This window comes from Eublepharis macularius, chromosome 4 (genome assembly GCF_028583425.1).
Source record: "Eublepharis macularius isolate TG4126 chromosome 4, MPM_Emac_v1.0, whole genome shotgun sequence".
Lineage (NCBI taxonomy): Eukaryota > Metazoa > Chordata > Lepidosauria > Squamata > Eublepharidae > Eublepharis > Eublepharis macularius.
In genome coordinates this window covers 158525370-158596757 of record NC_072793.1, presented here as the reverse complement: position 1 = coordinate 158596757, position 71388 = coordinate 158525370, and the positions used below count along the sequence as shown (strand labels likewise).

The 71388-nt window shown below is 45.3% G+C and overlaps 2 protein-coding genes across 2 annotated transcripts; one reads left to right on the top strand and one right to left on the bottom strand.

The window, feature by feature from the left end:
- The first annotated feature begins 5896 nt into the window (after positions 1-5896).
- LOC129328622 (C-type lectin domain family 2 member D-like) lies at positions 5897-22986 on the top strand. The gene is made up of 5 exons (XM_054977805.1): positions 5897-5975; positions 7004-7176; positions 9142-9245; positions 12486-12642; positions 22960-22986. The coding sequence occupies exons 1-4, from the start codon at positions 5915-5917 to the stop codon at positions 12595-12597; spliced, it is 450 nt and encodes a 149-aa protein (XP_054833780.1). The 5' UTR covers positions 5897-5914; the 3' UTR covers positions 12598-12642; positions 22960-22986.
- Positions 22987-32679: 9693 nt separating this feature from the next.
- LOC129327720 (killer cell lectin-like receptor subfamily B member 1B allele C) lies at positions 32680-70387 on the bottom strand. The gene is made up of 6 exons (XM_054976475.1): positions 70210-70387; positions 44331-44447; positions 43548-43682; positions 38711-38865; positions 35276-35388; positions 32680-34691 (listed from the first exon to the last, which is right to left on the bottom strand). The coding sequence occupies exons 1-6, from the start codon at positions 70385-70387 to the stop codon at positions 34565-34567; spliced, it is 825 nt and encodes a 274-aa protein (XP_054832450.1). The 3' UTR covers positions 32680-34564.
- Between the last annotated feature and the right edge of the window lie 1001 nt (positions 70388-71388).

The window sequence follows — 71388 nt, the reverse complement described above, 5'->3', positions numbered from 1 at the left end:
CCTTCCCCGCAGTGGGGCCTGCTGGCGGGAAACCAATTGGAAAGCAATAAGCAGTCTTTGCCCCGACCAACCATACTACTGAGCATTGTGGAAACACCGACCAAAGCCCCCATCTAGGCGCCCTCTGTCGACCCAACAGTGACCTCGCAGCGCCCAGTGGGCCGCCATTAGCCACTTACTCCAAAACTGGTCCCGGCGTGCCTGGATTCTCTCATGGGCCAACCCCACAGCCTCCATCCGTCGCTCGGTGTCACTGGCTGAAAGAAAGGCGGTGTAACGATTAAGGAATTTCAATCGGTTGGTGATGCCCATCCCCAAACCTGCAAGCCGTGTGTCCCTTCTCCCTGGCAATCGCCACCCCCAGCCTTCCCCAGCACCGCTTCTGTCATATTGGGGGATGACCGGGCCCGCTTCTCTACTGACCGTAAAATTGTCTGGACACGCTTCTCGCCCGACCTATGCCGAGTGCAAAAGTGGAACTTGCCCGGGCATGCTGCCGGCCCAGCCCATGCTCCGCTTTAGCCAGCTAGGCCTAGAGAGGAGAAAGGAGCAAGCCTGCAAGCTATGTGGACCCTCCCCAAACATGAGTGCTATGTGCGTCCCATCTCCCTGTCAGTTCCCCGCTCCAGGCTGCACCAGGACACACAGCGTGCATATCCGCTGGACTCTTGTTGGTCATATTGGGACGTGTCCGCGCACGCTGCTGGCCCAGCCCATGCTCCCCTTTAGCCAGCTAGGCCTCAAAGGAGAAGGGAGCAAGCCCGCAAACTGTGCGGCCCCTCCCCAAACATGCGAGCTGTGTGTCCCTTCTCCCTGGCAAGAGCCACCAGTAGCCTTCGCCAGCACCTTTTGTTGACCTATCCCCAGCACCCAGAGTATAAAAGTGGAACTTGCCCGGGCACGCTGCGAGGCCGCAGGCCAATGTCCCCCTTTGGCCAGCTAGGCCTCAGTGGAGAAAAGAGCAAGCCTTCCAGCTGTGCGTCCCATCCTCAAACATGAGCGCTGTGTTTCCCAGCTGTCTGGCAGCTCGGCCTGCGCCTGGCGCCACACAATCGGCTGTACAGTCGGTTTGTTGATGTAATATTGCCTCTGACAAGCAGAGCTTCAGCCTTTTGTTTATGTTCACTTCTGTATCACCATCAATTGCTGACCATAATCATTATAACCATTAGATATCATTTTAATATTTCACAGTTTATTCAATCCTGTTAAGAGCAAGCACAAAAGAAATCAGCTCTTTAAAAGTTCTCCTTTTGGAGGTTGGGTGTATAAAAAACATATAAAACCTGCATTGGTACTGCTGCATAGTCCTTTACCTAACCTCTTTCCAAAGTGCAGAATCTCAATCACATTCTTCAGATGGTAGATGCTAAAATAGCATGCCACACTCCAGAACTTCCTATATAGCAAAATGCACACAAAAGTTTTAACACTGGAAGCTCTCTATCTTGCTTCAGGAGGTAGAACCATGCAGGCAATGTACTGTGCACTGAGCCCGGCTTCTACTGAAATCAATAGAAATGCTTTTCTAGGTTGTGGGACACTTGGGTGCAGACAGGATTTCTGGAACTCAGAGGAGAACCTAACTTTGGAGTGCTGACCAGCCAAATACCAGCTGGTAGAGCTGTGACTGACCCAAGGCCATGCAGCTGGCTTCAAGTGGAGGGGTGGGGATTCAAACCTGGTTCTCCAGATTAGAATCCCGTGGCTCCTAACCGCGCTGTGCGGCCGCAGGCCAATGTCCCCCTTTGGCCAGCTAGGCGTCAGAGGAGAACAGAGCCGGCTTGCAAGCCGCTAGGCTAGGCCTCAGAGGAGAATAGAGCAATAGAGCTTGGGCCGCCCAACAGAGAATATAGTTTGGGCTGCCCAAGCACCTGGAGTTCAAAGGTGTAACATTCCTGGGCCCGCTGCAGAACACTGCACCCATCGAGGAACAGCTTCCGGGGGCCGCCGCCCACTTGTTTCTTGACCAGACTTACTTCGTGGTCGCTCGCCCAGAAACTCCTTCTCCACCATGTCGACCTCGATGTCCTCCACAACAGCGGTCAAGTTCCTGCGGACCGTGTGGGCGAGATCGACACGGTCAGGGAACAGCGACTCCAGGCGGAACGGCACCATGGTCTCCTCCGCCGCCTCCCGCTCGTGCTCCGTCAGCCCCTTTTCCTCCATGGCCACGGCCGCCTGCTCCGCCCACTCCTCACGCCAGTTGCTTGGCACCCACTCCGCCATGCTTTGCGACGATGGCGGAGGCACGTCTGGTCGGCAGGGGAAGCCTCACGAGTTTGCAGGGGTTTGCGCGGGCAAACCAACCGCACAGCCAATTGCGTTGCACCACACGGAGGCCGAAAGCTGGTTGGTCGTAGCCGAAAAAGCGGGAATCGGTGACACCGACCGGGTCAATGCGGCAGGTCAAGAGCTGATCAAGCCCCCCCCCCAATTCCTGGGGCCTCTGAACGGAAAACCAGACGCAGCCGTGATGGGGTCCACCTGGAGGCACCAGGGGCAGTGTGCCCCTGGATTTTGGGCAAGAAAATTTTTTTTGACAGACATGTCTTAGACCTCGCCCGTGCACTCCCCCCAAGCCCTGGGCGGGCCCTGGGATTTCGGACAGTCCCGTGTGTGTTTCTCACAAACATGTTCCACCCTCCCCAAGTGAAGACATGTCTGTGTTTGCCTGTGTTTGTCAAAGGCATGCCCCCCCCAGTGGACAAGCACCAACCAACGGACAGGGCCCCCCGCCCCGCTTCGAAGCCCTCAGGCAGCCGGGCAAGATCCCGGAGTGCGGGGGGGAGCCAGGGGGGCCATCTCTGACACGAAGCCAAACAGTCATCCAATCTTTTGAGGCCCGCGTTGGAGGCCCCCGGACCAGTCCATTGCGCGTCACCTGCTCGCTCGCAAGCTGCAGGCAATAGCGCCATCTAGCAGTCATTGAGAGGTCCACAGCCCCCGGGATGGTAAAAATAGCCGCTCTGTTCTGGGAACTCGCTGGTCGTCAGGAGGGGCACGTGCAGACGCGGACACACAATCACAGGTCTGGTGTGGGCAGGACACGCGCCGAAATTCTGAAACAGCCACGGACGGGCCGAAACAGACGGGAGCGCGGACACGTGCGCAACCACGTGTAGTTCTTAACGTCTGTTTCGGCTCTAACTCAGGGGCCCGCCCAACGGAGAGAGCTCGAGTGCCCTGCGCTGCAGTCTGGGTCGCTCCCGGAAAGAAAGAACAGGCGGCTGCCACTCCACAGAGGCTCCGGGTTTGGCGGATCGTTCAGCCCGCCTTCCCTGCCCCTTTCTTCACGAGAGTAGGCGTTGGTAGTTTTGCTGCGCTCCATCCCTTCGGCTTTGTGGAAGCGCGGGTTGTGACTGGGACGCAGCGGGTCCCTCCCTGCACGTCTGGGCGTTGCGATCCCGCAGGCGGCAGGCTGGCTTAGGGTGGGAGGAACGGTGGCAGGCTGCAGGGGGCTCTCAAGGGCGGCGGGGGGAAGCGTTGCGTGGACCCTCTGCTGCCGTTGCAGATGCGTCTGAATTTGTGCAGCAACAAGAACTGCACGGAGAAGTGTTGCCTTGTGGAAACGGCCGAAGATTTATAGCACTAAACACTGAACCGCTAGTTTTTTTCTTGGGGGGGGGGAGGGACTTGGGAGGACCCAACTCCAGCATCCCCAGTCTTAGCTTCTCTTTTCAAAGAAATTCAGATCCAACGAAAACAGTAACCAGGTGGCTCTCTGTACCCTGAAAGAGAGCGCCCTGCAATAACTGCATGATCACAACACCAGTTATACTCAACTAAATTCCTTTCCCCTTTAGCAAACAACTTTTCGCATACACAGGCTCCAATGATCCCATACAGGGTTGTAATAGGACAGAAAACATTCAACTCCGGCTGAAAGAGATCCTCCCTGCTACAACGGCCTTCCAAGCCACCAGCTCCCAAGCGTTGAACTTCAGGAATTGTTGCTTCTGCCGGTTGTGATGCAGCCAGGGGGTGGGACACAGAAGCATTTTGAAATATATCCTTCCTTTCCAGATCCTCCCATGTCAACGGTCCACTCAGGAGTTTCACTTTTCCTCTGGATGGTGGTTCAGCCTAGACCTTTTCTGAGCAGAGGGAACCAGCTGGCCAGTCGGGTAAATGCCCCAACAACTCCTCTTGCGCCTTCCTTTCTCACCTATATTTCACCCTCATTCCTCCTTTTCCTTTCCCCTCTTTAATTGTTCTGTTCTTGCTTCTTATATGCCCGCTCTCTTCTTCTTTCTTGATTTTGTTTTCTGATTTCCTCCCATTCTCCTGTTCTTCTCTTCTGTGTCTGTGCCCTGTTTTGTGCCACTGTCATTTACTGGATAGTTGGTCAGTCTGTGACAGGTGTAACAGACAGGTGAGGATGATTGTGGGAGTTGCAGTGCCAGATGTAAAAAGAACCGACCATCCCAGGTCACACAGTCCCCAGAATTTTTTTGACATTGGAAGCTTAGATTGTCTATGGCAGGCATAACTCGTCAGAAAGTAAAGGTAGGAGCCTCAAAACTGACTACCTGCTTCAGGCTGATGGTGGGGGTGGGGGTTACAGCACCTTTACAGGATGGAAAGGAAGAGTTTAAACAGCCATTAAATATTTTTGGAAAGGAGAAATTTACTTCCAGTCTAATTTTTTTCCACAGCAGAATCTTGAAATGCTGGCTAAAGCTAGAGACTGATTCTTCAGCCTTGAAAGAGAGTTTTTCTCCTCCCTCTAGTCATAAAAACAGCTACAAATAATAATAAAACAGGACTGTAAAATGCAGATCGAGCCCAGTTTGGCAGGACAGGCTGACTGAACAAGGTTTACATTCCAGTGATATTTGAAATTTCTAATCACAGCTCAAGCTATCCAAAGCCTGCCAGTCTTCTAGAAAAGTGAGGAAAGATGAGTGCATATAACATCGAAAAGTCAGAGCAATATGTTCCTGTGCATTCATGTACAACAGAGAGTGGAGAAGCTCATGGAAACTGCAAAGCAGTTTCAAACAGTGAGTACAGACAGTATCTACTGGTGAAATACTATTTTTCTGATTTGTATCTGAATTGTCCATCATGTTAAATGTTCTATGCTTTTTACAAATGTCTGAAACCCTAATTCTAGTGTATTGCTTATTAGATACCTCATTCTGTTGATCCCATTGACTTACATTGTGTAATCCACCTTTAGAGTCAGTAGGAAAGGTGGACTATAAATATGGTAAATAAATACGGTCAAGATGTTCTTTTTCCTGATGCGATTGTCAGTTCTACTCTACTAACAACGTAGGCAGGTCCTTTGTCTCCACCTGATATCAGGAAGACTAATTTTTTAGCCAATTTTATTTGTTATCTGTTGAAGGCATATTGACAAGGGATCGTTGCTTGTAGGATATACTTTTATCCAATGGTTACCTAACGTAAACAGATTTTAAAGGTTCTGGTTTATCAAATACGCAAAATCCTACTGGGACACTGGCAGCAGTAGGGCGAAATGTTTTCTCTCTCTTAAAAAACGTGATCTTCTCTCTCGCAATTTACAAGTCTCTTAAAATTGTTTGTCTCCTGCCTTAGTTCGCTCTATAAATGTGTGATGTGCCCCCAAGTCTCTTCTAATTTGTGGCAACCCTATGAATTAATGAACTTTAAAACATCCTATCACTGATAACAAGGGAGAAGGGAGGGTGTTAAAAGTAGACTTACAGCGCCTGTAAAAAAAATTAGAGTACATATATTGTCCTTTCAGAAGCTTTGTTCATTAATATTTATTTTGATTTCTTACTAAGGCTTGATGCTAGATGTAACTCCAGGCCTTCTGTTAGTCATTCTCTGGAACCACACTGAAACCCAGAAAGTACTGAAATACATATTTTCCTTCATAGCTTTGAAAAATGTTAGCAAATGCAGATTTTTCCCCCTCATGGCAATTGGAAGCTTAATGCTGAACCTTGCTCTGGTCGTGATCGTCTGTGTGCTGGCAGGTGAGTGGAGAGCAGCGTTGATCTTCTTGTGTTGAGGTCTTCTGTCGGCTTAATTGTGAATTAATTTAACTATAGATTAGCCTGCTCTTGCAAACATCTTATTCTTGCCTCCAGGTACCATTATTGACTTTATTGGTGTACTGAACTAGAGACCAGAAGAACAATAAATAGTAATTAAAAAGAGGTATGCAGTCAAGGCAACCCTTGTATGCCTTTATGATAGGCCAGTATCTGCATTCACTTGAGCTGCTGCCACGCACATTGGATAATGCACTTTAGTGATCATTTGCAAGTGGATTTTCCTGTTTCACATTGAAAGTGCATTATCTAGCATGTGTGGAAGTAGTGTTAGTGTGGCTAGTTTAGGTTAAGATAGAAGTGACCTTATGAAACCTGCTTTAAAGAGAATTCCAAATGACAAAACGTTTACACACCTAGTGAGAAGAAGCTCTGCTAGCCAGGTATCTCACATACAAATCAATGTGTTTAAAATTATCAATTATCACCAATGCTTTTAATGCCAGAAACTCCAGCAATATCTGGGTTACTTTTCAGTTTTCATGTCGGCTACCTCCTTTCAGTGACATCCCCAAGAGAGAATCAGTATAAGTTTCTGAGACGTAATAGAACATCGTATGCTCTTCAGAGCAAGCACCCGTATTTGCACAGTAGCACTAATTAATATATATATGGTGGATCTTTCTAAATACCCCAGTGCTTAAGGATGCACCCCCACACTTGCTCACAGTAGATGGCAAATGGCAGTACCTGCTGTTCACAGAGCTGCAACCTCTTTCTGCTAATACTGCTCAAAGACATTTGGAGACTGATGCTTTTGAACAGCAGGGACTGTAACTCTTAAAAAAATTTTGTCTAGCAATCAACAGAGTCTTCAAGTTTCTTCAAGCAAACTAAAGTGTTGTTCTGATTAGGCAGAATACAGATTTAATCGTATGGTCACAGCTAATTTAGTAGCTACAGTCTGACCATTATAGTAACTCACCGTCTGAAATGTTTCTTATTTCCAGTGACTGTAAGGGAGCCATCTTCATGCCCAGCAGTCTGCTGTCCAAATGGCTGGATTGGATACCAAGGGAAATGCTACTATTTTGCAAAGGCCGAACGGAACTGGACGTCTAGCAAGATGCATTGTTCTTCTCTCAATGCCTCTTTGGCTGTGGTTGATTCCCAAGAAGAGATGGTGAGTATTCATTTATTTGGGTTCAACAATATGAAACCATTATTAATATCAGTCTAGAGCTGCTGCACAGAAGGACCCAAGAGCAGAAGATGGCATTGCTTCAACCCCAAGTGCATAAATTATAACTCTAATCTCGGAGATGACTATACAAGCGCTGATCTACACATCGCAAAGTCTTCCTGTCCCCTACATGAACTGTCAGCAAATGAGTTCTTGGACTTCCATGCTTGAAACTTGATTCCCAGGCACATGGGGGCCCAATTTGGTTCATGACCATGGTGTGCTGGGAGAAGGGTCTTAATCCTCCCCTTAAGAGGGGCTTAAGACTGGGAGAAGGGCTTAAGCCCTTTGTCCCAGCGCATCATGGTGCTGATGCAAATTGAGCCCACAGGTACCTGGAAATTAAGTTCTGAGCACAGTATTCCCAGCGCCCGTCTAGTCAGCAATCTGTTTTCACCGTGTGGTTTCTGTAATGAGTGAATCTGCCCTCAGATGCCTTTGGTCAAGGATTGACTTTGCATGACCATAACTTGGAGTCACATATAGGAAAAACCACCTTTCAACCTATACATTGTGCTCGGCTTAGCAGTTTATACAGGTTGTGCTCACCCTGAGACTGGTGAGTGCATTTATTGCCTCTCCTGATACACTATTCTGCACTTTGGAACGGGCTCTTGGAACCAATATAAATAAGAACCAGAAGCTTGAACTGGGCCTGGAAGCAGACAAGTAGCCTGTGCAGCAGTTTTATAACTGGTGGTGAGATATGTGCATAACAAATGGAACCAGTTGCCGTCATGGGCAAAAGCTCTGATAGCAAGCTGCTTCCACATTGATGCTTGGCTCTGAGGCCGTAGTCATCTGGTCGTCCCCCTTGCAGGCTTTCCTTGGCTCCAGCATGACCTTTCCCAAATCTGCTTTCCTAAAGGATCATATCCAAAACAGGTTTGTGGGAAGTGTGGGAAGGAAGATTTCTGTACCACTCGGCCACACATAGTGCTATTTCCCTGCTATTCCACCCACCCACCACCCTCCTGTTGGCTTTGTGTTCTTTTTTTAAAAAGGTATCACTAGTAGGTATGTTGCTAGAGTAATATGCTGACTACCAATACCTTCATAAAAATTAAAAGCCTGGGAGGTGGAATGGCAGACACAAGGGAAAGAAGTGCTCCATGCAGGACTGTTACCACTGCAAACACCTTTGCATTCTTAGTGGCAATGAGACCACTATAGGGAATTGTCCCCATGTGATAGCAGTCTTGTTGGAGCATAAATAAACACATTTTTAGATTAAAATTAACATGTTTTTAGCATGTTAGAGTTCACTTTATAGGGTGGTGGGCTCTAACGCACAAACGTTTATGCTAGAATAAAAAAAATTTAAGTCTTTACGGTGCTGTAGGAGTCCTGTTTGTTTATTTTACAATCAGAAGCAAAGGAATAATAGCTGGGTATCTGCATGTGACTTGGAAAACATAAAGATGCATGACTATGAGAAAATGGCCAAAAGGGGAACTTGTCAATGGATTGGATTGATTCAAAGGTCATGATCTGCCACGAAAATGCACTTTCTTAACCAGAATGGAACTTTAGTACCTCCTCCCTCCTGCTAGAGCTCACTGAGTCCCAAAAAAATACTGATTGTAGGATAGAGGAGGAGTTTCTCAGGAACTGCTTTGGGGGGGGGATAAATAGAGAGTCTGCACTGCAGTAAGAGAGGCAATCAGCAATGATTGCCCCCCTTTCTGTGGGTAGAAAATGACCTTTGGCTCTAACTCATCAAATGTGTATTTTTCATCTGAACAGTGTTATCCATTGATCATATTGATTAGGTGTTAGTTTTTTTCAGTTTATTTTGATGTGCTTTCTCTAGTTTTCCTGTGCAGTAGCTTGGCTCCCAAATGGAACCCATCCAAATTTGATTTGATAATGTGTACACATGTCTTTTTTATTATTATTATTAAGGTCTTTATGATGCGCTACAAAGGCAATGCAGACCACTGGATTGGTCTCCAAAGAAATCTAAGTCAGCCCTGGAAATGGATTAATGGTACCATTTTCAATGACTGGTGAGTCATGTTCCTTGCTTGTTTCAGGTAGTCCGGACCCAGAAAACAGAATTAGGACACATTAGCTAGCCGTGGAATAATTAGTGCCACTTAGAATGTTTCTGATAATCCTACATTCTTAACACTTTTAAAGCCGGACTTAAATAGTTTCAGGTAGGTAGCCTTGTTGGTCTGCAGTAGAACAGCAGGATTTGAGTCTAGTGGTAGTTCAGACTTCTGGTTGGTAAGTTTAGAGTATAAGCTTTGAAGAATCAGTCTCCTTTTTCAGATACCTGGTATCTGACCAAGGGAGCTTTGACTCTCAAAAGCTTATGCCCTGACAATCTTTTTGGTTTCTAAGGTACCACTGGACTCCAATCCTGCTGTTAGAGGAAAATGCACAGATGAAAAAGATGGCTGTCTTATGTAGACATATAAAGGTGAAAAGAACATCCTTATGGCTCTTTGTGGCTGTATCAAAATAAGAAAATTGAAGAGATAAATAGTGTCCAAAGCCATTAAGATGTTAATGGGATGAAAACACACCGCTCAGCCAGAAAAGCTGTGTTGGAGCTGCATATATCAATGCCGGAATCACATGGACTTTGGGATAAGAAAGCAATAGTCATGCCCCTATTGTGTTTCCTATGGAACAAAAATCATGGACAGAATGGAACAGGCCGACCAACAACTGCTGATGCCATCTCTTGGTCGGATCCAAAGAAGCCGATTGGTGCTTTGAAGCCTGCCAGAGTGAAGGCAGGTTCCCAGCAATCACAAACAACTGAAATGTCTGAAGGCAGTAGGGAGATCAGGCACATTCTACTGCATGAAGTACCGCAACAGAGCTGACTGCAAGCTCATGCTAGACTTACAGTTTAAGCCATGATGAAATCCTGGTAGGGGGAAGCAAGCCCCTTCCTTTCCCACCAATTTACAGATCTAGCTTGGACCAGTTTCCGAGCTAATAAGCCATAAGCAGCACAGGCTTAACCCTGGGGCAGCTGCTTCAGGTGCACTTTGTTGGGGAGCAGCTAATACTGCCAGGTCCCACCTGAGGAGCATCTTCCTTTAGTCTTTGCTGGGAACAAATTATTGCCAGTTCTCGGAGTGGCCTGAAGCATCACTGCAGGTCTTTAGGTTCCTCTGACTGCACTGGAATATCTGTTGTTGTTGTTTTTTAGGGCTGGGAAGAGAATAGTTTGAGATGGTCCTCGTGTGTACACCATGATGACCGATCTCTAGACGCTACAAAGTATGAACTGCATCACCATTTCACTGTGCACGCTAATGGTTGTGTGAACAGTCTCTCTGAAAAGAACGGAGATCACCAGTGGAAGGAGTGATAGGGGTAAATTTTGCCCAGTATGCACCCATGCTACTCTGTCCACACAATAGCAACCTAGGAAAGCCATATGCACATTCATAGGTAAAGAGCCTACATTCCTACCTGTATTAAGTTGGGAGTGGATCTCACTCTCCCCTCCCTCTGGTGTAATCATTTTTACTCTCTCTAAACATGTGAAGAACCCCACTGGCTTTAGGGCTTTTCTGCACACTTAACTTACTCCTGATTTTCTTAGTAGTTGATCTAGAAGCACTGGAATCAGTTTAGGTACAGTTTTTTGGCATGTCTATCCTCCCTCTGCTTTTTAACAGTTGTGGAGTTGGTTTATTTTGTTGTGCACATGCCCTAAAGGATCAAGATTTTCAAGCGAAGATGCTGTCGTCTTCAGTGGCATTATCGCTGGTGTCACATCACCCCTCCCCTTTTTTATTCTTAGCATATGCTTAAGTCCCCCCCCCCCGCAACAGTCCCCAGCTTTCGCAATTTTTTAATCATCAGTTTCATAGCATTATAAGGACCTAATGTTGTAATAATAAATGTAGCAGGTTTTCTGAATCGCCAGCTTTCATTTTTTTTAAAAAAAAAAGGTCTCGAGCCAGTTCTGTTGCTGAGATATGCCTTTTTCCTTTTATCCCTTCAACGGAAAGGGGCAATAGACTTACTTTTATTTATTTTTTTAAAAAAGCTGGGAATTCAGAGAACCGGCTGCATTTATTATTACAACATTAGATTGTTATAACAATATGAAACTGACAATTATAAAGAAAAGATTGAAAGTGAAACCAAGAGAGGGAAGGGGGATGGAGGGAGGGAGGAATGGTTTGACAATGACAAATGACTTATTAGAACAATAATTATCAGAAAATGGGTTGGAGGTGGGTGGAAGTGGGCTGGACCAAGAAAATCGAAAGAAACATACTGTACAAGGAACAAATGCGACACTGAATTGGCTTTTAAAAAAAAAAAGATCAAGGTACAAGCAGTTTCAAAATAACTGGGGAAAACCTGGGGAAAACAAACAAAAGAAACCCCCTTGAAGTGTAAACTAACAGCAAAAAAAGTGTGAGGAAATCAGGGGATAAATCGAAGCTGACAAAAACCCCATGCTGAAAAGGCTTTTAGCCTACTACAGCCCATGTGAGTCGTGGTATGACTTAATACAAGGAAATCAAATGAAGTCATTTATTTCATTTTCCTTCAGTGTCCACTTTATGCTGCTGATGAAGCAGGCTTTTGCCTGCTCCAAGAAGCTTCTTAATCCTGCAAGTTGCTTTGGTCAAGCAGACTAACAATGCTAGTCTTCAGGAAATTGTTGTACGGAAAATATTTTAAATTTTTAAAATGTAAGTGGTGAAATAAGAGCCCCGTGGCGCAGTGGTAAGCTGCAGTACTGCAGCCCAAGCTCTGCTCATGACCTGAGTTCGATCCTGGCGGAAGCTGGGTTCAGGTAGCCAGCTCAAGGTTGACTCAGCTTTCCATTCCTCCGAGGTCGGTAAAATGAGTACCCAGTTTCCTGGGGGTAAAGTGTAGATGACTGAGGGAGACAGTGGCAAGCCACCCCATAAAAAATCTTCCAAGAAAATGTTGTGATGCGACGTTCCCTCATGGGTCAGTAATGACTCGGTGCTTGCACAGGGGACTATCTTTTACCTACCTTTTAAGTGGTGAAATATAGAGAGCAACAGCAAAAGGTGACAGTAGCATTTCAAAGGAGCAAGAACTTCAAAGGAGTAGCAGAAGGAAAGGCAAAAACTTCCAAACAAATAGGAAGCCTGAAGTTAAGACAAGAAGCCCTCTGCTGCCTTTTCAGTAGCCCCAAAGGGTTTGCCTCTAACATTTGGAGCATGAAATCATTGGACTCTCATAGTCATTTGGTTATGCTTTTGTTAGTCATCTGTTTTATTGCATTTCAGGTTTGCAATTCTCGGAGGAGGAAGCTGTGCATATATGAACCACGTCGGTATTGCCAGCTCCAGCTGCTCAAGAGAAGAACCGTGGATCTGCAGTAAACCACTTGTGAAGTGACAAAGGACAAAGATCACTGCGTCCCTGCAGAAGAGACTTGCTCAGGTATTCTTAATGTGCCTTTCACCTCCTTGACTCCTCCTCCCCCAAGCACTGGCAAATCCAAGGCAGCTTTTAAATTTAGTTCAGAGGAAAGAGGCATCAGGAATGTATGGTGTCTTTGTAAGCAAGCAAATAGGCAGTTACAGCTATCATATCCCTCAGAATCCAAAATGGATGCCTTTCAGCTCTCCTCACACACACCCTCCAGACTTGGAAAATAATGGTTGAGTTCTGCCTTAGCAGCTGAATATGACTTCGGACTTGGGTTACCAGCCTCCAGGTGATGGCTGGAGGTCTCCTGGAATTACAACTGATCTCCAGCTGATGGAGATCATTTCCTCTGGAGAAAATGGCTGTTTTTGAGGATGGACTCTAGGGCATTATACCCTGATGAGGCCCCTTCCTTCCCAAATCCCACCCTCATCAGGCTCCACCTCCTAACTCTCCAGGAATTTCCCAACTTGGAACTGGCAACCCTACTTAGGACTCCCAGTGCCCCAGTGGAAGCGGGGGATGCCCCACTCCCAGCCTCCACCACCACTCACCTGGTCGGCGGGGAGAAAAGGCATGGGGAATGGGCCCAGGAGTTCTGGAGTGCATATACCCATGACACACACGAGAGGTAAGGACTGTGGAAGTGTGCCCCCCTACAACCTCCCTGTCCCCTGGTTTTAAGGCAGGGGACCTTGCAACCCTCTTGTTACCTAGATTGTTGAAATATTCAGTTGCTGCTGGGCCCAACAGGCCAAATCAAAGCCTAAAGGGAAAGTAAGCAGCAGAAACAAAACAGCATGATACAAAATATTGCAAAAATACTAAACCCTAGAGTATGGGAAGGGTAAATGATCAAACCATGGGTAGTTCCATTTGCTGAAATGGGCCCCCTTGGTCGTAGGGAAATATGACATAGCCTGTGACCCCTCAGAATAAGTAATTTGCCAATGTCCAGCTCTTTGTTTTTTATGACAAGTCAGTGTTTTAACAATGATACCATTTGCAGAAACCATTCAGAAAGGTACTATAATATTTGTGTCTATTTCCATTCATTTTATTACACACACATGATGTTCAGACAAACATACTTGGTTCCTGGGGAACAGAGCAAGTTCCAGGTTTTGGGGGGCACTGGATCCAGTGCACTCAGGGGCACTGCTAGGCCCACTGCTAGGCTCCTTTTCTTGCCCTCTCACCCATGTGCTCCTATTTGCCTGCCTTTGCCACTTTCAAGCTCTCCCCCCACCTGCAGTCACAGCTGCCCACACTGCCTGCACACCTTTCCCCCCATGGTGTTGAACATTGGGTGCAGCTAGAAGTGCCACTGCCACAGCAACACAGGGCCCCACCAGAAGCCATGGGCTCTGGCAGCTGCCCTTCCCTGCGGTGTGCTTATGGAGGCTCTGTTGGGGGATGAGAAATATGAAGCACATACCTGCTGAAGGTCATTTCTGAAAATGATAGTAAACATGACTCAGAGGAAATGTGCCACTAAAAATGCTTCCACATATCTGTCACATTTTCATCCTGTTCTTCCTCAATGCTCAGGGTAGCATATTTCGTTTTCCCCTCCCACATTTTATCTTCTCACCAGGCCTCTGAGGGGGGTTAGGTTGGATATTATCCAGTGAGCTTCATGGTTGCTTGAGTTTTTTAACCCAAGTCAACCTAGGCATGGCAGGTGCCTGCTGATGGTGGGCAATCTCCCAGCAATTTGGGCCTCTTCCTGCTAATTAACAGGTGATTGGCAGGAGAAGGAAGGCTGGGGAAAATGGGTACCACTTTTGGAGCCACCTAGAACCGATGGCATCATGCCAGGGCCAATTCTTTAACAATCAGACCAAACATGTTTGCATGAGCGCATGCTCAAGCATAAGTGAGTACAACCCACCTACGTCAACTCCCACCAGTTGCTGGGGGGACTTGGCAACCCTAAGCTAGCCCCATATCCTTTTTTTTTTTGAAAAGTTTTTTATTGGGTTAGAACATTATTATTTTTACATTACAATCAATTTTCCCCTAATTTTTCGTTTCTAACCCCCTCCCTTTCCCCCCCCCTTTTGTTGACTTCCAACAGCTTTCCCACCCTCTGTCCCTTTTCCCTTACTTCTATTAAATTCCTCTATCTAAAACAGATATACATTCTCCATTATATTAAGCAGTACATCTTTAACTCCTTTACTTATTATACACCCAAACTATACGTCTTTAGATAAACAATTTATCCCATTTTCCAGTTTTGAATATTTCTATATAAACCTATATATCATAAACCATAAAAATTTCCCACATTTGAATCAAACAATTTGATTTGTTCTCTATGTATTACTCATTTCATCGTTTTATGGTAATTCTATATAACTCCTCAAATACTCAATCAATTTAACTCTTCTGTACATTCAGTTTGGTGCATATAAATCTTGTCAAAGAAAGAAAATATTGTTAATTACTCAATCCTCATATTTAAACCTTATCATTAATTATTCTCTATCAGTTAACCTATACATATCTATATATATCTCAATCAATTAATCTAACTGCTTATGAATTCACATTTCTCTTCCTCCCCCGGTAAAGTCACCCCTCTCTTTTATACTTTTATTATACTTCAGTAGTTCTCAAACTGCCACAGTTTTCCTCCCACCTCCCATTTCTTCTCCAGATATTGTTTCAGCTTCTCCCAGTCTGTGTTAAACTGCCCTGAGTCCAGATCTCTCAGTTTTCTTGTCATCTTGTCCATTTCAGCCATATACAGCAATTTGTAGATCCAATCTTCAATAGTTGGCACTTCTTGTACTTTCCATTTCTGCGCATACAAAAGTCTAGCTGCTGCAGTCATATAAAAAATCAACGTCCTATGATGGGCTGGAATTCCCTCCATTCCCAAATTTAGCAGCAGGAGTTCTGGGTTCTTATTTATTTGAAACTGTAAAATTTCACTCATTTCTCTTATTATTTCCCCCCAGAACTGCCTAGCTACCGCACACGACCACCACATATGATAGAGGGAGCCCTCATGTTTCTTACATTTCCAGCATTTATTAGAAGTATTCAAATTCCCTAGCGCAATCTTCTTTGGTGTCATGTACCAACGATAGATCATTTTGAAAATGTTCTCTTTAATATTGATACATGTCGTTGTCTTCATTGTAATTTTCCACAAGTATTCCCATGCCTCCATTGTTATTTCTTTATTGAAATTTATAGCCCATTTCACCATCTGTGTTTTAACTATCTCATCCTCAGTATACCATTTCAACAGTACTTGGTATACCTTGGATATTCTTTTCTTGTCTTCTTTAAGAAGGGTCTGCTCTAGTTCCGAGTTCTCTGTTCGTATGCCCCCTTTTGCAGAGTCCGAATTGTATAAATCTCTAATCTGTCTGTACTGGAACCAATCGTAGTTAGGTGATAGTTCCTCTTGCGTCTTTATTCTAAGTTTAGATACTTCAATTTTAGTTATTTCTTTGTATGTTAAACATTGTTGTTCATTATCAACAGCTCTCGGATCTATCACCTCGTATGGAACCACCCACAAGGGGGTTCCTTCTTGTAAGTAAATTCTGTACTTCTTCCAGATTGTATATAAACTTCTCCTTACAAAATGATGTAGGAACATCGAGTTGACCTTTACTTTGTCGTGCCATAGGTATGCGTGCCATCCAAAAAAATTTTTATATCCCTCTAGGGCTAATAGTTTCTTATTCTTTAATGTCATCCACTCTTTTAACCAAACTAGGCAGATTGCATCATGATAAAGTCTCAAGTTGGGCAGTTGCATTCCGCCTCTTTCCTTTGCATCTTGTAGAACTTTTACTTTCACTCGAGGCTTCTTGCCTGCCCAAACAAAATCTGATATTTTCCTCTGCCATTTTTCAAATTGTTTAGAGTCTCTGATGATTGGTATTGTCTGTAGCAAAAACATTACTCTTGGTAACACATTCATCTTAACTGCTGCAATCCTGCCCAACCATGACAGATTCAGTCTATTCCATTTGATCAAGTCTCTCTCTATCTGAGTCCATAATTTTTCATAATTATTCTTGAACAAATCTATATTTTTTGCAGTCAGCTCAACTCCCAAATATTTCACCTTACTAGTTACTTCACAGTCCGTTGTTTCCATTAACAATTGTTGTTTCTGCTTAGTCATGTTTTTGCATAATATCTTTGACTTCTTTTTGTTAATGAAGAAACCTGCCAAGTCACCAAACTCCTTGATCTTATCTATCACTTTTGGCATGTTCTCCAATGGATCTTCTACAATTAACATTATGTCATCAGCAAATGCTCTAACCTTGTATGAATAGTCCTTTATTTTCATTCCTCGTATTTCCTCATCTTGTCGTATTTGTATCATCAGAATCTCCAATACTAAAATGAACAACAATGGAGATAACGGGCAACCTTGTCTTGTTCCTTTACTAATCGTCAATTTCTTGGTCAATTCATCATTCACTACAATTGCTGCAGTCTGGTCTCTATAGATTTCTTTAATTGCTCTGATGAATCTTTCTCCCAGTTGTAGCCTTTCCATAGTGGCAAACAAAAAGTCCCAGTTTAAATTGTCAAACGCTTTTTCAGCGTCTACAAAGAAGAAACCAACCTCTTTATCACAACGCTTATCATAGTATTCAATAGCATTGATCACTGTCCTTAAATTGTCTCTTATTTGTCTGTCTGGCAAAAAGCCTGCTTGTTCTTCCTCTATGACTTCCGAGAGCCACCCCTTCAGTCTCTCCGCCAATATCTTCGCAAAAATTTTATAATCATTGTTAAGTAGTGATATAGGTCTGTAATTTTTCACGTTAGTCAAATCTTGGCCCTCTTTAGGGATCAGTGATATATTCGCTTCGTTCCAAGTGTCTGGAATTCTTTGATCCCTAAAAACTCCATTCATCACCTCTTTTAGGAATGGTGCCAGTTCATTGGCCATTGTCTTATAAAATTTAGCCGTAAGTCCATCTGGCCCTGGCGCCTTTCCTAGATTTGCGGATTGTATTGCCTTACTTATTTCCTCATCGGTTACTTCACTATTCAACTTATTTCTCCAAGCTTCCGAGATCTCTGGAAGTTTAGTTTTCTCCAAATATGATGCTATTGATTCTTTGGTTACTTCTTTTTTATTATACAGCTTAGCATAAAATTTATAAAAGGCTCTACTAATGGTAGTCTGTTCCAGATACGTTTTATTTTCTTCACAGATTTTATTTATTATTTTCTTTTCCCTTTTCTTCTTCAATTGCCATGCCAAATATTTCCCAGGTTTATTAGCACCCTCAAAAGCTTTTTGATTCAGTCTTTTAAGGTTCCACTCCAATTCTTTATTACTCATTGCTGTTAACTGTTCTTGAAGAATTTTGATTTCCTGATATATTTTCTTTTTCCCTGGTCTCTTTTTTAACTGTGCTTCTTTGGCCTTTATTTTCTCCTCAATCTCTTGTCTTTTCTCCTCTTTCTTTTTCCTTGCTCTGCCATTTAAGTCCATTAGTATGCCCCTTACAACCGCCTTGTAAGCATCCCAAACTTTATTGGTTGGTACTTCTTTATTCACGTTGTATTGTATAAAAAACTTTGTCTCTCTTCTCAATATTTCCATATTCTCACTTTCCTGTAACAAGTCCTCATTTATTCTCCAGGCTTTCCTTTTCCTCCTTTTTCCAAATTTCCACATAATTGGATTGTGATCTGAGCCTACCATCGGCATTATTTCTACCTCCTTAGTCCATAACGCTAAGTCCTTTGAGGCCCAGATCATATCAATTCTTGATAATGTAAGATGCCTTGCAGAATAAAAAGTAAACTGTTTGGTTTTAGGATATTCTCTCCTCCATACGTCTTCGAGAGTCTCTTGTTGAATCAACTCAAAAAAAAGCTTTGGCAATAGTCCTCTTTTCTTTTGTGCTGTTGTAGTCTTTTTGTCTAGTTCCAAATCTGTCACTCCATTGAAATCTCCAGCAAGAATTATCTGGTCATATACAAGATCGTCTAAATGCTTCCTTAAATCCTCAAAGAAGCTTTCCTTTGCACCGTTAGGTGCATAAAGTCCGACTACCAACACTCTCTTTAAATTCCAATTACATTCCACTGCTACAAATCTAGCTTCCACATCTCTCATAACAAATTTTGGCTGTAGCTCCTCTTTTATGTACAACACCACTCCTCTTTTTTTCTTGTTAGAGGCCGCTACAAATTCTTTGCCCAATTTTCCAGATTTTAAATATTTTACATCCTGTTTTCTAATATGGGTCTCCTGCAAACAAACAATATCACATTTTTGTTTTAGTAGCCAATGAAAAATATTTTTCCTCTTATTCGGTGAGTTTAGTCCATTTACATTCCAAGATAATACTTTACACTCCATATTCATGGTTTTGTTGGTAAGTCTTTTTCATTGTCCTTGATAAATCTCTCCATCTCCCGCTCAGATCTGATGCGTTTTTTTGCCCCTCCAAACTCAAAGGACACTCCTTCCGGTAACTCCCATCTGTACCTGATATTCATGTCCTTCAAAGTCTGAATTAGCACTCTGTATTTTTTCCTGTCCAGTAACACTGATCTGGGCAGTTCCTTCATTATGATAATCGTCTTGCCATCAATCTCCAATGGATCTTGAAATTGTTTTGTCACAATCCTCTCTTTCATGTTTCTAGTTGTAAACTGCACAATCACATCCCTTGGTAGTTTCCTCTGGGTTGCAATTCTCGAGTTCACACGGTACGCCACATCTAGGATAGCCACAATTTCCTCCTCCTCCTTCCCCAGGTAATCAGCCAACACCTCAGTCATCTGTTCTTGCGCTGACTTCCCTTCCACTTCCGGCAGACCACGAAAACGAAGCTGCTTCTCCATGTGTTTAGTTTCTGCAACTGACATCCTCCCCTTCACCAGTCTCATCTCTGTTTGTTGCGTGTCTATTAAATTCTCCATCGCGTCTTCTACTGTTTTAACTCTCTGCTGCGTTCCTTGTAATTCACTACTAATCGTTTCCACGCCTTTTTTCACTTCTGACAGCTCCGACTTTACTGTCTGTGTAACTTCTTTGACCTCTTTAATAAGCTCCAATTTCGTGTCCTTAAGTTCTTTCATCATGTCTATAAGTTTTTTGTCCAAATTTTCTATCGCCGATTGCCACTCTTTTTTCGACATCGTGGGGCTTGCTTTAGCTCGCTCCCACGAATCTGCTCTCTTCCTTAGCTCCGTGGCGTATATTTAAACGTTTTCCTTTTTTTTCAAATGTCCCAATCTTTGCCAAAATTAATTTTTTTGTATCCAAAATGTCGGGCGTCTTTTCTCTATGGTTTCTCTATGTTATTGTAATCCAAGATGGCCTACTTCCTCTTCCGCTGAAGCCGCGACCCTTCCCCTTTCAAAAATGGCGATTCCCTGCTTCCTGTCCGTCGGCAAGGGCCGCTTCCCTCCAGCCACTCTATTGTAGCTAGCCCCATATCCTAATGCAGGGGTCCCCAACTTTTTTGAGCCTGTGGACACCTTTGGATTTCTGATGTAAGAGACAAAGCCAATCGCAAAATGGTTGATACAGACAGCCAAGCCCTAAAAACAGGGGTCATTTTGTAGAAAAAAACCTTCAGGGACTCATTAGCATAATTCATTTGCATATGCCACACCCCTTGATCAGGTCAAAATGGCCAGGATTCGGCTGCTGCCAGACAGAGGAGTGTTCCCACACCTGGCAGTGACCCTATCAGGGCCATTTTGCCCCCCAAACAGGCCAAAACAGGCCAGGCCATTTGGGGCCTATTTTGGCCTCCGTCAGGCCCAAAACAGCCCAGATTTGGTCAGTGCCAGGCAGGGGAGAGGTCCCCCACCAGGCACCAACGTAATCCTGGCAGTTTTGATCCTAACCCCGGCCGAAAAGGGCCTCAAATGGCCAAAAAAGGCCATTTGGGCCCCGTTTGGGCCAGGATCATGGCCAAAACAGCCTGGACCAGATCAGTGCTGGGCAGGGGAGGGTTCCCCCACTGGCACTGACCAGATCCCAGCAGTTCTGGCCCCGATCCCGGCAGAAAATGGTCCAAGTGGCTGAAAGTGGCCATTTTGGGCCAGGATGACAAGATCTGGTCAGAGCCGAGCGGGGGAGCCCTCCCCTGCCCAGCACTGCCCCAGTTCCAGCTGTTTCGACCCAGATACGAGCCCAAAAGGTCCGAAAAGTGCCAAAATGGCCATTTGGGGCCCATTTGAACCCGAGTCAGAGCCTAAAAGGCTGGGACCAGATTGGTGCTGGGTGGGGGAGTCCTCCCCCAACCAGCACTGACCCGATCTGGGCCCCTTTGGCCCCAATCCAGGCCAAAAGGGGCCAAAAATGGCCATTTGGGACCCATTTTGGCCAGGATCAGGGCAGAAACAGCTGGACCACATTGGTGCCAGGCAGGGGAGGCTTCCCCTTCCAGCACCAACCTGATCCTGGACATTTTGGCCCTGATCCTGGCTTTTTTGGCCCTTATTGAGGCCGAAACCAGTCCAAAATGGCTGAAAATGGTGGCCTGTTGGGGTCCGGATCGGGGCCGAAATGGCCGGGATTGGGTCAGTGCCGAGCAGGGAATGCTTCCCCCACCTGGCACTGACCTGATCTGGGCCGTTTTGGCCCCAATTATGGCCATTTTGACCCTGATTATGGCCTAAAAGGCTGAAAATGTTTTACAGTCAGGTGGGTGGGGCCACCTGACTTCGGGGAACTACCAGAACAGTGTTCCAGTGTGTTCCCCCTCGAAATGAGAACACATATTCCAGGCCACAGGTGGCCAAACTTGCTTAATGTAAGAGCCACACAGAATAAACATCAGCTGTTTGAGAGCCACAAGACATGATGCATTGAAGTGACTTCAGATGAAGAGACGGGTTTGGGGCAGTGTCCTGAAAGTGACATCACAGGAAGGGGAGGATTTTGCACAAAAGTGATGTCACATCCTTGCTAGGCTTCACCCCCAAAGTCCCCAGTTATTTTCTGAGTCAGACCTAGCAACCCCCAACATTTTTATTGAAAATATGAAAGACGTGGAAAGAAAGAAGGAAGGAAAAAAGGAAAAGGGAGGGAAAGACATGGAAAGAAAGAAGGAAAAGGAGGGGAGGGAAATAAACTAAACTGAAATAAAATGTATGCCCACAGCAATACTCAGAGACCTCTGGGAACCACACAATATGTCTAGAAGAGCCACATGTGGCTCCCGAGCCACAGTTTGGCCACCCCTGTTCCAGACCAAAGTCCCTGTAAATGCTTTGTCTCTCAATGTCATTGAGAGAAAGAGAACATTGAGAGACAACGCATTTACGAGGAGACTTTGGTCTGGAATACAGCCAAGTGTGGCTTTTGCACAGCAGGACTTCTGATTGGCTGTGCAGATTCAAAAAGCCATTTCTTTGGCAGCAGCTGCCACCAGAACACAAAGATCTTCACTGCGTGACTGAAAGTAATTTGTGTGTAAGTAAGAAAATATTTTTAGGCAGGGCTCATTGAGAGACAAAGCATTTACGAGGAGACTTTGGTATGGAATACGCATTCTCATGCAAGCCGGATACAGGAGAGGCGGCCACTTCCCTTCCTTCGCCACCGGGAGCGGCGTGGGGGGGGGCAGACGGGAAAAAAACCACACAGTCCCAAGAGTGCACGCGCGCTTTGTGTGCGTGCGTGTGGAGTCCAGGAATTGCCCCAGGCACTCCATACCCACGCTACACCACTGGATATATGGTCCATAAATGTTCATATCTATATAACTATAAATAGGGGAGTCGTCACTAGCCAGTATTATAGAGATCTTTGACATCTTATCTGAGAGCAAAGATTCCCCCCACCCATTTTAAACACTTTTTTATTTTTATTTATTAGTATTTTTTTCTTTTCCTTCACTTTTGGTATGGGGAAGGAATTATTGTAGTGAGCAGTTGCTGACTGATTTACAGAATTATGCCTGTTTAAATTAATAATCAAATTAATTTTTTTGCCATGTGTACTCTTTTACTATTTTTGACAAGTATTTTACTTATAATAAAGTTCTATATGTAATATTCTGGATCTATTCAGTGATAAGGGGAGAGCTTTTTTGATAGGATATATTATTTTTTAGGTTTATATTCAACATGATATCATGGAATGTTAAGGGCATGAGAGACGCTACCAAATGTCCAAAGGTTATCTCCAAATTGAAAAATCTTAATGTGGATATCTTTTTTTAAAAAACAAGAAACTCATATAATGGCAAATGATAAAACAAGTTTTGTAGAGACTGGGTTGGAGAGGTATATGTTACAGAAACATCTACTCAGTCTAAGGGTGTGGCTATATTAATACATTAATTTGTCTCTTTTCAGGTTCAAGAAGTAATAACAGACCCAAAGGATCACTTTATTATTTGGCAGTGAAAAGCTTTGATTCTGTTATTGTTATGATTAATGCATACAGCCCAAATGGAGATTCTCCAGATATGTTTCATCAATATTTCAGTAAATTGATAGCTCCTATAACATAATTCTCTTAGTGGGTTTCCGATGACTCACAGGGATAGGTGGAGCATGCACAGTTTGTGTGCCTGAAGGAAGGACTGCCCGCCTCCCTTCCCTTCCTCACTTTGATAAGCTGGGGAAACGAAGGGCCCCCCTCTCAAATGGCTTGCCCAATCAAAATAGCCAGGCTGCAGGAGAGGAGGCCATTTCCCTTCCCCGCACCACCGGGATCAGCGCGGGGGGGGGGGGCGCAAACAGGACAAGCCCATCTACATGCAAGCCGGATGCAGGAGAGGCGGCCACTTCCCCTCGTAGCCAGGATCGGCGTGAGAGGGCAGACAGGAAAAAAAACCCACCCACCTGCAATCCAGCAGCCGGCTGCACGAGAGGTGGCCACTTTCCTCCTCCTCGCTGCTGCCGGGAACAAGGCAGAGGGGGTGGACGGGAAAAAAAACCCGCCCACCTGCAAGCCAGCAGCCAGCTGCAGGACAGGCTGCTGCTTCCCTTCCTCTCGCCGCCGAGGTCTGTGCGAGGGGCGCGCGGATGAGACAAGCCCACCCACCTGTAAGCCAGCAGCCAGCTGCAGGAGAGGCGGCCACTTCCCTTCCCCTTGCTGCCGGGATCGGCGCGAAGGGTGGACGAAACAAGCCCACCCACCTGCAAGCTGGCTGCAGGAGAGGTGGCCACTTCCCTTCCCTTTGCTGCCGCCGGGATCTGCTGGGGGGGAGGGCGGATGGGAAAAAACTCTCCCACCTGCAAGCCGGCTACAGGAGAGGCGGCCACTTCCCTTCCCCTCACAGCTGGGATCAGCGGGGGGGGGCAGATGGGAAAAAACCCGCCCACCTGTAAACCAGCAGCCGGCTGCAGGAGAGGTGCCCACTTCCCTTCCCCTCGCCGCAGGGATCGGCGCACAGGGCGGATGGGAAAAAACCCAGCCACCTGCAAACCGGCAGCTGGCTGCAGGAGAGGTGGCCGCTTCCCTTCCCCTCACTGCTGGGATTGGCGGTGGGGGGGGGGCAGATGGGACTAGCCCACCCACTTGCAAGCCGGCAGCCAATAGCCGGCAGGCAGCTGGGATTGGGAAGGTTTCCTGTCTGTCGTGTGTCCTCAGCTCCCATCGATGGGCAGCCTGCGAAGCCCTTCCTCGCACCAATTCCGCTGCAGCTGGGGCGGGAATGCTTGGCCTACATGGGCAGCCCTTCCCAGCTCCCGCTGGCCCACCTGTGGCCAGGCCTGGCATTGCCCACTCCCAATGGGGGGGCAGGAGCCCTGGAGTGCTCCTACACCTGGCAGCCACCTGGTTCAGCTCTGTTGGGGCCACACTGGGTGGCTGGAGCTACAGAAGCACTGCAGGAGGGGGAGGCGCCGGTCGGGTCCAACCGGGTGGCTGGAATAGGATTGCCAGCTCCAGGCTGTAAAATTCCTGGAGATTTGGGGGAGTGGAGTCTGGAGAAGTCAGGGTTTGGGGAGTGTTGTGTACTGGGTCCAGCAAGGCCTCTAAAGCAGGGGTCCCCAACCTGCGGCCTGTGGGCCACATGCGGCCCCCAAGCTCTTTCTGTACAGCCCTCCAACCTGTTTATTTGCTGCTATCACCCTGCAATTTTGTTGCACTTTGAGTTAAGATGTGGCCCTCTTTAGGCACTGGGCACTCTGATGCGGCCCCCATGTGCCAAAAGGTTGGGGATCCCTGCTCTAAAGTATTTACTGTATTGATTGCAATGCACTATACTGTGTTGAGTTTAAGGTTCAGTCAAGGCTCCCAATGCCTGCATTCTCATTGGTCCTTAATCCCTGCAAATATCGCAGGTTACTTTTTCAAGGCAACAGCCAATCGGTCCTCTATAATAAAGACCAATCAGTGGCCTGCCTACTTCAAACATTGTATATAGTTTATGCAAATGATGGTATTGTAAAGTATGTATTCTCATTGGCTATCAGTTATTCTGGGGGTGGAGCTGATGTATATATATAGAGGGCTTCTGTTCAGTCAGTCAGTGTGTGTGGTGTTCCTGCTAAACAAATAGCTGTTGATTTACCTCAAGTCTGAACCCACTATTTAATAGGGAGAGTAGGCTCCTCAACATGCTATAATGTCATAGAGGCCACCTTTCCAAATAGCCATTTTCTCCAGAGCAACTGATCTCTGTGGCCTAAAGAGCTCTTTCAATTCCTGGAGATCTCCAGCTACCACCAGGAAGCTGGCAACCCTAAGCTGGAGCCGGGTGTGGCTTTTAGCCTCTGATCCAGACTAGGGATGTGCGTTTCGGCATTCAGAATGCCGAAAGAATGCCGAAACAAAAGTGTTTCGGCTTCTTTCGGGGAATGCCGAAACGTTTCGGGGAATGCCGAAACGTTTCGGGTAGCCGAAAGAAAAAAGCCGAAACGTTTCGGGATTCTTTCGGCTTTCTTTTGGCTTTTCAATGGGAAAATGCCTCCGTCTTCCCGGACATCTGGGGGAGGCATTTTCCCACCGAATAAGCCCAAAATTGGTGGGGACCTTCCTCTAACCCTTCTCTAACAACCACCCAAGTTTCAGACAGATTGGACTTTGGGGGGCCATGTTATGGCCCCCCAAAGCAGGTCCCCCCATCCTCCCATAAGAAAGCGAAGGAGCAGCATATTGTTAGCATGCTGCTGCTAATCTTCTTCATTATTTCCTATGGGGAAAAAATGAAGAAGCAGGCTTCCTTTGCCAGGGGTGGCATTTTGCATGCAAAATGCCCCCTCACCCTCAGGGGCCCTTCTCCCACCCCTCCTCCCACCCCCCACCAAGGCTCAGCCTGCTCCCACTTGGGGGGGCCATTTCATGGCCTCCCCAAGTAGGTGCTCTAATCTCTACCACTGACAGCTGGGGGAGGCTTGTGTTGCCAGGGGTGGCATTTTGCATGCAAAATGCCCCCAAGCCCTCAGGGGCCCTTCTCCCACCCTTCCCCCACCCCCCACCCAGGCTCAGACTGCTCCGACTTGGGGGGGGCCATTTCATGGCCTCCCCAAGTAGGTGCTCTTTTCTCTACCACTGACAGCTGGGGAAGGCTTGTCTTGCCAGGGGTGGCATTTTGCATGCAAAATGCCCCCCAGCCCTCTGGGGCCCTTCTCTCACCCTTCCTCCCACCCCCCACCAAGGCTCAGACTGCTCCTACTTGGGGGGGGCATTTCATGGCCTCCCCAAATAGGTCCTCTCAGCCCCTAAAGTCCACCCCTTACAGCCCCACACAAACCCAATTCCCCCCCAGCTGCCACACACAGACCCAAATCCCCACATTAGCCCCTCACAGACCCAAATCCACCCCCACCTGCCCCACACCCGTAACCCCAGGAACAGGCTGGCAAAGGCCAGCCCTCTCCCTTTGTTCCCTATGCTGGGAACTTCTAAACTCTCTTTCCCTGGGCAATTCTGCACAGCCCAGGGGTGCCACAATGGTGGGCACACTTCTGAGTGCCAGCTGGTCCCTGCGAAAGAGCACCTGAACCACAGACACCCTCCCTCAAATTCCCCCACCACCTACAGAGATGGCTGGCCAGCCAGCCCCATTGTTCCCTATGATGGGAACCAACTGCACAACAAAGAATAAAACAAGAACAACACAAAATAAAGTTTAAAAAAAATTATATTCTCCCTTCCAAAGTACAAGTAGGCAAAGCATTATGACACATTACACCAGCAGTCCCCCACACAGAAAAATTAAAACAAAACTCACTTAACATCAGAGAATCACAAAGCATGATTCCTGTCAAAAACACTTTATTTCTTGAACAGCTTTAGGTTACACAGCAGGGGGGAACACCAAAGGGCATGGCAGCACTATCTTACACAAAAATAACACAACTCGCTTCACATCAGAGAATCACAAAAACACAATTCCTGGCAAAAACACTTTATTTCTTGAACAGCTTTAGGTTACACAGTAGGAGGGCACAACAGGACATGATAGCAATGTACTACAAAAAATAATACAACCCACTTCACCGTTTTTGACAGCAATTGTGTTTGTGTGATTCTCTGATGTGAAGTGAGTTGTGTTATTTTTGTGTAGTACACTGCTTTCCTTCTCTGTGGTGCCTTCCTACTGTGTAACCTAAAGCAGTTACAGAAATAAAGTGCTTTTGACAGCAATTTTTTGGGGTGATTCTTTAATGTGAAGTGAGTTGTGTTATTTTTGTGTAAGATACTGCTTCCATGCCCTTTGGTGTTCCCCCCCTGCTGTGTAGCCTAAAGCTGTTCAAGAAATAAAGTGTTTTTGACAGGAATTGTGCTTTTGTGATTCTCTGATGTTAAGTGAGTTGTGTTATTTTTGTGTAAGATAGTGCTGCCATGCCCTTTGGTGTTCCCCCCTGCTGTGTAATCTAAAGCTGTTCAAGAAATAAAGTGTTTTTGACAGGAATCGTGCTTTGTGATTCTCTGATGTTAAGTGAGTTTTGTTTTAATTTTTCTGTGTGGGGGACTGCTGGTGTAATGTGTCATAATGCTTTGCCTACTTGTACTTTGGAAGGGAGAAAAAAAATTTAAAACTTTATTTTGTGTTGTGCTTGTTTTATTCTTTGTTGTGCAGTTGGTTCCCATCATAGGGAACAATGGGGCTGGCTGGCCAGCCATCTCTGTAGGTGGTGGGGGAATTTGAGGGAGGGTGTCTGTGGTTCAGGTGCTCTTTCACAGGGACCAGCTGGCACTCAGAAGTGTGCCCACCATTGTGGCACCCCTGGGCTGTGCAGAATTGCCCAGGGAAAGAGAGTTTAGAAGTTCCCAGCATAGGGAACAAAGGGAGAGGGCTGGCCTTTGCCAGCCTGTTCCTGGGGTTATGGGTGTGGGGCAGGTGGGGGTGGATTTGGGTCTGTGAGGGGCTAATGTGGGGATTTGGGTCTGTGTGTGGCAGCTGGGGGGGAATTGGGTTTGTGTGGGGCTGTAAGGGGTGGACTTTAGGGGCTGAGAGGACCTACTTGGGGAGGCCATGAAATGGCCCCCCCAAGTGGGAGCAGTCTGAGCCTTGGTGGGGGGTGGGAGGAAGGGTGGGAGAAGGGCCCCAGAGGGCTGGGGGGCATTTTGCATGTAAAATGCCACCCCTGGCAACACAAGCCTCCCCCAGCTGTCAGTGGTAGAGATGAGAGCAGAGCACCTACTTGGGGAGGCCATGAAATGCCCCCCCAAGTGGGAGCAGGCTGAGCCTTGGTGGGGGGTGGGAGGAGGGGTGGGAGAAGGGCCCCAGAGGGCTTGGGGGCATTTTGCATGCAAAATGCCACCCCTGGCAACACAAGCCTCCCCCAGCTGTCAGTGGTAGAGATTAGAGCACCTACTTGGGGAGGCCATGAAATGCCCCCCCCAAGTGGGATCAGGCTGAGCCTTGGTGGGGGGTGGGAGGAGGGGTGGGAGAAGGGCCCCTGAGGGTGAGGGGTCATTTTGCATGCAAAATGCCACCCCTGGCAAAGGAAGCCTGCCTCTTCATTTTTTCCCCATAGGAAATAATGAAGAAAGATGAGCAGCAGCATGCTAACAATATGCTGCTCCTTCGCTTTCTTATGGGAGGATGGGGGGACCTGCTTTGGGGGGGCATAACATGGCCCCCCAAAGTCCAATCTGTCTGAAACTTGGGTGGTTGTTAGAGAAGGGTTAGAGGAAGGTCCCCACCAATTTTGGGCTTATTCGGTGGGAAAATGCCTCCTCCAGGCGTCCTGGAAGACGGAGGCATTTTCCCATAGAAAAAAGCCGAAAGAATGCCGAAATAATGCCGAAAGAATCCCGAAAGTCGAAAGCCGAAAGAGATTCTTGTTTCGGCTTTCGGCTTTAACGATAGAGAATCTTCTTTCGGCTTTCTACTTTCGGCTATAGCCGAAAATTTTTGGCTTGCACACCCCTAATCCAGACTCTTTTTGGGCTGTACCAGGTGCCTGGCAGATGCGGGGGTGGGAGAGGGGCGAAGACAGGCAAGGAGACTCGGGCAGGAGCAGGCTGGCAAGCGCCGGGCTTGCAACTGGGGTGGGAGGGGGAAGACTCAGGCAGGAGGGCGCTTCGTCACCGCCAATCCCTGCGGGGAACTGCTGAGAAGTGCACACGCCCTCCCTGCAGCCCAGCTGGGGATTGTCAGGCGGGAGGTTGCTTTGCCACCGCAGATCCTGGAAGGAACAGCAGAGAAGCTGCCTGCCCTTCCTACAGCTCGGCTGGGACTTGTTAGGCGGGAGGGCGCTTGCCGCCACCAATCCCGGCAGGGAACAGCCGAGAAGTGCGCCCGCCCTTCCTGCAGATCAGCAGGGATTTGACAGGCAGGAAGGCGCTTGCCACCGCCGATCGGCGGGGAATGGCAGAGAAGCTTGCCGCTTTTCCTGAAGCCCAGCTGGGGCTTGCCATGCGGGAGGGCGCAGCCTGCAGCCCGGCCAGGGTTGACAGGTGAGAGGGCGCTTTGCTGCCGCCAATCCCTGCAGCCAAGAAGTGCACCCGCCCTTCCTGCAGCCCTGCCGGGGCTTGTCAGGCTGGAAGGCGCTTGCCACCGCCGATCGGCGGGGAATGGCAGAGAAGCTTGCCGCTCTTCCTGCAGCCCAGCTGGGGCTTGTCAGGCGGGAGGGTGTTTCCCTGCTGGCTGGAGGCGCAGGGAAGGAGGGGAGCAGGCAGTGAGGCACGCTGCTGCCTCCTTGTCGAGACTCGCCTCTCATACCTACTAGGGGCGTGAGAGAGCCTGCACAGTGGAATCCATGTGAGTTGTCCAAAACCTGCTTTCTCAATTATGTTATAGGATTTTTGAATCTGGAGCGTTGCCAGCATCGCTGCAGGATGCTTATATTACTGTCATTCCAAAGCCAGGCAAATTTGCAGTTGTGCAAATTTGTTTGGGGCCTCTGGCTTGTGATATTAGACAAAGTGATAATATACATGCCTTAATACATAATTCTTCTTTTTCTATTTGCTTTTTATATTTTTCTGTTTTGCAATAATAACATAATAAAATGTTTAATTTTTTTTAAAAGGACTAAGCCTTTGCTTCTGAGATCTGACAAGATTGGGCTTGCCTGGGATATCCAGGTCAGGGTGACCATATTACTATAACATGACAAAACAAACACAGCCAGCAAGAAATGGGCTCTTAACGGGTATTTCCTGACTACTAAGCAACTGTTAAATGAGAATATATGCCTAAAAGGGAAAATGGATGAGCAAGATCTGATATCAAAACGGTGTTATGAAGAAGAGTTGACACAGTTCAGCTTCAAGATGATGGTTTCAGCTGAGCTGAGTTTCCATTTCTGGCTGACTCCAGAGGCTTTTACTTTGTAGCTCCAAAGAATCTTTCCTTGGGCTCCAGGGTGATTTGTCTTTATGAACCATAAGTAAATCTGTACAAGATTTTCAGTTCTTGGGAGACCATGTATCATGGGTCCCCAACTTTGTGCCCATGGGTGTCATGGTGTCTACTGGTGCTTTTCTAGGTGCCCACCAAGTGCTTTTAAAAGTGGGCGGAGCCAGGTTGGATTTTTGCCCAGCAGGTATTTTGATTGGCTGTGCAGATTAGAAGGCATCCTGTTAAGCAGCTTCTGCCTGAAATGTTGAACAGTTACTATTAATGTTATCCAGACCCCGTTCCCTGACAATCTGTGGTTGGCTTTGCTGTTTCTGCTCACAAAATAGATTTTTGGCTCCCAATAAGAAAAACAAAGATTGTTATTATTCTCACACTTACTTAAAAAATTTAAATTAAATAAAAATTAAATTAAAAAGGTAAAAAGTTTTAAGTTTTGTGCTTTTCATTTTTCCTACATTTCTGTTTTTTAAAATTGGTTAGGGGGGACACAGGTATCTTGCCTCTGGCACCAGAAACCCTGGCACTGGCACCACTCATCCCAACGCGCCCCCCCCCTTGGCTGCTGCTCGGTCTCTTCATGCTGCCGCTCCCAGTGTGCTCCGCGACATTGCACTGCCATGCAGGAGCCTTGTGAGTGCTGCTGGGGGCCCCAACAGAGGCAGGTGAGAAGGGCTTTGCTGGCACTGTCTTCATCCGAGCCACACCACAGCACTGGCTTCAGACATCAATATTATTCCCCACTAATTTATTAAGTCAAATTCAGAAAATATTCCATCGCTATAGCTATAAGAAAGCAAGAATGCAAACTGTCATAACCTAAGCAAACTCGGGGTTGGCCTTGTTACACCTTGTATTGAAAATAATATCATGTCTAGACTGGTGGATGTGATGGGGTAGTTAAGGGCTGAGGTTTTCTGGAAGAGAGATTATTTCATGGTGCCTTTGGCAGCATGGCTTTGTGGTCCTTGGCTAAAAGATTGAACTATGACTTAAGAAATGTTTGTAGGATTAGACAACCAGCAATTAGGGGTGTGCACCAAAAAAAAAATTACAGGAAATCTGGATCTAGGTTTCAGTGATCCGCCCAAAAATCTGAGATTCCTCAAATCCAGGAAAGATTCTCTAATCCGATTAAGACAGATCAGAGAATCCCAGATTTGTTCAGTCATTATTCTCTATGGGGAAAATTATCTGGGGGATATCCTGGGGGCTGGGGGTTGCATTTTTTAGCAAACGCTTTCAAATTTTCTGGAAACCAATTCCTGACTGCCCTCTAAAGACCTCCCAAGTTTTAGGAAAATAGGCCCCCAAAGAAGGTGCCCCCAGTCACTATTGTTTCCTATGGGGAAAATTTTTTCATGCAGTCTTTCAGGCAGAAACACATAGGGGCAAGGCCACCACTGGTCAGAGGCACACTCTGAAATGAAAGAGGAAGCCCAACAGAACCAATGTGAATCAAGAGGACCAACATCAAACCAGAGGATCATGTCCGAACAGAGAATTCCACCCAAACCAAACTGACTCAAGGGACACTGTTGCAATTCAGCCCAACTGAACTAGCGTCACTCACTGAAGCCAGGTGAACAAGAAGCATTCCTGCACAGATTGGCCACTCACTCTCCCATTTTTGCCTTACTATCCCTCCCTCCTGCCTCTGCCTCACTCCCTTCTCCCCCTTGGAAAAAAAGTGGGAGAAGCCCAGGAAGGAGCTAGACAGCGGCTGAAGCCACATTTCCTAGATTTACCTGGATTTATCCAGAGGTCTGGATCCAGGTTCCTGAATTGGATCCAGGATCCTCTAATTTGATTAGGGGAAGCTAGATCTGCAAAAAACTGGCTTTTCCCCCAGATCCCATATCCGGATTGCACAACCCTACCAGCAATGTTGTTATAGGACACAGTGAAACACTTATCTAAGCACTGCTCTCCAAATCAAGATTAAAACTGAGAGACTTTAAAGATAGCCAGTCTGTTGTATTGGTTAAGAGTGTCAGGGCTGGATCTGGGACACCCAGGCTTGAATTCCCACTCTGCCATGTAAGTTTAGTGGGCGACTTCAACCTTGTCACACTCTCTTTTATCAAAACCTACCTCACAGGGTTGTTGAGAGGATAAATGGAGAGGAGAAGAATGTAAGCCAATTTAGTTACCCAGAGGCAGGGTAGAAATGAAGTACATAATAAATATGACAATCAAAAAGCTGTACTTTTTATATTGCTTTAATCTTTAATATAAAATTAATGCACAGTAGGACATTCATGTGAATATAAAGAAGTGTAAATCAACCCTCCTGTTCTGCTCCTTTTCCAGCACTCAGGGTGTCTCTTCCTTTTTGCCCCACTTTCCCTTAGTCCTTTTTCAAATTCACTGCTTCACTCATTGTTTTTAAAAAATATGCGCATATTCTCTTTATTCTTCATAGCCATGTAAATTCTATGTTGTATTGTAAAAATGTGAATACTCTACATGCATACAAATACAGTCCAGCATGCTTGAGGTCCTGGCTACATGAGCTCATATTTTACATAAGGTGTTTCTAATATCTTCTGGGTCTGTTGCTTTGATTATGGAGAAAGCAGGTTGGTCAGCTACTATACTACGCATAGCCTCCCTACAAACACAGGTTCAGATCAACGTTTCAGTAGCCAAAAAAGAATCCCTCAACAATGATTTCTGAACTTCAAAGAAAGGATTTCTGTAAAAAAAATACCAATACATTGTGCTCACTAGTTTTTATTTTGTTTCTATGAAATAACAACATCCACATATCCAGGGGTCATTTTGTAGAAAAAAAGCTGGAGGGACTCATTAGCACAACACATAACTCATTAGCATATGCCATGCCCCTTGACATCACCGGAAGTGTGTCATTAGCCTAACTGATTTGCGTATGCCACACCCCCTGACATCACCTATCTTGGCTGTTTTGGACCCAATCTTGGCCATTCAGGGCCGAAATTGGGCCCAAAATGGAAAAAAGGGGCTGAAAATGGCCAAAAAGGGGCCCAAAATGGTTAGGATCAGGCCGCTGCTAAGCAGGAGAGTGTAAAACCACCTGTCAGAGGCCCGATCCGGGCTGTTTTGGCCCCAATCTAGGCCAAAACGGGCCCAAAATGGCTGAGAGGTGAGCGGGGCCACCTGTCATGTGCCTCTTGGGGGAACTTCCGGAACTGCGTTCCTGTGCATTCCCCCTCAAAATGAGACCTGCACATATTTTATAGTGATCCTGTGGTTTGGGGTGAGGTGGAGACAAGGGAGATTTTCCTGCAAACTTGAGGGGGCAGGTTTACAGAAGAATCTAAAAACTTACACAACATGGAGACATGGATTAATCCCCTCCAAAAGGAACCTCACTGCACTTGCACACGATTGATACTGCCAGCCCCTGCCATCACTGCCTCTCCTCAGAAGCCTCTGAGGCAGTCATGTGTGCAGGGGAGGAGGGGCCAGTGACAGTATAGTGGATGGGGGATGAGGAGTCAACACCCATCATGTCAAATGAAGAGGAGCTGCTTCTGATGTGGGAACTATTGAATTCCCCCACAGCCATGTGAGGGGAACAGCTGCACTGCTGGTGAGGTCTTAAGTAAGGGATGGGGGAGGAAAAGAGGGAGTGATGATGACAGAAAAAGTAAAAGAAGGCATGGGGGATGAGAAAGAGGAGTGACAGAAGTTGTTGGGGGAAGAGTGATAAAGAGAAAAGAAGGGATGGTAGAGAGAGAAATACTGAGGGGGGGAGAGGAGGAAGCAAAGGTGGGAGGAATGGGACGGCTGCTCCTTAATTATGGTTTACCTCAATTAAAATATAACAAAGTGGGATCTTTCTGGCAAATCCACTGAAGTACAGCAGAAGAAGAGCTCTTTCACTTCAAAATTTACTACGCTACCACTGCAAGATGGTTTGGGGTGAGAGGGGGGAGATATATATATATGACTGGGCTCTGCCTGCTGCTTTGCCTGTGTAGGAAGAATATTGGGTCAACTTCCAGACTTTTTATCAAAGACAGGACAAGCAGGTAGGTAGGTAGATAAGTAGGAAGGTAGGTAAGTAAGACATCATCAGTCCAACATGACAAAATATAAACAAAATTTCAAAGCAAGGTATTTGGGTGAAAATAGAGATGTATTTATCTCATGGGAGTTTATGTTCCCAGCAAATAATGAAATTACAAATAATATCAATCAAAATATCATAACAAAATGGGATCCTTCTGGCAAACCCAACGATGTATAGCAGTGCAGGTCTCAGATTGGATTTTGCCGTTTTTTATTCTTGCACAGCATCCATCTCCAGCAGAGCTTGGTGGTTCTTGGAACCTGCAAGAGAAAGGAAGAGATGCTTCCTCATCAGGAATCAAGGCTGCGGTAACTCTTCCTTGTCCTTGAATAAGAAGCTGTTCCTCTATCTCCTGCAGCTTTGTCTTTCCTCCCAGTTTCATAGTACATCTTTCTTTTTTTTAACCAGCCCATTTTAAGCCTCTGTACTTGCTCTCTCCCTCCTTGATGAGGAAAGGAGCATCTTAATGAGAATTGCAGGATTGGAGTCTGGGGGCACCTTAGAGACCAAAAAGATTTTCAGGGTATGAGCTGAGAGTCAAAGCTCCCTTCTTCATATACCAATAGCTTATCTGAAGGGAGATTTAATTCTCGAAAGCTTATAGCCTGAAAATCTTGTTGGTCTCTAAGGTGCACAAGACTCAAATTCTGCTGTTCTACTGCAGACAAACATGGATATGTACATGAAACTATCTTAATGTGAATTTTCTTTCATTTTTATTTATTAAAACATTTATACTCCACCTTTCCACATGGTTCTTCCTTTGTACACCCAGATCATTCCAGCCCTAACAAAGCTCATGCTTTCCTATACAGAAAGGCACCTTGAGAAAGGAGCAACTCACAGATTCTGGTCAAGGGGATGACCTGTAACCCACACCCATTTCTTCTCTGATGAAGAGAGGGAGAGTCCAATCCAGTAACTCTGTCCATTCTCTGTAATCCACTTTAAGAACTCCTGTATTATAAACAGAGCACATATTTGACACAGCTAGAAGGCATAGTCACTATATTTCTTTAAATAACTAGTGATCAGCAAACTCTTGGCATGAAAGGATAGGAAAACTGAACTCTTTTACAAAAAATAGGAAAGTATCTCATCCCACTTCCCCCACTCAAGACTTCATTTTAATAGAAGAAAAGCTGCATTAAAATATTTTCAACCAGGAACATTGTGAAATGTAGAGATAAATCCTGTGATCTGCAAGTGGAAGGTATTGATGGTCACCAATCTTCCTGGCTCTTCCCCGCCCACCCCTGCTAGCTTTTACAATCTAGGCATATAGTTTATTCCTGGGGATGCAGAATTTATGTGAACCAATAAGCAAGTGGGATGGGAGGCTCCCTCCTGCCTCTTGCATGAAAGGAGCACCACTGACAGATGAGTAAGGGCTGACTGCTCTCCTCCCCACTGCAGCTTGGTTATTACTCCATGTGGGCACTGCAGCTCCAGGAATAAACTTGTCTCAGATCAGAAATGGCTGGTGTGGGGAGAGGAATGCTTGAATGATTCGGGATCCTTGCATGGATTTCACAGGGTCCTTGCACTGGATCCAGCTTATGTTTTCCAGAACACCTGACATCCATACTCAAGGAAGCTTCAAGGAATTATGGAGGGAAGGAAGTGTATGATTTGATTTATCGTGTGCTTTGGATAAACCTATGGAGAACAGCATAAATACACTCTGATCTGGATGCAAGCTGTGATGCCAAAGAGATGGAAGAAATGCTTAATATACCATTTGGGTCACATATGGACTACCTTGAATCAGTTACAATGACAGATCTTAACAGGATCCTGACATCTATGAAAGCCACTACTTGTGCACTGGATCCTTGCCCATCTTGGGACCCTTTTCAGTCTGGATTCAGACCAGGTCATGGGACAGAGACAGCACTAGTAGCTATAATGGATGATCTCTGTCTGAATACAGACAAAGGTCATGCCTCATTATTGCTCCTCCCGGATCGATCTGCAGCCTTTGACACAGTCGACCATGCCATCCTGTTGAGGCGTTTAGAGACAGAAATGGGCGTCAAAAGATGTGCCTTGGACTGGTTTAAATTTTTCCTCATGGAACGGACTTAATGGGTTGCCATCGGAGATAAGACATCTCCAAAATGGGAATTATCTTGTGGGGTTCCAAAGATTGCAATCCTATCTCCCATCCAGTGGCATAATGTCCTGCTTCACCACAGTACACGGCACCGCTCCTTTTCTTCAGACAGCAGGCGGGAGCATCCTGTGTTCAACTGCTTTGACTGGTCCTCCTTCCCCGGTGGTACCCCAGGCCGAGAGTGGCAACGTGACGCACAGGCCTTCTGATGGGCCTCCAGTCGCCCGTCAATACATTGGCACAATAGAATTAGTGCTGGTAGGTCTCAGGGGCATTCTACCCGGGCCAGCTAATTCAGTATGTCGTCCGACAACCCTTCTACATACTAATCGACCAGGGCAGCCTCATTCCAGTCTAGGTCCTGGGCCAATTGCTGGAAGGCAATGGTATAGTGTGCTACGGTACCCTCCCCCTGTTTCAAGGCACATATTCTCCGGTTGGCCTTTTTGGACTTCAGGGGGTCAGCAAAGGCAGCAGTAATGTGAAACTTGAAATCTGGAAAGTTCTCCAGCAGGGGAGAGCGGGAGAGTAGCATAGGTGTGGCCCATTTAGCTGTCTGTCCCTTTAAGAGGTTGAGAACAAAACCAACCTTCATCTTATTAGTGGGGAAGTCCCGGGCCCAAAGTTCCATGTAGAGCTTGCATTGGGCAAGGAAAGCAGGGAGCTCTTCCAATTCCCTGCAAACTTATCTGGGGGGCTAACTGGACACCTATCAGGTGGAAGTACGGCAGGTGCAGCATGGAGAGCAGCCTCCTGCTGATGGAGAGTGGCCAGGACTCCAGCGAGTTGTTGCAGCACCTGAGCTTGCAGAGCCATGAGGCTCTCGGGGGTGGCTGCAGCTGCATCCATGCCGTAAAAGTTTGAGGCAGTGGAAGCAAACTGTTGTGGGCTGGGCCAGCGCAGGCAGGATAGTCAGAGTCCAGTCCGAAGTCAGAGCATGAGTCCAAAGACAGGTGGGAGTTCCAAGTCCAAAGTCCAGAATCCAAAAGCTAAGTCAAGGCACGGTCTGGAGGTCACATGGCACGGCACAGCTCAGTGGAATGGTTGCAGCCAGAGCAGAATGCTGGTGTGTTGCTTCCATGCTTCCTGGTTGTCTGTGGCAGGGTTTTATAGATAGGCTGGGTTTGCAGCCAGCTGCTTGGGAGCTATCCTGTGCTCACTCCTCATCACTTTCAACAAGCAGCAGGCATCTGGTCAGGAGGCGTGCACTTTGCTTCCTTGTCTGCAGTTCAGTTCTCAGCTTCCATCTATGGCACTCAAAGGGAGGAGGTGAACCTGGAGGGCTGGGATCAGCTAACTGGGTTTCACCTGCTGCAGCAGAGCTAGAGGTCATTGGTCCTGCCTCAGCTGTTGGTGGTGCTGGCTGATCAGCAGGCATTCCCTGCTGGTCAGCTTCTGTTAGCTCCCTTCCTTCCGAGGAGTCCTTAGCTTCTGGCACTTCAGGACTGACTGCATGGAGCTCCTCTTCCCCTGAAGAGTCCTCGCTATCAGTCAGCCCTGGCTGACTCATGACAGCCCGCACCCTTTCACCCAGCCTGGATCAGGCACAGAGCCTGAGATAATGCCCGCACTCAACTTTACCCAGAAGGGATCAGAACAGGTGACAATGCCCGTCCCCTTCACCTGGCTGGGATCAGGCACAGAGCCTGATGTAATGCCTGCACTCAACTTTACCCAGCAAAGATGAGGAGTGGAACAGGTGACAGTGCCCATCCCCTTCACCCAGGCTGGATCAGGAGTGGAGCATGAGGCAATGCCCGCCCCCTCTTCACCCAACCTGGAGCAGGCGTGGAGCAGGTGGCAATGCTCTGGATCTAGATAACTTTGGAAGCTTTCATGATTGTTTTTTCTTTTTGGCAAACTCTGCAGAAAGCAGCCACTTCATTCTGTTGATCTTGGTTCATTGAAACACTTGGCAGTGGGTGTGTGGACTGCCTATTCTCAGCCTGCTTTCCATCCAGACAGCCGCTTTGAGAAAAACTCACATTACCTAGGGACACATATAGGCTCTGCAGTATCCCAGCAAAGTCATTCATATGACACTTTAATAAATAAAATAGTTTCCAAAAAGCCTTTGCATTTAGCAAGGATGCTTTGGGTGTACAGCTTTTGACCTCAATATATACTCTATAGGCCAAGAAAATGCAGGACTATTTCTGTTACCATATCTTCCTTGTCTTGGATCACAGTCAGCTGAGCCCCCTTCTTTGAGCAGTCCCTATGGCTGTCATTCCAGGATTTTAAATCCACTGATAGCCAGTAGCATTTGTCCGGGTGGAGGCGCCAGTTTTGAGGGCAGATCTGGCAACTGGAATTCACTGGGGAAGGAATGACAGATTTGTTGTTAATGTTGCTGAGTAAGCTTGCACTTCTAATGAGGGATACATACCCTGTTGTAGATAGAGATGGACACAAACAGAAAAAACCTGAACATGATGTTTGTTGTTCATTGCCATCCACAAACAGGGACTCACGAACAACCATGAACGTGGCCCTGTTCACAAACATGTTCATGGTTAGCTGTTCATAGGGGCCAGCAGGCTCTTCTCCAGCCATCATCCAAGTTTGGTCAAGATCCCTACTGCACCACTCCCAGAAACCTGACCTGAGCAGGCATCAGGAAAGGTACCAATAATAAATAATAGCTTGGCCCCAGAGCCTCAGCTTGGCCCCAGCTTTGCCCCAGAGCCTGGCAGCAGCCCTGGAACTTGAGGGTGGGTAGATCCTTACTGCACCATTCCCAGAACCCTACCTGAGCAGGCAGCAGGAAAGGTACCAATAATAAAAAATAGCTTGGCCCCAGAGCCTGGCAGCAGCCCTGGAACTTGAAGGTGTAGATCCCTACCATGCCACTCCCAGAAACCCTACCTGAGCAGGCAGCAGGAAAGATACCAATAGTAAGTAATAGCTTGGTCCCAGAGCCTGGCAGCAGCCCTGGAACCTGAAGGGGTAGATCCATATCTCACCACACACAAAGAAAATTCAAGCTCCAATGAACTCTCCCTGTCTCTCTATCAAAATGCCAACAGCAGCTGTCTCTCCCTCTCCACTGTCTGCAAAGACTAGCTAGAGCTGGGAGCCTCCCCCCTCCCCCATGGTCTTTGCTCTCTTGTAACAAATTTGGATTTGGAAGGAAGACCTGCCTATCAAGCTAAATTGGGCTTGGATTGGAGTTTCCAGGGCAACAGCAGGAGTTCAGACAGAGTTCAGACAATCCCTGCCTACTGTTGCCAAGGAAATTGATTGCAGGTGCCAGACTGTCTGGCTTGACGAACGGCAACAAACACAAGGCTTGCAATGACCACCTGTTTGTTAAGAATGGGGCCTCACCAACAGCTTGTTCTCAAACAGAAGATTGGGCTGTTTGTGGCTTTTTTTAAGTTCATATTGCTGTTCGTGCCCATGTCTAGTTGTAGGGTGGCCATGCCTCCCAGTATGGTGGGAGGTCTCCTGCCAATCACTGTTGTTGCAAACCACAAACCAAAATGCCCCCAGAGGTTGAAAGAAAAAATCTCCTAAAGCCATTTACAACATTTTTGGATTTTTATATATTCTCTTAAAGTGCAAGTGTGCAAAAGTGTAAATAGTGCTTACATACAAGTCTTTTCAACCTACTCTATCTAAATAAATAACTGTAAATACCATAAATAGATATCAAACATTTCAATAAATACAATCACTATAATAAAGACAATCCAAGATCTTTTCATATCCAACTGATGGAGAGTAATTAAATTCTTCCATGAACAGTCTACTCCAATAAGGTAAGACTGGTAAGTATCCAGAGGAGTTAGCCATGTTAGTCTGTAGTAGCAAAATCGAAGAGTCCAGTAGCACTTTTAAGACTAACCAACTTTACTGTAGCATAGGCTTTCGAGAACCACAGTTCTCTTCGTCAGATAAGATAAAGAGAACTGTCAGTTCTCATCTGACAAAAAGAATTGTGATTCTCGAAAGCTTATGCTACAGTAAAGTTGGTTAGTCTTAAAGGTGCTACTAGATTCTTTTTTATTTTACTGGTAAGTATCTAAGTCCTCGTCAGTAAGTATCCAAGTGTAAGTTAGAGCAGCCCTGTAACCAGTTATTGTTTGTTTCTTTTTCAAGTCATTATTGCTCACATGGAATCCAATGCCAAATGATAATAAATCACTCAAGGCAAGACAAGGAGAGCACTCAAATCATGGTATATCTGATAGCTAAGCAAATGGGTTTTGCCAGCATAATTTCAAACTTCCAATCCTGTTTTGTATAAACTTGATAGCCAGGTCTGCTTACTAGACCTGTCTTATGGATTCTGAAGATACATACAACCAGGGGTCATTTAGCAGAAAAAGAGCTGGAGGAACTAATTAGCATAACTCATTAGCATATGTCACACCCCTTTTCATCACTGGGAGTGTGTCATTAGCATAACTGATTTGCATATGTCACACCCCCTGACATCATCTGTCCTGGCTGTTTTGGACCCAATCCTGGCCATTCAGGGCTGAAACTGGGCCCAAAATGGCAAAAGGAGGCTGAAAATGGCCAAAAAGGGATCCAAAATGGTCAGGATCAGGCCACTACTGAGTGGGAGAGTGATCAACCACCTGTTAGAGGCCTGATCCGGGCCATTTCAGCCCCAATCCAAGCTGAAACAGGCCCAAAATTGCCGAAAGTCAGGTGGACGGGGCCACCTGACATGTGACCTCTTTGGGGAACTGCCAGAACTGCATTCCTGTGCGTTCCCCCTCGAAATGAGCCCTGCATACAAGTGTAAAGTAACTAGATGTTTATTAGGCAAACTAGGGGCCTGCCTGTGTTGTAGCTTGCTCACAGTATTTAAATTATATGTTTGAATTCAGAATAAGCTGTTCTGCCTCCTGACAAAACAGCTGTGCAATACTTGATGAAGCAAGAGCAATCATCCTTTCTTGGTGAACAATACTCAAAAATATATTTATAAATGTTATATCCAGCCTTTCTGCTCAATTGGAACCCCAAACTACTTACATCATTCTCCTTCACCAGTCTGATGTAGTGGTTAAGAGCACAGGACTCTAATCTGGAGAACTGAGTTTGATTCCCCACTCTTCCACTTGAAGCCAGCTGGGTGACCTTGGGCGAGTCACAGTTCTCTGGAGCTCTCTCAGCCCCACCCACCTCACAGGGTGCTTTGTTGTGGGGATAATAAAGGCATACTTTGTAAACCGCTCTGAGTGGGCTCTGAGTTGTCCTGAAGGGCGATATATAAATCTAATGTTGTTGTTGTTGTCATTTCCTCAATTTTATCCTTACAACCCTGAGAGGCAGGAGGGGTCTGGGGAGGATTGGCAGGTGGAGGGGCAAGGGGTGGTCTGGGGAGGGCTGAGATGCAGGGGATCGACACACCTGTAGCCCTGTGAACCCCCCTGGAGGGCACAATGCATCCCAGCTCCACCGAGAGCAGCACGGCGCAGCTCCGGTGGGGCTGAGAGGGCAAAGGGTGCTTTGCGTCCGCCCCGTCGCCCCATCCCTGCTGAGAGTGGCGCGGCTCCAGTGTGGCTGAGAGGGCACTGGGCGCATCGCCCCGGCCCAACCGAGAGTGGCATGGCTCCGGTGGGGCTGAGAGGGTGCCAGACGCTTTGCCTCTGCCCTGTCGCTCCAGCTCCACTGAGAGCCGCGCAACTCCGGTGGGGCTGAGGGCTTCACCTCCACTGCGTTGCCCTGGCCCCACTGAGAGCAGCGTGGTGTGCCTCCAGTGGGACTGAGAGGGCACCGGGTGCTTCGCCTCCGCCACGTCGCCCTGGCCCCACCAAGAGCCGCGCAGCACGGCTCCTGTGGGGCTGAGAGAGCCTCGGATGCTTCGCCCCATTGCCCGGGCTCCACCGGGGCTTTCAGGTGCATTGGTTTTCCTGCGCCGCCCTCCTCCAGGTGGGCTACGTAGCCCGGCTGCACAGAGCTGGGCAGAGTCGCCAGGCCATCCACTGCCAGCGGCGCCCTCCAGAGGCAGTGTTCCATGGCGCACTTTTATCCTGGTGCGCCCCGTGCAGGTGCACCAGGATCAACGTGCATCATCGGAAAGACGCTAAGGGAATTATATAGTAGGATAGTATGCTGATGGACCTAATACAAGCAGTGATTTCTTATGTAATTGCTATAAGCAATTCACAATTGCTTAGTAACTTTGAGAAGCTCTTTTTAGTTACATTGAGTACCGAAGGCAACGGTACAGACTAGCATTGTGTGTTTGCCAGATACATTCAGGCAGAAAGGAATTCTTGAAAATTAACATATTCAGACAATGGCTTATTTTGTAGGATCAAACAAGTGCAAATGTAACATAAGCTGACTGCACTAAAAAGGTGATGTGCATACTGGAATTTCTAACTGTGACATAAACTGTAAATCAATCATATTGTAATTAGGTACACAGATTACCTGGGGATTCTTGATCCTAGTCAGAAACACTAACCACTGCACCATACAGTTTCTGATAGGTCAGGAAACTTGTTAAACACCCTTTGTTTTGTGGCACTTCAACACCCACAATCATTCTGAAGCCACTGGCCAATTCTGGGGCACCTAGTTTTCTTTTCTGAGCAGTTACGCCTGCTACAGAGAGACAGACTGGTAGATGGACAAATGGCTGGATCTATTTATCATTATAGACATGCCAACCACAGGTAAACACATGGATGTCTTTTGTTATTATATACACGGATGGTATGAACTAACAAAAAGAAAGACAAATTGGAGCCTTCTAGATGATTGGCAAAGGACAAACACAACGTAAATACTGGTATCTAAGAGAAAGTTGGCAAAAATTAAGCACTTTTCTTCTAAAGTCACTGCTGGAATAAGCCACTTTGCACCACTGGTGTAAACACACCTTCACTGAGGAAACCATTATCAGGAAATCAAACAATAATGCAGCACACAGGGAAAAGCAAAGCCTTATATGCAACAATTTGCACCGTTTTCCTTGTCAGTACCTGATTCTAAGGGTCAGCAGAATAAAAATAAAATTTATGAACTTTACCTGTCCATGTGGATTCGCCCTGGTTGCAAAATCTACTTCGTAGAAAAGACATGAAATCGTCTGATGAGGAATTGCATTTCACAGGGCATGTGCCAGCAGCCATGATTTTTCCCCTCTCAACTTCCAGCTGCAAAACTTCCATAAAACAACTACTTTTATCAGAGGAATAAAAAGCCTGCTACTTTTCATAATAGTAAAACATAAAGTTGCCAACCTTCAGTTGAACTCTGGAGACCTTCTGGAATTACATCAGATCTCCAGACTAAATAGATTATTTCCTCTGGAGAAAATAAACGGCAGCTTTGGAGGGTGGACTCTGGAATTATATCATGTTGAGGTCCCTCCCTTCCATAAACCCCCTCCTCATGCTCTACCTCCAAATCTCCAAGAATTTCCTAACCCAGAATTGGTAACTCTAGTAAAACTACTTACATTTTCTTGCCAGCTATGACAAGGCCATTTTTTAAAAAATGAGAGACAGGCTCAATAGAATACTTGACAGTGCCCTTGAGTAATATAGCTGAGACTGTCATATGGTGTGGAGAACACAGTCAAGGATGGCTCTGAGACAGAATACTTTAGGCATTAACTATCAGTGTAGAACTCAAGGCAAAATGGCTTCTTCTCATACTGAAAAGTAAAAGACTCCTCCTTCAGCTAGAGAAGCCAACCCCTTTCTCGTTCTGTAAGACTGGTTCACTTATGTTTCTTTTTAACTGCCTGCAATTTTAAACATCAGGGTTAAACATCAGGCTTATAAATACACACTCCTCTGATACTCACCCAAAACTTTCACAGCTACCACCAAGCTGACAATCCCAATGAATGCAGCCCACAAAATGAAAAGTTGCCAGTGGGGACCCTGGGAAAGATCTGCAGAGGTGACAACCAAATCAGTACCTTCAGATTATGTTTAAGAAGAGAACTGAGAGCCTTGCTACAAGTGACATTTTACACGTGAAGGATAAAGGATCATTTTCGCAAGTCTTTCTGGGAACTGAAGTTCCTCTCCCCCACCCCTTTTCCTTTTGTTCCTTCCCCTCGCTGCCTGAAGAGACAGAGAAAGCCTGCGGCAACAGCAACTTTTGCAAATCGTTTCTCCAGTCACAAGCCTGCTCTCAATGATCTTTGGGGCAGGCAGCTGCAACTTTCTCAGCTTTCTCTGGAGCATTCCCTCCCTCCCCAAGCAAAACGATTTGCAAAAGCTGATGTTGCCCTAGGCTCTCTCTGTCTCTTCAGGCAGCGAGGGGAAGGAACAGAAGGAAAAGCAGTGGGGGAGAGGAACTTCAATTCCCAGAAAGACTTGCGAAAATGATGCTTTATCCTTCACGTGTAAAATGTCACTTGTAGCAAGGCTCTGAGGGCCAAACTACAAGTGACGCCTTACACAGGTTGGACACTTGTCAGCTTACCTCAAATTTTGATGGGAAATGTAGGCATCCTAGTTTTACAGCTTGGTTCTCCATTACAACTGCAAGACCAGGTTGCCTACATTTCCCATCAAAACTTGAGGGAAGCTGACAAGTGTCCAACCTGTGTCAGGCGTCACTTGTAGTTTGACCCTGAGTCTGCCTCCACTTAAAGGACTGCAGGTTGAAGACTGTTGCAACAATACAATGCTTTGAGAAGTCAAATGTTTTCCTTCACAATATTGCCTGTCCTGTGTGGTTATCAGTATAGATATATGTAGTTATCAACAGCAAATAGTTGGCAAAACCCAAAATTGTTCCCTATGTAAATTAAGGGCAGCCTTTGGTAGCACAATTCATAAGGTCATTGACATTTTCAAATAAAAATCACCAGGCCACATTTTTTAAAGAAAATCAAACTCTAATGTCTGCAGGGGGGGGGAAACTTGCATTCCAGTGAGAACATTGGGGCTGTTTATCTGAACTCTTCCATAATAACAGATAAGAGACTGAGACAGGCCGGCATGGTAATAATGAGAGCATTTTTGGAAGGGAAATAACTAGAGCTGAAAGTTGTAATTATAGCTGGGCTGCTCTCTGCTGTCCATCTGTAACAGGAAATTTGTTTCAGTGGATAATAAAAAGAATAATGGAGTAATTCTGTATATCAAACCACATTTAAAGCCTAATTTGGTATTGACTGATGAACATGGAAGATTTGTTGAAGTGGAAGTTGATTTTTATGAAACTAAAATGCAAAGTGAATTAACAAAGTGAGTGAGTTTTACTGTTATATGTTTGTGTGTGTGCGTGTGTGTGATTTTATCTTTTATGTATTTACCCATTTTAAGTATTTAAAAACTGCTCTTTTTATCTGTACTTTACTTGGTTGGTCTTGTAACCATAATAAACCTTTGGAAATTAAAATGCTGGTTTTGGGAATCTATGTGCCAAATGAGGATAAATCTGAATTTTATAAAATGCTTTTAGATGTTCTGAGATATTTGTCTTATGAAAGTTGGTGTTTGATGGGAGATTGGAATGGAATGATAGTCCTCCAAATTAACAGGAGTTTGGAGCAACATATTAAATTACTCCAGGGCAAGTTTCCAAAGACTTTCTTTGATTTGATAGACAATTTGGGATTGGTTGATCTGTAGAGGCAAAAAAATTGGAGATGCCAGAGATTTCACCTACTTTCAGAAAGGCTTTGATCCCACTCAAGAATAGACATGATTTTTACATTGAGAGATTTAGCTACTAATATTTCTAAAGTAGATATTTTACCTAAGACTTTTTCAGATCATAACTATGACTGTGATTTACAAGAAAAAGTGGGTAGTTATAGATGGAAATTAAATGAAGTCTTATTACAAAATGAAGAAATTGTTAAAGATTCTAAAACCAAATTAAAAGAATTTTTTGAAATTAATATGAATAAAGGAACAGACATGAGAGTGGTTTGAGATGAAACTAAAGCCCCTTATTAACGGTTATTTAACACAACATAATGCGACGTCCCCTTATGAGTCAATAATGACTCGGTGCTTACACAGGGACTACCTTTACCTTTAATGTTCAACTGAAGAAAAAGAAAAAGGAAATAAAACATAATATTTTGGATGAGATAAAAAACAAAGAAGAAGAATTAAAGAATCTCCAGGAAATATAAATATTTTACAACAAATTAAGATTTTACAGCAACAATGTTAACCTTAAGAGAAATGGTAATAAAATTGATTTATGCCAAACAAGGATAATTTGAACTAGTAAATAAACCAGGTAAATGATTGGCATATAAACTGAGAAAGGAGAGAGAAAAGAAAATGATATTGAAAATATGTGAGGGGGATGTAGTCTTAATGGATAACCAAGATATACAGAAAGCTTTTCATAATTATTTGTATATCATTCTTATTTGTATAAGAGCTGTGATATAACAAAGGGGAAAATAGATGAATATATTAGAAAACATAGCCTACCTAGGATTACAGAACACCAAAGACAAATTATGAATGGACCTATATCAGTAAGGGAAGTCGTGGATGCTATAAAAAAAAATTAGTGCAGTCCTAAGCAGCAGGGTGTAAAGTGCACAGGGAGAGGCTTGCACAGGCATAAATGGAACTTGTGTGGACATAACTCCCCCTCCCCCTGCTCGAGGTGCACTACTGCAGATGAGTCACTGCTGGCGGGCACGCTTGGTGGCTGGCCGGAGGTGTAAGTGTGGCGCAAGGTCCCACGCCAGCACTAGAGGGGGTGGGGGGCAGCCCCCGAGTTAGTCTGCTTTCAAAGCCACTCCAGGTCTAGGAATGCCCCCTGCAGCAGCAGAACATTACGCCATGAAAAAAGTGGGCATAGCCCATAGGTGCTCACTGAACGGGAAAACTTGAGCCCCTCTCCCAGTGCCCAGCCCCGTCCCTGTGGCCCAAAGGAGCATAGGATGGGAACTACCACAGGGGCCAATCCGCATGTGCTTCGGGGTGGGTGAGCCCCTCTCCCTGCACCCAATCACCTGCTCATGCACCCTACAAAATCTTCGGCTGCGCTGCTCATGACCTCAGGTAGGTGAGCACACAGCCAGAGACTCTGCCCATCAGCCTCCTGCCACAGGGACTTTGTGCGCAAGACAGGAGAATGGGTACTCATGGTGGTGGGCCCCGAGCGCAATGGAGGGACTTAGTAGGAAAACTGGGAGCTTTGCACTCGCTCAAGGGAAGAAGGACAAACTCCAGAATGTCTGGGTATCTAACAATAACCACCCAGGTCTCCTTGCAGGTTATCTGACCCTGAAGTTCCAGCTCGGTAAGCAACGAGGGAACGAGGGAACAATGACAGGCAAGAAGATGGGGCAGCAGCTAACCTGGCTCGCTGATTTGTGCCAGCTGCCCCCTCACCTGAACTCGCCTACAGTGCAGTCAGTAGATACTTCAGCTTCAGGTGGAGCCTCTAATATATGCCATACGAAGGGAAACATCCACTCCAAGGTAGCAAGCCCAACAACATGCTAGCAATTGTAGTTTCACTTGTACAGCTTCCTCAGGGGCTAAACAATGAGTGTGACTGTTCATTCAACTAAATCAGAGGTGTCTGGCAAGTTACAAGAATGAAAGCATCCGCCGGAGGCACTGCATTTTCTGCTGAGACTGGTTTGAGTTTGATTTGGTTTTCTGCAGCCTCTTTGCCTATTAGGAATGTCTGAACTCTAACTTTTGACTGGTGACCCAGTGGATATGAATGTTTGATTATTTCCTGTTTTGTGTCTGTTTGTAGACTTTTTTTGTATGCCTTCTATTTCATTGTGTACATTTGTGTGTTTATTGTATTGATTTGTATAACTGGATAGCATTTAGCTCTTGGTATATTTTTGAAATACATTTATACTTTGGATTATATATTTTTGTTGAAGGAGTCCTTTTCGTTCTTGTTTTTGTATCTACTCTCCTTCTAGGACCACTGTTTTCGCTCCCCTGATATTGACAGTAGTTGCCACTGCTCCCAACTCCCCATTGGGACATCTTCTCACACATCCCCACAAATTTTTCCTGTCTCAGGGATGAGATCAATGGGGTGGGCTCTGCTGCCAGGAGGAGCAGGTGTCAAGTGGCATCCTGTCCAGCTTCCTTCTCCCCTTCCCTCCCCTCAATGTAAGTTCAGGCAGTGGGGTGGGAATTGAAGTGTGGCCCATGAATGTCTGGCAGGGCATGTGGGAGGCTCCACTGAGGACGTTCATTCTCTGACAGACTGAGCTGCTGGCATCTGATAAGCCAGGCAGAGGGGAAGGTGGAAATTACTGCTGGGAGGTGGGGGAGGTGGAATGACATCTTAGGATCTCCAGGGCTCCTCCGCCGGGAGGATGGACCATCCTCCATTTCACTGTTTGTGGAAGCAGGGATGGGTTTGGGAAATCTGGCATGGGGAGGGGATAAATGGCACCCTCTGGAGCAGTTTCTCTGCTCCTGTGGACTGTCAGTCCATGGGGGGGCATCACCCCCGGACTGGGCCGTGGCTCTCAAGGTTCAACCCGTGTTCTCACATCATTTTGATACAATGATTATTCAAATGGCACTGCTGCAAGTCTGTGAGCACTTTGCACTCCCTTCTGGCCTCTTGCGTGGTTTCCAGTGGGCATTCATAGATCCTTTCGCTCATTGTAGAACCTGCCCCCCCGCCTCTCCGGATCCTGGGGGCTGCTCCCAAGTGCTGCAGGCTTTCTGGTCCCACTTTTCAGGGAAGAGGAACCTGTTTCTTGCAGCAGTGGCAGGATTTGCAGGCTCACTGGGCTGCAGCCACTAGCCTGGCCCTCATCAGAAATGGGGGCTGGTTGGGCTAGAGGGTGAGTGTTAGATCCAGACCTTCACTATTACCTCTGTCCCCCTCCGTTCACAGCAGGGATCAAGGCCTCCTCAGTGGCTGCCCCACTGCTTGCCCCTCGCCTGCCTGTCAGGGGAGCGGTGTGGCCATTGGCTGGTGTGAGTGGGGTTGGCAGGGGAATGGCAGGCGGATGTTCCTGGCAGTGGTCATGCCTTGCCTTGCCATGCTCAGGTGCCAGTGGGACTTTCCTGCAAAAGTTCACAGGGAGCCGTGGAGCACTGCCCATTTATGTCAATACACGAGCGATGCTGCTGCCTCGGGGCTCAGAACTGAGCTGCCCTCCTGGGAAGGTTCTGCAACCTGATGGATTCCCAGGCTCCTATTATAAGTGCTCTGAGGATGAATTGTTACAGCCCTTACAAATTATAATGAACAAGCTACACTGATTTTTTTTTTAGATGCAGAGAAGGCTTTTGCAAATGATTTCGTATTGATTTTGAAGACCTCTATTAAGGGAATTGAAAGGCTGATGGTTAAACTGAAAGAATTGGGCATGGTAGCAGGCTTTAAGGTTAACAAACAGAAGACTAAAACGTTAACAAAAATATGACAATCCAAGATCAGTTGATATTGGAAAACAAAACAGGTTGTAAAATTGAGGGAAAAAATGAGAAAAATATTTGGGTATTGTTTTGACAAATATGAATTCCATGTTGTATCAAAATAATTATATTAAGACTGGGAATGAAATTAAAAGAGATTTAACAAGATGGGAGAAGATTCAGCTGTCACTTTTGGGAAGAATAGCTATGATTAAAATGAATGTTTTACCTAAGATGTCATTTCTATTCCAGATGATTCTGGTTTTGACACAGAGATACCATTTAAATAATGGCAGGAAGATATATCTATATTCATATGGCAAGAGAAAAAAACCAAAGGTTAAATTCAAGGTGTTTAAGATCATAAGGAAAGAAGATTGAGCTTGTCTGATCTGAAATTATATTTTCTGTCCAAAAATACCTATGTGGCTATCACCACAAGAAGTATATCTTAGAAGGGAAATGGTGAGCTCTTCAAGTTGGTTAATTTATCAAGAAAATGCTAGTATTTTCACAGACACATATTAAAATAAAATCAAGAGAGGATTTTTTGACAGAGGGATATGCTTGCCAATTGTTTACTTAGATGCAAATGGTGGAAAATTTAAAGCAGCTAAGAGACAATATGACTGTAATAAATTTAAGACTGAATTTGAGACAGAATTATGTACAAATGATGAGTGTGTTATTGCAAAAATGTATTAACTTGTGTTGAAACTTGAGAGAAAAGAAGAGCAAATCAAAGAATGTATGATTAAATAAGCTAAAAACTTTGGGTATGCTATATTAATGGAACAAAGGGGAAATATGTGGTTAAAAGGGTTGAAATTTACATTTTCTAGTCTTGAGAATTTTTATATGATGATGTATCTATGGTATGACTCCCGAGAAACTGGCTAGAATGTATATGAGTATATTGAATGTATGTTGGAAATGTACTCAAAATGAAGGATCGCTTTATCATCTGCAGTGGTCTTCTAAGTTAGCAAAAACTTTTTGGAAACAAATACATTTATTTATACAGAAGATTTTAAAGATTAAAGTGCAATTGAAATTGGAGCCTTTTTTATTGGGAACTAGCTTGATACCCATACTTCACTACAGTATTTAACTACTTTAAATCTTATAATACTTATGGGTATCTAACTGTTTTGGTTTGTGGGGGGTTTTTTGTTGTTTTTGTAGTATAATAGCATAGTACCTGAGCTTCACAAAGGTGTTTGAATAAAACGAAGTGTGTTGATGTCAAAAACTGATGAAGTGAATTTCAAAATGTAACATTTATTGAAGAGATTTTAAAAGGAAAAGATTGTAGTGCAATAAATAAAGAGAAAAATACACACAGCCTTTTTTTTCTACTGAAGGACCTCTTTGTAGACTTCATTGGTAGTTTTCCCCTCAGGTGCTAGGATCACCAGGCTGCTGGGTGAGTTCACTCTGGGGTAGGCCACATATAACTGCCCATGTGAGAAGCAGTCCTCCCTCAAGTCAATTCCTGCCACTTTTAGTATCTGCCCCTGGGACTTGATGATCATCATAGCAAAGCAGACCTTGAGGGGAACTGCAGAACTGCAGTCTCTTGAACTTGAAGAGGTTATCTGATGGTATGAACGGAATGTGTGGTATGAACATCGACTCCCCCTGAGCACTGCCGGTGAACAATGTGGCCTCAATGATGTTCCTGTGGTAGGCATACACTTGCAGTCTGGTGCCATTGCAGAGACTGGGTGGCTTGAGATTCTAGAGCAACATCACTGGAGCCCTCACTTTGAGGAGAAGCTTGTGGGCTGGGAAGCCAGGAGGGTTGAGCATGTTGAGGAACTGCACAGGGTAGTGGACCACATCATCCATTTGCACCACTGAGTCCACAGATCTGTATTCCATTTCTGCCATGCTTGCATAGACAGTCCATGGACTTCTCCATGATAGTGATGATATCAGGGTATATCATGGCTGTTAGGTCTGCTAGGGTTATCACTACTGTGCCCAGGCCTGCAGGAATGGGCACCTTTAGATATGCTTTGTCCCCTATTTTTAGTAGGAGTTCAGAGAATTCCCCAGCAGACACTTTGCTTCTCAAGTGGACCCTCATGTTCTTTCTTAGTGAGAGTTTCCTGATGAGGGGCCACAGGTACAATGCCTTGACACACATGATAACCTCATCAGCTTAAGTTCCCCTTGGGGCTACTGGCAGAGTCTGCCAGAAGTCTCCAGCCAGCAGCACTGTGACTCCCTCCATCGCTCTCTTATTGCTCCTGACATCTTTGAGGGTTATGCTCAGTGCCTCAAAACACCCCTTAAATGCCATGGTGAGGTCAAGAGGCAGCTTGAAGGTAATGAAGGATCATAGGCCATGCCTGAGTGAGCCTTGACCTTCCATGGAAGTGAGCGCCTCTCTATTTGTCTTCCAGGATTGCTTTGCTCATAGAGAGAGACTGCTGCTCTGTGCACCTTGGGGTGATCTTGCTGGTACTTGGTCACTGCAGCTCAGTGCACCACAGGGGCAGGACATGCAAATTTCCTTGCTGCATCTCTAAATTGCTTCCTCCTTTTATTGTGGGTGTATCTTTCACAACGTCTGCCAGAAGACTTCTTGGGGACAGTAAGAGGTGATGGCTGCGAGATGTGTGAGGTGGAGTTGGACTGAGGGAGGGGTGGTGTGGTGGGCACTTCAGCAGGTTCATGTGAGAGGTTCACATTGAAATGGCTCCTAGAAAGGTCGTGCATCATCTCCCCACGAACATTTAAAGAGTTGCCATACTGACTTTTACATAAAATCCCTATTCAGGAGTCTTGTACAGTCTTTCTTCAACAGTCTGCAATTTCCTTGACCTGATTTTTACCTTAGAACACAGAGTTCCACAGCTGACCCATCAAGGAGGGAAGGGTGCAAGCAGGCAGGAGTCTGCCAGCCACACAGGAAAGACAGGCCCCACAGGAGGATTGGCAACCCTAGAGGGGAAGACTGGGAAGTGTATTTTTACCTCAGGACACATTCAATGACTCTCAATAGCAACTGCATACTGCTTAGAATGTTGGAGTAATGACCAATCAGGTTGCATATGCAAATGACCTCAGGGAATAGTGGCTGAGTTGGCAGTTGGCGGGGGGGGGATGAGCAGCCTGCCAGCCACACAGGGAAGCTGTATCCCTATGGGAAAACACATTTTAACCCTTTTAACCACCTTAGGAGGTTAATTTCTTAAAATCCCTTCTTAGTGAGCCTCTACATCACAAAAGGAACATTCTCTCCAAATTTCACATTTCTAGGTACAGAGATTTGGGCTGGGCATTGATGAGTCAGTCAGGACTCATCCTACTATATAATTCCCTAAATGGGTTTCCGACGACTCACGGAGATTTTACAGAGCAGGTGTCTTAGTACGCCCCTAGTGGGGATACTCTGGACCTCTCAAGGCAGGTGGGCGCCACATGGCCTGCTAGCTTGCACACGCCCACCGGCTGCAAGGTTTGTCATAGCAGCGACTCTGGCTTCCCCCCTCCCGGCAGAGCCCCTTGGAGCATGTGAAGCCTGGACCACCGAAGGACAGCGCGGGTGGGTGGGTGGGCAGGCGAAGGAAGTTTTTCCTCTAACCATCCTGGTGCTGGGCCAGGCCAGCTGGGGGCTCATCCTGAGCCAGGGGCAGCCAGCCAATGAAGATGCAGTGAAGGAGAGCCCGACCCAAGTCCCCGAGGCTGTGCTACCCCTCCCTCCACCCAGCTGGGGTTCAAAAGGCAGCAGGAGGCAAGCTTGTGGGTTGCCAGCTCCAGATGGGGGAATTCTGGGGGATCAGGGGTGGAGCTTTGGGGACCTCAGTGCAGTACAACGTAGTATAGTCCATCCTCCAAAGCAGCCCTCTCCTCCAGTGGAAGTGATTGAATGGGTTGCCAGCCCCAGGTAGGGAAATATAAAAAAAGAGTTTTTAATCATTACCTAGAGAAAAGTGTAGATTTGACATGATATGAGTATTTGTTTTGGAGAAAATCGGAAACCTAGTTTAGATTGCTTTTTCTTGTTTTTTTCTGTATTGTGTATTATGTTTTTGTATGTTGATTAGCTATTTTTGTTTTTGTTTGGTTTATTAGTTTTTGCATAATTGTAATATTTTTGTTTGGTTTTTTAAGTGTATAAAACTCGTAAATAAAAAAAATATCCTTTCTGACAATCATTATATTTCATATTGATGGGTGGGTACAAAAATGCAAACCATGATTATCAGAATTTAATTCAATGTTTGATCACAAAACATGTATAGATCAAGTATAGGTTAATACTTGATTACTTCTGTGCTGCTTTCTTGTTCCTTTTAAATATTTATATTGTACTGTTTATATTGTTCTTTTAAATTGTTAAATGTATGTATATTATAATGTTTTTATGGAATGTAATCCACCCCGAGCCTGCAGGTCTGGGGAGGACAGAATAGAAATTGAAACAAACAAACAAACAAATGTTACTCTTCTACTACAGACCAACAGCTACTCACATAAAATATGTATATTTTCCCTTAAAATATCTGAATCTGTTTTTGCGTTTGCATGCCAAAGGGCTTATTTCTATTCTTGAGTAAATAAAAGCAAAATGCAGAAAAATGTATTTTTACCCATATACATTTTTTACTGATTTCACAGAAAACGGTTTAAGTCACCTTTATCCCCTTATTTTGGTGCTTTTGAAGAGAATGGATTTTGCTCATGTGTTTTAAAAGTAAGGTACAATTTCGTGTTCTGCCTTTCTTCTCCATTCTCTCCAAAATATGATATACATGATAGATAGATAGATAGATAGATAGATAGATAGATAGATAGATAGATAGATAGATAGATAGATAGATAGATAGATAGATAGATAGATAGATAGATAGATAGATAGATAGATAGATAGATAGATAGATAGATAGATAGATAGATAGATAGATAGATATTAAAAACACGATCAGTTGACTATATAACAACAGAAAAAATGTATCTGTATGTTAAATGAATTTTTAGACTCAAAAACTGGAAGCTATAAGTTATTCCCAAGATAGGGCCTATGCAAGTGGAGATAATTTTTGTTTACACAACCTTGGAGGGGAGGATCTAGGAGTTTCACCAATCTACCATTTGAACTGCAGCCCCTCAACCTGTATTCTCCAACTCTTTAGAAATTAGAATAGCTTTGGGGGTGGCACGTCTGGGAGGTTGCAGAAGATATCTATTTCATGCGGCGCTCATTGTTCCTTGAGCGTGACTTAAGAAAAGGCTAAAAGTGGTACCTTGTTTCTTAGCAGGAGATGCAGCTCTTGAAGCATTCCTTCTAACCTGGAAAGCAGTGTCACCTTCTTCATCCTCCATTGCGGTCTTATGAAAAGAAAAAAGGTGCAAAAAGCTGTCCACAGTCTCAGCCACCCACCGGTGAACCACCAGAAGACAAGGATGCGTCAGTGGCCAGGGCTTATGGCAAAAATCAAAAGCTTTTTTTCTTTATAGATTCCAACCACAACAAGCTAACTGCAGCTCAGCAAATGACAACTGAAATAAGGAACAGTTTATTTTCTTTTAATTCTTTGGCAAAGATGGGTAGAAGAAGTGAATTTGTGATAGCAGACTTGGATTTTTCAAATTTAGGTTGGATTTGAGATTCTAGGTATGTGTCTGTTTGAATGATGGTACATATCAAGGATTACCAAGCTGAGGTTCAATCTTGAATGTTAGTCACTTTCCTTCTGAGCTACAGATTTGGAAAGATACCATATAAAGCCATTGCAGCATCACAGCACAGTCTGGCCACGTAACACTTTTATCTAATAACTAACATATTTTCTAAAAATGCCATCTCCTCCTTTTAGAAAAAAAACTGTAGGCAGTCATGCTAGTCCAAAGAAAAATCTAAAAACAAGAACTGAATCCATATATCATCTTTATCAGGACCAACCCAAATGACATAAAACAGTACAAGTGTTCAAGTACAGCAGTGGGGAGCAGATGTCTCAGGTCATGATGCTCTTAAGACCAGGTCTTGCCAGCATCCTGTGCAAAACAGTGAGGAGGTATGTAGGTTGAAAAATGACACTGGTCCATCCCTGAAATCTCCCCTTCCTCTTGGCTCACTACAAGTTGAGAGACCTTTGCTGAGCAGTCTCTTTGGCCAGCATTTATCATCCAAGGAAAGGCATTATTTATTCAATTTATTTAAAACATTTATTATAATATATATAATCATTATCTGTTTATTTGTTTGTTTAAAACAGCAGCACTTGTCCTGGTGGAGGTGCCAGTTTGCATGGCAGCTGTGGCAACGCTGGGGAGGGAAAGACAGACATGAGGGTTTGCATCAAGGCTTTACTTTTGAACAGGGCTTCTAACAGGGGAGTTGAGTTTGGGGGTTCAGCAACGGGTTTCAAGGAGGAGCGGGAGAGAACACATGTAGTCTGAGTTTCCTGAGACAGACAATATAAGCGCCACATCAGGAGGAGGGCCGTGTGCCATAGTATCCTTCCTCCTACACAAATCTGCACATGTTTACCTTATAACCCCTTTAAACAAACAAACCAGTTATGAAGGTAGAAAGCCAGCCAGAGAGTGAGGCCTATCCAGTGATCTGCAAGGAGTGTTACATGTATGATTATCTTCCCACTGGGCATGTATTATTGGTGTGTGCTTGATGCATTAAGCTCTTGGCTCTCGGGGAACACATTTGTTCCCTTGAGGCTAAGGTTGTCGACCTGGAGAAGCTGAGGGAGAGAATGGCCTGTGGATGAGACCTTCGGAGGCCTACAAGAACAGTCCCCTCTCCTGTGCTCATAGCTGTTCAGTTGTTGAGGACATTGAGAGTTTCGAGGCTGGAGGGAGTCAAGCTGAGGAGTTGGGACATCTGTGGTGAATACGTAGAATGCTAAAACGCTAAAGTAGATGGGAATTTCACTGATCCAGCAGGACTGTTATCTAGCCGATAACTAAATTGAAAGTGGCAAAAAGTTGTGAGGTAAAAAACTTTGACCACGACATTTGTGAGCTTGACTTTGGTTTGCAGTGGAACAAATGAGTCAAATACCTCTGGCAGGCAGTAGGCAAAAAGAATAGGCCACAACTTTTGGCAAGTATTAACAGATAGACAGACCAGCTCCACAGTTGCTATTACCACAGCCATCTTGGGGGGGGGGGGTATATTATGAGTGACAGAAAGTTAATTATAGCTTTGGATTGCCACTTTGTCACAGCACTGTGGCCAGGATCCAGAAGACAGACAGTCTTCCAGTCAGGTCTCTATTCTCCCATTTTTCTTCTCTCCACCTGAAAAGGAAAAGCATTCATTTCTTCCTGAGGCCTGCGGCCATCCCTAAATTCAGCAAAATAGAGCAACACGGTAATATAAATGTCACAACAAAGAATCTCCCGTGTGGTATTAATGTCTCCACAATTGTTTTTAATAAAGGATATACTAATTAGGTATTATTTCACAAATTTATTTATACAGAATAAGGGATGTAATGAACAATTTATGTATTCTTTTGTTTCTCTTGACACAACCAAATACTACACCATATATTGCAACCTCCCTCGACCTCAATTATACAGGCATCCTATGCGTTCTAAAAACAATTCATTAAAGTGTCCCGTGCTCAAAGTGCTATCATTGATGTTATTAAAGTGCAATTGCTTTATGGCATCCTATGACACTATTTTTCATATAGAACTCAATTCGCCTTGCATACAGGTACAATACAGGTACAGTATAATGGTAATTCCAGACACTGTGAATGTCACAGATCGAAAAGACCTATAATCATAGGTACACGTAGTTGGTTCTGTGACTGCATTCTCTAATGGACGGTCCAGATCCTTGTAAGGTCCGTTTCCAAGCTTCTTTCTCAAAGAGCACAGATGTCAAAGATTCATCATAGTTAACCTTCCATATCCCTCTTCGATTTGTCAATTGCTTCCATTTGGAAGCCTGATGAGATTGGACCAAAGTTCCATCTAGTCCAGCTTTGAGATAGAAGCAGCTTCCAGCAACTGGACAGAGTTTGATTTCAATATATGTTGTCTTGATTTTTTCTCAAGCTTGTGTTGTCTTCTGTGTTTAAAAAACTGATTCTTCTCACTACCTCCCCTTGTGGAGAGGTGGTGCCAGGGAATAAGTATCAGTCTATCTAATCTCAACATGGCCCATCTGTGGGTACATTAATTCAGCCTGCTCAGACCGGAGCCATGAACAGTGTCAGGCTCCACCATCTTGGGAAGCTCTCCCTTCCTCCCGGGTGTCCTCTTGCTCCAGGCAGGCTACTGGGTAGACCTCTGAAGAAGGAAACAGGGAGATTACAACAACCTCTCCCCCCAGAGAGTAGCTTGGCGCCTCTCTATCAAACATGTTTCCAGGGCTGTCTCATGCTTCCTTCCTCTGGAAGTGTGCATCCCTAAGCCTCAGGAATGCTAGTTGGTAATGATGAAGCAGGAGCCCTGGGTGGGATCCAGCATTACAGAGGGGCTGTTCTCTCATGGCCTCACAAGGCCATAGCCAGAATGAGGCCAAGTGGGTGCATTGCTCCATCTAGTACAACTGGTTTGCTCACTTCGACATGTGGCAACCCCACCTCCTGAGAAAGGCAAGATTGTATGTTAATTTTTTATGTCCTGTCTTTCTCTACATGCAGCTATTTTTTCCTTCACAACAACCCTGTGAGGTAGGTTAGGCTGAGAGTGTGCATGACGTACCCAAGATTGCCTAGCATGCTTGTAGCTTTGAAAGCCATTTGATAGTTGGAATTCAGCCCTTGAAGAAGAGACAATTTAGGTTCTGCTGGGGTTTATTTTTAATCTTGTTTTTTGTGAAGGTGATAAAAAGAGAATAAAGTGTTCCTGTGAAGTGCGTGATAGGAAGGGCAGAGGAAGCAGTAGATGTGGTGATAAAGTCTTTGTGGTGCAGATCAGTAATTTGACAATCCTCGCAACCAGTTTGAACAAGCTTAAAGTTCAATTTCAGATGTGTGCAAACAAATACGAATTAGGACAAGGTAAGTGAGATCTCTCCCACTGTTCAGTTTCACCCATAGCAAAGAATTATACAACTGATTGGGTTTTTACAAATTTTATTATATCATTAAGTTACAAATATATTATAGACATAAATTATACAACAAAGACAAAAACAACAGATTCTTGTGAAAGATTCAAAACAGACAGAGACAGTGCAAAGACTGATGGATACAGAAGTCTCAAGCCAAAGCCTGTCTCACGTGGGCACATTTTTCACAGGACCTTAATGTGAGAGCCAACAGAGCTGTGAGAAAAATGGGACAACTCTATAAAAGTTTTGCCCGACAATCTTTTTGGTTTCTAAGGTACCACTGGACCCCAATCCTGCTGTTACAGGAAAATGCACAAATGAAAAAGATGGCTGTCTTATATAGACATATAAAAGTGAAAAGAACATCCTTATGGCTCTTTGCGGCTGTATCAAAATAAGAAAATGGAAGAGATAAATAGTGTCCAAAGCCATTAAGATGTTAATGGGATGAAAGCATGCCGCTCAGCCAGAAAAGCTGTGTTGGAGCTGTGTATATCAATGCCGGAATCACATGGACCTTGGGATAAGAAAGCAATAGTCGTGCCCCTATTGTGTTTCCTTTGGAACAAAAATCATGGGCAGAATGGAAAAGGCTGGCCAACAACTGCTGATGCCATCTCTTGGTCGGATACAAAGAAGCCGATTGGTGCTTTGAAGCCTGCCAGAGTGAAGGCAGGTTCCCAGCACTCACAAACAACTGAAATGTCTGAAGGCAGCGGGGCGATCAGGCACATTCTACTGCATGAAGTACCACAACAGAGCTGACTGCAGCTCATGCTAGACTTACAGTTTAAGCCATGATGAAATCCTGGTAGGGGGAAGCAAGCCCCTTCCTCTCCCACCTATTTACAGGTCTAGCTTGGACCAGTTTCCAAGCTAATAAGCCATAAGCAGCACAGGCTTAACCCTGGGGCAGCTGCTTCAGGTGCCAGTTTGGTGTAGTGGTTAAGAGCATGGGACTCTAATCTGGAGAGCCGGGTTTGATTCCCCACTCCTCCACGAAGCCAGCTGGGTGACCTTGGGTGAGTCACAGTTCTCTGGAGCTCTCTAAGCCCCACCCACCTCACAGGGAGTTTGTTGTGGGGTAATAATGGCATACGTTGTAAACCGCTCTGAGTGGACATTAAGTTGTCCTGAAGGGCGGTATATAAATCGAATGTTGTTGTTGTTGTTGTTGTTAGGGAGCAGCAAATACTGCCAGGTCCCACCTGAGGAGCATCTTCCTTTAGTCTTTGCTGGGAACAAATTACTGCCAGTTCTCTGAGTGGCCTGAAGCATCACTGCAGGCCTTTAGGCTCCTCTGACTGCACTGGAATATCTGTTGTTGTTGTTTTTTAGGGCTGGGAAGAGAATAGTTTGAGATGGTCCTCGTGTGTACACCATGATGACCGATCTCTAGGCGCTACAAAATATGAACTGCATCACCATTTCACTGTGCACGCGAATGGTTGTGTGAACAGTCTCTCTGAAAAGAGCTGAGATCACCAGTGGAAGGAGTGATGGGGTAAATTTTGCCCCGTATGCACCCATGCTACTCTGTCCACACAATAGCAACCCTAGGAAAGCCATATGCACATTCATAGGTAAAGAGCCTACATTCCTACCTGTATTCAAGTTAACATGGATAAGCTGGGAGTGGATCTCACTCTCCCCTCCCTCTGGTGTAATCATTTTTACTCTTTCTAAACCCCACTGGCTTTAGGGCTTTTCTGCACACTTAACTTACTCCTCTGATTTTTTGAGTAATTGATCCAGAAGCACTGAAATCAGTTTAGGTACAGTTTTTTGGCATGTCTATCCTCCCTCTGCTTTTTAACAGTTATGGAGTTGGTTTATTTTGTTGTGCACATGCCCTAAAGGATCAAGATTTTCAAGCGAAGATGCTGTCGTCTTCAGTGGCATTACCGCTGGTGTCACATCACCCCTCCCCTTTTTTATTCTTAGCATATGCTTAAGCCCCCCCCGCAACAGTCCCCAGCTTTCGTAATGTTTTAATCATCAGTTTCATAGCATTATAAGGACCTAATGTTGTAATGATAAATGTAGCAGGTTTTCTGAATCGCCAGCTTTCATTTTTTTTTAAAAAGTAAGTCTCTAGCCAGTTCTGTTGCTGAGATATGCCTTTTTCCTTTCATCCCTTCAACAGAAGGGGCAATAGACTTACTTTTATTTTAAAAACCAAATGCTGGGAATTCAGGGAACCAGCTGCATTTATTATTACAACATTAGATTGTTATAACATTATGAAACTGACAATTATAAAGAAAAGATTGAAAGTGAAACCAAGAGAGGGAAGGGGGATGGAGGGAGGGAGGAATGGTTTGACAATGACAAATGACTAATTAGAACAATAATTATCAGAAAATGGGTTGAAGGTGGGTGGAAGTGGGCTGGACAAAGAAAATCGAAAGAAACATACTGTACAAGGAACAAATGCGACACTGAATTGGCTTTAAAAAAAAAAGATCAAGGTACAAGCAGTTTCAAAATAACTGGGGAAAACCTGGGGAAAACAAACAAAAGAAACCCCCTTGAAGTGTAAACTAACAGCAAAAAAAGTGTGAGGAAATCAGGGGATAAATCGAAGCTGATAAAAACCCCATGCTGAAAAGGCTTTTAGCCTACTACAGCCCATGTAAGTCATGGTATGACTTAATAGAAAGAAATCAAACGAAGTAACTTCTTTCATTTTCCTTCAGTGTCCACTTTATGCTGCCTTATGCTGCCTGCTCCAAGGAGCTTCTTTTTCTTGCAAGATGCTTTGGTCAAGCAGATTAACAAGGGCTAGTCTTCAGGAAATTGTTTTATGGGAATATTTTTAATTTTAAATAATGTAAGTGGTGAAATATAGGGAGGAGTAGAAAAGGATGACAGAAGCATCCCAAAGAAGCAAGAACTTCAAGGGTGTGGCAGAAGGAAAGGCAAAAACTCCCAAACCAGTCAGAAGCCTGAAGTTAAAACAAGAAACCCTCTGCTGCCTTTTCAGCAGCCCCAAATGGGTTTCCTCTAACATTTGGAGCATGAAATCATTGGACTCTTGTAGTCATTTGGTTACGCTTTTGTTACTCATCTGTTTTATTGCATTTCAGGTTTGCAATTCTCGGAGGAGGAAGCTGTGCATATATGAACCACGTCGGTATTGCCAGCTCCAGCTGCTCAAGAGAAGAACCGTGGATCTGCAGTAAACCACTTGTGAAGTGATAAAGGACAAAGATCATTGTGTCCCTGCAGAAGAGACTTTCTCAGGTATTCTTAATGTGCTGATCACTTCCTTGACTCCGACTCATCCTCCTCCAAGCACTGGTAAACTCGAGGCAGCGATTCAATTTACTTCAGAGGAGAGAGGCATCAGGAATGTATATTATAGTGGGCCAAGGAAGTGGGTAGAAAGGAGTCTCCCCCCCAGTGCCTGGAACAGGGTTATAGCTCATAACTATAACGCCTGCCCAGTATCTAGGAAGGGTTTGTCTCAGTGGAGCACCCTTAAGTCTGGAGAGGAGGGAAAGTCGTGCTGTGTTTGAGTATATAAAGTGTAACCTCTGTGAAGCAGTGTCAACCTCTGAACGAAGCCAGCAACCTAGTGTTATACCAAGGGCCTCACACCAGCGAAGTTTCTGTACAAAAACCTTTCTGCTACTTCAGTTCAAACATCTGCCTACCTGCCTTTTGATTTTAACCTGCTGTAAATAAACCTTGTTACATTTTGAACCTCAAAAAAAATGGAATGTATGGTGTCTTTGTAAGAATCCATTTATAGAAGCAAGCACATAGGCAGTAATAAATTCACATCACCCTCATATCCCTCAGAATACAAAATGGATGTCTTTGAGCTCTCCTCACACACACCCTCCGGACTTGGAAAATAATGGTTAAGTTCTGCTTTGGCAGCTGAATATGACTTAGGACTTGGGTTACCAGCCTCCAGGTGATGGCTGGAGGTCTCCCGGAATTACAACTGGGTTGCTTCCACATGCTCCACTTTTTTCGGGGTTTCCCTGTCCCAAAGCCGTGTCTTCCAAATCCGCTTTGAGAATTCACCTTTCACATGCGTCGCCCTTATGTGTATTTCATGGGTGTTTGTTGTGAAAAAAAAGGTCACAAAACAGAAAATGCATTCTTTATCTAATAATAACATTCGATTTATATCTGTGCCTCATCACAAATGACATTGGTGCATTCCTGCCTAACTTTCCTTTTTTTTCTTTCAGTGCATGCAGGATTGCGCTATACCATTGTCCTGCCTTTCAGCGGTAGAAACTGGACATGTGTAGTACAGCATTCTCTACTGTTGATTTCCCACTCAAAAGTTTTAAATGCAAAAGTGTTTCATAAATATGCGAACAGTAGAGTATTACAATTGTGTGATTCCATATGCTACTATATAAAAGGCAAACTGACCACTCACTCCTTTTCCCCATGCAGGCATAGTATGCAGGGAGAAGAAGTGAGTTGGGGGCAAAACAGTTTGCCTCCCTGCTGCCTCCTCGGGCTTCCAGAGACACAGAAAGGCTCAGCGCGGTGGCGAGGCCCTCCCAAGTTCCTGCAGCAGCCAGGGGTGGGGCTCTCTGCCACCTCCGTTATGAAGAAGAGTCAGCACAGTTCAGCTTCAAGTTGATTGTTTCAGCTGAGCTGAGTTTCCATTTCTGGCTGACTCCAGAGGCTTTTACTTTGTAGCTCCGAAGAATCTTTCCTTGGGCTCCAGGGTGATTTGTCTTTATGAACCATAAGTAAGTCTGTACAAGATTTTCAGTTAGTCTGGATTTTCTTGGGATTCAGGTAGTCCGGAGACTGTATCACGAGTCCCTGTTGTGCCCATGGGTGTCATGGCGTCCACTGGTGCCTTTCCTGGTACCCACCAAGTGCTTTTAAAAGTGGGCAGGGCCAGGTTGGGCTTTTGCCCAGCAGGCATTCTCATTGGCTGTGCAGATTAGAAGACATCCTGTTAAACAGAGCTTTTTGCCTGAAATGTTGAACAGTTACTATTAGCATTATCCAGAGCCTCGTTCCCTGACAATTTGTGATTGGCTTTGCCTTCTGTGGCAGCCATTTCGTGGTTGTGTCCACCACCCTGTGTCAGAATTCAAAATGTACCTTCAGGCTTAGAAAAGTTGGGGTTTTGTGCTGTATATAAAAGTTAACTTGAAAAAGACTTGGGTACACAGATGTCTCTGAGGAATAAAAAATGAAGAATGCTGTATGAATGCAGCCAAAAGTTAACTTAAGCAAACAAATGTGCATGTTTTAATCTAGATCTAGGTAAAGTGACTGGACATAAGCATAGGTAAAAAAGAAGTCTCAGGAATGGAGTCCACGGTAAGTTAAATAAATTGGCAGCATGCAACTGGGAAAAGGGCTGATGAAGTTTCAGGTAGCACTAATAGAAGCATCCTATCTTCAAAACACAAGAAGTAATAGTTTGCACTATTCTGTACAAATCAGACCTCATCGGGAGTATTGTGTCCAGTTCGGGATGCAGCACTTGAAGGATGTAAACAAATTGCAGTGGGTTCAAAGGAGGTAAAAAAGGTGATTGGGTCTGGGAAACAAAACCATCCTGTAGAGTTCAAGGAACTAATATTAATATGTAAGCTAATAACTAATATGTAAGCTCTATGTTGTAATGTAAAAATGTGAGTACTCTACATGCATACAAATACAGTCCAGGGTGCTGGAGGTCCTGGCTCCATGAGCTTATACTTCACAACAAGTGGTTTCTAATATCTTCTGGGTGTGTTGCTTTGATTATGGAGAAAGCAGGTTAGTCAGCTACTATACTGTGCATAGCCTCCCTACAATCACAGGTCAGATCAACATTTCAGTAGCAAAAAAAAAAAAGGTAAAAAGAATCCCTCTACAGGGATTCCTGAACTTCAAAGAAGGGATTTCTGTAAAAATACCAATACATTGTACTCACTAGTTTTTTATTTTGTTTCTATGAAATAGCAACATCCACATGTCTAATAATGATCCTGTGGTTTGGGGCGAGGTGGAGACAAGGGAGATTTTCTTGCCGACTTGGTGGGGCAGGTTTACAGAAGAATCTAAAAACTCACCCCATATGGAGGGATGGGTTAATCCCCTCCAAAAGGAACTTCTCTGCACTTGCACACAATGGACACAGCCAGCCCCCCATCGCTGCCTCTACTCAGAAGCCTCCGAGGCAGTGATGTGTGCAAGGGAGGAGGAGCCAGGGGCAGCAAGGAGGAGGAGTCACCACCAGGGTTTTTTTCTGCTGGAATGTGGTGGAATGGAGTTCCGGAAGCGCTTGAGAAGGGGTGGGGAAGAGGGGAGGAAGCAAAGGTGGGGGGAATGGAATGGCTGCCGAGCAGCACAGAGGGCAATCTCAATTCCCCTCTGTCTGGAGATCAGGGACGGGGCCACCAGCCATATGACCATTTTCTCTGAGGGCAACCCACTGAGTTCCACCTCTTTTCCCAGAAAAAAGGCCTAGTCACCACCCACCATGCCAACAGAAAAAAAGCTGCCCCTGCCATGGGACCCATTGAATTCCCCCACAGCCATGTGAGGGAAGCAGCAGCACTGCTAGTGGGGTCCTAAGTAAGTGATGGAGGGGGAGGAAAAGATGGAATGATGGGGATAGAAAAAGTAAGAGAGAAAGTGGCAGTAGGCATGGGGGGCGGTCAGAAGGAGAAGTGACAATAGGTGTTGGGGGAGGGAGCGTGATAAAGAGAAAAGGTAAGAGAAGGGATGGTGGAGGGAGAAAGATGAGAAGGGGTGGGGAAGAGGGGAGGAAGCAAAGGTGGGGGGAATGGGATGGCTGCTATATGAGGGTCCCTGCTTGTTATAAACAATAACAATAGTATACATCACTTAAGATATCATAACAAAATGGGATCCTTCTGACAAATCCACCTAAGTTGAACTTTGCAGTTAGCAGATGAGATTGTGCCGTTCCTTATTCTTCCACAGTATTCAGTCTGGTATGGTGCTTTTTGGAACCTGCAAAAGAGAGGAGGAGATGCTTCCTCATCAGGAATCAAGGCTGTGGCAACTCTTCCCTGTCCTAATAAGAAGCTGCCCCCCTCTCTCCTGCAGCTCTGCCTTTCCTCCCAGTTTCATACCAATAGCATATCTAAAGAAGGGAGCTTGGATTCTCAAAATCTTATATCCTGAAAATCTTGTTGGTCTCTAAGGTACCACCAGACTCCAATCCTGCTATTCTCCTGCAGATCGACATGGCCATGTACCTGAAACTAACTTAATGTGATTTTTTTCACTAAAACATTTATACCACACCTTTTCACGTGGTTCTAGCCTAGACCATTCCAACTCTAACAAAGTTCATCTTTGCGGCACGGAAAGACATCCTGAAAAAGGAGCAACTTACAGACTCATGTCAAAGGAAAGACCTGTAATCCACACCCATTTCTTCTCTGTTGAAGAGTAGAAGAGTCCAATCCAGTAACTCTGTTCATCCTCTGTAATCTGTTTTAAGAGCAAACATTTGATGCATCTAGAAAGTGTAATTATATTTCTTTAAATAATTAGTGATCAGCATGAAATTCAGAACTTGGCTAGGAAAACTGAGCTATTTTGCAAAAAAAAAGAGGAAACAACTCCCCCCCCCCTCCCGGCTTCATTTTAATGGTTAGACAGACTTTTCTTGGTTGTAAAATCATTATAAATGGATCCTCCCTTAAGCTGTGTTGTCCCAGGCCTGCTCCTGGCTTATATCCTGTTGGCATTAGGCTGCTACCAGTCTGGACTTCGTTAGACGTCTCCATTGTTGGGCTCCTTAGTCCACGTACCTTTGTCACTGCCCTTGTAAGCTGCTCAATATTGGAGTTAATTTGGTGCAAGAATATGAATATATAGTCCACTGTCTTAGCAGTCAACGTTAAAAGCTCTTTCAAAACATCATCAGTTTCCTCATTTCCCCCCTCTGCTTGTGGAATGTTGTCATCTGCCATTGTTTCTCCATCTTGCTTTCCTTCAAGGGCAGATGCACCGGCCAGGGGTGCATACCGATTAGCAGTGGGGATATTAAATACAGCCGTCTCTTTTGTTGGGAAGTAGTCTTCAGTTCTTTTTTGTTTGCATGCAGGGGTTATAATTTTGTCCTCTGAGTCCTGTGGATGCTTGCATGTCTTCATTGCTAGTTTAGACTGCCAGGCAACCTTGCTGGTGGTGCTTCATTTTAAAATATTCTCAAAAAAGACCTCTGCAGTTCCATGGACATTGTGAAACACAGGGTGAGATCCTGCGATCTGTCCGTGGAAGACACTGATGATCACTGATCTTCCTGACTCTCCCCCCTCTCCCTCTTCAGCAAACTTTTCCAATCTAGGGATAGTTTATTATTGAGGTTGCAGGATCTATGTGGAGCAGTAACCAAGTGGGGTGGGAGGCTCCCTCCTGCCACTTGCATGAAAGGAACATCACTGAAAGATGAGAAAAGGCTGATTCCCGCCCCCCCCCCCCCCACACACACACCACCACCACCAACCGCAGCTTGGCTATTACTCCATGTGGGTACTGCAACTGCAGGAATAAACTTGCCTCAGATCAAATGGCTGGTGTGGGGAGAGGAAAGCTTGAAAGATCCAGGACATCTGACATCCATACTAAAAATTCACTTGAAGCTTCAAGAAGTTATGGAGGGAAGTGGATGGTTTTATTTATATCATGTACTTTGGATAAACTTATGAGGAAGACATCTTATGTACTTACAGTCTTCCTTTCTCACTGAGACTCAAAGTGGATTACAGCATTTAACAAAACAACAATACAAACAGTGATAATTAGAGATGGGCATGAACCAACATACGAACCAAAGTTTGTCACGAACTGAGGTGGTTTGTGAACCAGTGGTTCATCAGAGCCCATTTCTGACGAACAGCGATGAACTTTAGGCCAGTTCGTTTGGTTCGTTTTTTGGTTCATGTCTGCAGACAGCCTGGTGCTGATCCATCTATTCCCTAGGAAACAGTGGAGGGACTTCTGCAGATTTTTCCTTGCATTAAGAACAAATGGGGTGGCTGAGGGCACCTTCTTTGAGGGGCTGTAAAATACCCTCTCCGAAGTCCAAAATTGACCAAATTTGTAGGGGACCTACTCTTAACTGTCCCCTAAAGCCCCCCCCCCCAAGTTTCAGGGAGCTTGTACACTGGGGAAGGCATGACCTATGTGTTTTTCCTGTTGCTTTCAGATTTCCCCTTGCAATAGGAACAAATGGGGAGTCCAAGGGCACCTTCTTTGAGGGGGCTCTAAAATGTCCTCCCTGAAGTCCAAAATCGACCAGATTTGAAGAGAACATACCCCTAACTGTCCCCTAAAGACCCTCAAGTTTCAGGGAGCTTGGACCCTGGGAAAAGCGTGACCTACATGTTTTTCCAGTTGCTGACAGATTTCGAGGTCTATAACTCGGACATTCGACATCCAATCTTTGCTAAACTTGGAGGGTGGCTGGAGGAGAGCCTGCTGAGGACTTCTTGTGAGTTTGGCATCTCTGACTGTGAAGGGGGCCATTATAGAGCCTCAGGAAGTGACAAACCATGAACCAAACAAACTGGTTCATGAACTGAGGCAAGTTCGTCAAAGTTCATGGTTCGGGTTTTGTGAAACGCGATGAAGCACAAATCGCACAGTTCGGAATTTTCCCGGTTCATGCCCATCTCTAGTGATAATACATACAAAAACAATGTAGAATTGGATTACAAAAATGAGAAAACAAGACAATATATATAATACCTATAATAAAAAATGCAGTGAAACTGTCTAAAAATTTTCATAGGCATAAAAACTATAACCCCATGAAGCTACCTTATATTAAGTCTGGCCATTGGTCTATCAGGGTCAGTCTTGCCCACTCTGAATGAAAGCAGCTCTCCAGGATCTCAGGCAGCGGTATTTCACATCACCTACGGCATCCTTTTAACTAGAGATGCCAGGAATTGAGCCTGGGTCCTTCTTCATGCCAAGCAGATGCCCTACAACTGAGTCACTTCCCTTCCCCAGACCTCATTCCCTTTAAAAGAATGCTTTCTTGAACAATTCCATTTTACACCTTCTGTGGAATGATAATAACAATAAAAATGACAACAACAACAACAACAGGACAACTTAACACCCACTCAGAGTGGTTTACAAATGGTGTTTATTATTCTCACGACAATCACCCTGTGAGGTTGATGAAGCTGAGAGAGCTCCAAGAAGTAGTGACTGACCCAAGGTTACCCAGCTGGCTTCAAGTGGAGAAGTGGGGAATCAAACCTAGTTCTCCAGATTAGAGTCCTACTACTCTTAACCACTACACCAAACTGGCTCTCACTACACCAAACTGGTTCTCTGATAAAAGTGTGGTTGGTTTCACAACAGAGAATGCTCAGGTACAAGCAGTTGTGACCTAGCATTTGCATTGGGGCATCTTCAGAAGGCTTTGGCTGTTTCCACAGATCTTTAGTGGTACGGTTCACCTTCAGAACTGTGATGGCTTTTCCCCAAGGATGCACACAATTGTTGCAGTATCTGCTTGTGCACACCCTGCACAGATGCAGGCCAGACTTGGAAAGAGATGTCACACTTTAGGACCCTGTGAGAGGGAGCTCCTCCTGACCATGCATGAACATCAGTTTCCCGCCAAAACAGGGTGGCGTGAGGCAGAGCTCCCCTCGTTCCCTCAGTTCTTCTTTTTCCGCTGTTGAGAGAGGTTCTTCTTCTCTGGATTTTTCCCCTTCCCATCCAGCTAATATGTTGCAAAGAGCCTTGTTGAAACATAATTCTCAGTGTCACACCAAGATGCCACACACGGATGAGCACGATCTATGTCTCATTTGTTTGGATGAGCCTCATAACTTTACAGGCTGTCATCATTGCTAGGGCTTCATAACAAAGGCCAAGAGTGATAGGGCTCTACGCCTGAAAGCCACCCAATGGGAGAAAGTATTATCATGCTCTGACACTCTGGCAGCTAAGGCATCTGCCATGAAAGAGCAAACACCAAGATCTGAAGGTCCATTGGCACTGAAGCTCCTCAATTCGGCCACACCAGTACCGACCTCGGATCTGATGAAAAATCGATCATTGGTTCCGAGACCTACGCCCCTGGAATGACAGCACTGCTGACGCTCTTCTGAACGCTCAGCCTTAGAGCCTCCAGCTAAGAAATCTAAATCTAAGGGCAAGCACCCAAAATGTGCCCCTTCTACCTCCTCTCACTACAGAGGAGACACCCTATGCCCACACATACTATTAGTTCGGCACCACTGATCTGTGAGAAGAATCCAATTGCTATCCCTCATAACCTTCTCCACCTCACACTTCATCACCTGCAGACATCGGGAAACATTCACCATGGAGGACGTGATCTTGGATTTGTATAAGGCTCCGATTCTGGATCTGCCTTCCATACCGGTCCCAGCAGGCGGTCCTCATTTCATCCTTGGTCTCCACAACCGGTTCCAACATCTTTGGTTCCATGGCTGATCCAACAAACGGTTCAGCCATTGCAATTGGGGGACTACAGGACCTTCTGCATCTCTTCTGCAAGTAGTGTTTTTTCCTGTGCAAGGCCAACCTTCCACCATACTGACCTCTTCAGATCCGAGCCCTCGATTTCCAGCCCCTCCTCCAATGTTCTCTGAATACAAGGAGGAAGAAACTGCTTCACACTTCGACATTGTTTCACATTTAGCATCCAATCCCTCCCCAGAGGAATCCATTGGTGATGCAAACTCCTCAATGCCCAACAATGATTTTAGGTTGCTTTCTAAGCAAATGATATGTATCTCCCCCTAGTGGAGAAACTTTTACCCTGAACATATTATCTTACATATAGGTTTAGAATTCCTCCCCAATGTAGACTCAAGTAGACATGGGCACGAAACAGGAAAAAACCGAAACGAGAGTTTCGCGTTTTGTTCCAATCCACAAACCATGAACTTTCATGAACTTGCTCCAGTTCATGAACCGGTTTGTGGTTCGTGGGATTTAAATGCCCCTTTCCTTGCTGCTGTGAAGCAGCACGGAAAGTGGCGTTTCACTCCTGCCGGCTTGGATCAGCTGCTTGTCAGGGAGATCCCCGACAAACAGCTGACCTGGGGGTTTAAATGCCCTAGTCCCTGCTGCTGCAAAGTGGCAGGGAAAGGGGCATTTCACCCCCACCAGCCTGGATCGACTGCTTCTTGGGGAGATCTCCAACAAGCAGCCAATCTGGGGATTTAAATGCCCCATTCCCTGCTGCTTCACTGCAAAGAACCTTGGGAACATCATTGGAGGAAGGCAAGGAGAGACCTTCAAGTCAGAAGGCACAGTGCCCAGCTAGCAGCACAGCACGGCCCAGCATCCACAGCGATGATGCGTGCTTGCAGGAGCAGGACTGAGGCAGCAGGGTGCATGATGTAGCACAGCTGGTTAAACAACATGAGGCCTAAAAGCAACAGAGAAGGGGAGTAGCTGTGTGGAAGCAACGTGTCTGAAAACAATAGAAGCTCTCCACTAGGGGGAGA

Bases quoted from the DNA above. Each gene is read 5' to 3' on its own strand.
- LOC129328622 (XM_054977805.1), top strand. From the start codon at position 5,915: ATGGCAATTGGAAGCTTAATGCTGAACCTTGCTCTGGTCGTGATCGTC. The intron at 7,177-9,141 runs GTGAGTATTCAT...ATTATTATTAAG, and splicing joins TTGATTCCCAAGAAGAGATG to GTCTTTATGATGCGCTACAA. The intron at 9,246-12,485 runs GTGAGTCATGTT...ATTGCATTTCAG, and splicing joins GGTACCATTTTCAATGACTG to GTTTGCAATTCTCGGAGGAG.
- LOC129327720 (XM_054976475.1), bottom strand. From the start codon at position 70,387: ATGGCTGAACCGTTTGTTGGATCAGCCATGGAACCAAAGATGTTGGAA. The intron at 44,448-70,209 runs GTGATGAAGTGT...CATAATCTGAAG, and splicing joins ATGTTTCCCGATGTCTGCAG to GTACTGATTTGGTTGTCACC. The intron at 35,389-38,710 runs GTAACAGAAATA...TTTATAATACAG, and splicing joins TCCAAGACAAGGAAGATATG to GAGTTCTTAAAGTGGATTAC.